The sequence below is a fragment of the Arvicanthis niloticus genome, chromosome 13 (genome assembly GCF_011762505.2).
Source record: "Arvicanthis niloticus isolate mArvNil1 chromosome 13, mArvNil1.pat.X, whole genome shotgun sequence".
In the NCBI taxonomy this organism is placed as follows: domain Eukaryota; kingdom Metazoa; phylum Chordata; class Mammalia; order Rodentia; family Muridae; genus Arvicanthis; species Arvicanthis niloticus.
In genome coordinates, this window is record NC_047670.1 from 34,908,112 (window position 1) to 34,980,200 (window position 72,089).

A 72,089-nucleotide genomic window follows, 5' to 3' on the forward strand; every position below is an offset into this window, starting at 1 on the left:
AAGTCATGTAACTTGTCTGTCTGCCATACTCCTAAATATGAATAATGAAAATCAACTCCAGATGTCTTGAAATATCAGACCCTTGTGCGATTGCACCGGAATTGGCTCCTTGGTGGTCTTTTAAGGGTTCTCAAAATGGGCACAACAGTGTAAGCCTTCCCTTCTGAGTTGGCTTTGGTCATGGTGTTTATCACAGGCTTTTATTCAGGCTTAGAGAACAGAAACAAGGAAGGTATGATGGCCATTTTTGGCTGTCAACTTGACACACCTGGGAAGAAGGAATCTCAGTTGAGGAATTGACTTTGTCACATTTGTCTGTGGCCTGTCTTTGGGGCCAATTTCCTGATTGTTCATTGATAAAGGAGGGTCCAGCAGACTAAGGGTGGTGCCATCCCCTTGAAAGGTTGCTCCGGGTTGTATAAGGAAGCTAGCTGAGCAAGAGCAGGGAACACATAAGTAAACAGGGTTCCTTTATGGTTGAGTTCCCACCTCCAGGTTCCTGTCTTGAGTTCCTGCTTCGGATTTCCTGGATGATGAACTACAAAGTGTTGAGAGACCAGACCAACTGTATGTTGGGTTCCGGCTCCATCTTAGAGGACCTGACCTAAGGTGACCTAACCGCCAGGCCTGCACCTAGCACTGGTCTCCAGGTCACTCCCTAACAACCAACAATCAAGAGGAAAGAAGAAGTTACAGTTATACCTAAAGATATTTACTTATAAAAGTTTATGGTTTGGCTCTTAGCACCAGCCAATCATTTTAAAGGGCAACAAATTCCATAATAGCTCCCCTCCCAATCAAATGTGTGCCAAGCTGCATACTCCCTTGCTTGCTTGCTTGCCTCTATAAATGCTTGCTTGGAACTGGGCTCCCGGCTTCACTCTCCCATCCTGCTGTGTCAGTGATGATGGTGAGGCCTGAGCTTGAGTTTGAATAAAAAGACCCTTGTGCGATTGCATCGGAATTGGCTCCTTGGTGGTCTTTTGGGGGTTCTCAAAATGAGCACAACAGTATAAGCCTTCCCTTCTGAGTTGGCTTTGGTCATGGTGTTTATCACAGTAACAGAAAATAAACTAGGACAAAATGGAGGATGGTGGATTAGTCGAGGCTAAAATCATGCTGAGAAGCAGCCTAGAGATGACATTGCTAGCATCTCTTGAACAGCATATACAGTGGCTATCACTGTCTTTGGATGGAGCTATTTTTACTGCTTCTGCTATTTCTGTCCTCACTAGGATATCTGTCTCTCCAGTTTGCTCTGAGCCTTTGAATCCTTAGCTTCTGATGATAACTGTGGACCTATACGACTGTCTGTGACTTAGCTGCAAGGGAAGCAGAAAGAGTGAGTATCTGCCCTTGTTGGTTTCTCTATTTGAAATGGGTACGTTAAACCTCAGATTCACAGTGAGAAGTTCTCTAGAGCAGTGAGACTGGGTGGAAAAAAATTGACTATGGTGATAGAGATAGGGTCTCTCCGGATTGAACACATCACAATTGTTTGATGTTTGACCAGATGTCCAGTCCTCTAAAGTTGTTACTTTCCATCTACTTCCCACCTCCAAAAGTCAGGTGTCAAGGCTATGAAATGTTATTATGCACTCAAGAGGCTTATTAATTTCTTAGAGAAGTTCACCAGAACACAGTACCCTTTTAAATGTAAGAGTTAATTGCTTTAAAAAACAGAAGCCAACCGAAAGCAGAAATCTCTAGAGAAAACACTAAGACTCTAGCCACCAATGTGTCTATGCTTATGAGATCTGTCAGGGAGGGTCAGAGTGGAGGGGAGAAGGTGTCTCCCTGATACTTCAGATGTCAAGAGGTGTGGCCTTAGCTGGGCGGTGGTGGCACACGCCTTTAATCCCAGCACTTGGGAGGCAGAGGCAGGCGGATTTCTGAGTTCGAGGCCAGCCTGGTCTACAGAGTGAGTTCCAGGACAGCCAGGGCTATACAGAGATATCCTGTCTCGAACCCCCCCCCCAAACAACAACAACAACAACAACAACAAAACCAAAACAAACAAACAAAAAAAGAGGTGTGGCCTTATGGCTTAGGAAAGCCAGTATTAATTCTCAGCTTGACAAAACCTAGAATAATTTGAGAGTTGGGTCTCTGAACATGCCTGTGAAGAATTGTCTTTATTATACTAACTGATAGGGGAAGTCAGGATCACTTCCTGAGCAGGGGATTCCAGACTTTGTAAGTGGAGAGAGAAGCATGCCATTCATTGCTGTCTTCTGACTGTGGAGGGAACAAGTGTGACCTGCTTCAGGTTCCTGCTGCCTTGAGTTCCCTGGCATGATGGCCTACATCTTTAAGTTGCTTTTGTCAGAGTATCTTATCACAGCAACAGGAAAATAAATGAAGATACAGCCTTTCCATGTTCCACCTTCTGTCCCAAAGGGAGACATGTTGAGAAGTCCATGATTTTGCCTTGGCCAGTGCCCAGGACTTCCTAGGAGTGAACTTTTCCATTGTTCCCTCATCTTGCTATCAAGGGAATCCTGCTCTTGCCATGCACCTGGTGCTCATGGCAAAGGAGATGTGTCACATGAGAGGTATCATCCTGCATTCTCTGATTAGATCAGTGTAAAAATGTACCCACTCTCTTGGGCCCCTAAGCACACAGATAATTAAGCAGCATAATTATTCAAACCATTAACAAGATGCCAGGCTACCTGTATTTAAGCCAACATGCATCATGTTTATCAGACCATAAGGAAAGGACTTTCAGAGGACAAGGCTATCTCTCACTATTATCTTGGGTCTTTGAATTGGAAGCACTTGGAGAGAATTTGTTTGTAACCTCCCACTTTACAGAGGAAGAAACTGGGGCCTGGAGGGGCAAGGAATTTGTTTGGAGCCTTTTGTTCATCCCATTTTTCCTATGCATGATCTGGATGTGTGTTTATACATATTATGCAAGTGTGTGGGCACACGTGTGTCTTTCCATGTGTATGCATGTACATGTAGCAGGAAGGCAGCTCTAGATAATGTGCTGTTTTGTCTCCTAGAGAGGAATGTGAGAAAGGTGTGTCAAGAGACAGAGTACTGTTTATCTGATGCCTGAACTTGAGCAAGAGTGTCAGTCTCTTCTCACAGGACTTTAACTCAAAGGTCTTGGTGTTTGTGGGCACTGGACTTTCTGAAAAGGAGGCCTTCAAGGGGTTCTACTCCAGGGTAGGGCTCTTGACCATAGAGTCCTTGAGACAGTGAGAATGGAGCTATTTGCCTTCCATGGCTCTTGAGTCTCCATATGTAGCCTTGGTCCTCCTAAACTTAAATCTGTGACCTTCATCATCACTGGCCATCCAGTCCGTTAACAGCGTGTTTGCCATGCTTTCTTTCACTGAGTCTTCTGCCCTAGACATACTCCTATTCATTTAGTTCATTAATTTTTTAGCTGATGACATCACCTTATTATTAATAATATCATGCCATAAGTACATCCACAAAACTTTTTTAAAGACAGAGTCTTACTGTGTAACCTTGGCTTGCCTAGAACTCACTATGTGGACCAGGCTAGCTCCAAACTGACAGAAATTCCACCTGCCCCAGTTGCCTTGAGTCGTGGGATTAAAGGAGAGAGCCACCATGCCTCCTGGCAATATTCAAACCTATTTTTCATAAGGGAAGATGAAGTTTCTGTTTGATTACTTGAGATTGTTAGTCATTTGTATGGCTGTAACAAAATGTTTTAGAATGGGTGACTTATAAACACAGGTAATTTATTTCTCACAGTTATAAAGTCTGGGAAATCTCAGATCAAGGGCCGGCAGCTTCAGTGACTGATGGTGAGCATGCTTCTGTTGGCCAGATGGCGGCTTATGGTTGTGGTAACATCATGGAAGGGGAAGTAGGAACTGAATTACTTACTCTCTTAAGTACTCATGAGAGGGGAGCCCCAGAGGTGTAATGTTCTCCTAAAGGCCCCAGCTTTTGCTTTTCAATGTAAATTTTAAGGGGACTCAAATACTTAAGCTATAACAGTTGCGTAGCTAGTTATAGGAAGATCCAGAAATTAAGTGTGTGTCTGTGTGTGTGTGTGTATTGGTGGGAGGGTTTATGTGTATGAAATCCATACAAGATGACAACCTTGATGTCTTTTCTGTTTGTGAGACAGGCTTTCTTACTGGCTGGCTGCTCAGAAAATCCCCAGATCTGCCTTGTCTTTGCCTTCTTAATGCTAGGATTACAATTATGCCATATTTTGCTTGCCTTTTTATCTTCCCTCCCCTCCCCATTCCCTTCCCTCCTCTCCCCTTCCCTCTCCTTCTCCTTCCTTTTCCTCCCCCTCCCCTCTCTTCTTCCCTCCTCTTCCTTTTTCTTTCTTTCCTTTTCCCTTCCTCTTCTTTCTTTATTTCATCAATCCATTAGTGAATGTTCCGGGGATTTAACTTAGGTCCTCATCCTTAAAAAGACAAGGACTTTACTTTACAAGGACTTTACTGAACGACCTCCTCAGCCCATCTCTAGAGCTGGAATTTAAACCCCAATTCTCTCCCTCTGTAAGAACTAGACCCAATCCCATACTCTCAAAACTCTGTATGGCAAGAGACTTTTTCAGAATAAAGTCACATAAAAGATAGACAAGGATGGAGTTCTTGGCTGGGCACCTATCACATGCTTGCGATGAATCATCTACCGCCAGGAGCTGCTAGGTGAATTTTATTTCTTAACATTTGTTGGGATCGGGTTGGATTTGAGCACATGCTTTCTTGTTATAAACAAAACCTTGGCCAACTAATTGCTCTTCTCTGGTTTTAAAAGGTGTGGGAGACAGAGCATCCACGGGAGTTTAATTAGGCTTAAAGGAGACGTGGTAGCAAGTGCTCGGGAGCTATTATGGGAATGGCAGTGATTCGTCTTTTTATATTTGCTTACCGTCACTATGCCAAGATTATGGGGACTGCTTTCTCATTTCATGAGAGAGCTAAGCAGGTATTGGTTTCTTTGAAGCTACCGGGATCCAGGTCAGTCTTATAGGTCCTCTAGTCCTCCATGAAGAGAAGGTCCCATTCTTCAGGAGAGTGCTGAAGCCTTAGGGACATGGGTCACTCTGTAGACAGAGATGCATAGCTGTTCCCTAGACCAGGTAATTTGGCAAAAGGAATTCCAAAACGGGACACTGAGTCTCATAACACCCTGGACAGGTGGCTAAGTAGTAACTATTTTTCTTAGACTTTTTTCTCAATGGCTCATGTGTTTGAATATGGTTGGCCCAGGAAATGGCACTATTAGGAGGTCTGGCCTTGTTGGAGGAAGTATGATCTTGTTAGAGGAAGCGTGTCACTGTGTGAGTGGGCTTTGAGACCCTCCTTCTATCTGCCTGAAAGACATTCTTCTCCTGGCTGCCTTTGGATTAAGATGTAGAACTCTCATCTCTTCCAGAACCATGCCTGGATGCTGCTGTGCTCCTGCCTTGATGATAATGGACTGAACCTCTCAACCAGTAAGCTAGCTCCAATTATGTTGTCATTATCGGTTTCTTGGTCATTGTGTCTCTCCAAAACAATGGAGACCCTAAGGCAGCTGATTTCACTGAGGGTAGGATTCTGCTGGACTGTAAGAGGGAGTTGGTCCAGGAAGCACTGTCCTAGGATGGGGTTAGGGAGAAAGGAAATAGCTTCTATTTCCTTTAGCCGGCTCAAAACAAGCAAGCTATTCTCTCTCAAATTCTGTGTTCCTTTTGCCATGAGTTATCTTATCAATGCCCTACAAGAGATTTGGCAGCCTGTGGTTACCTGGGGGAACTGGCTAGTGACCCAAGCAGATGCAAAAAGACAAGAGAAAGTCAGTTGCCAGGGGTGTTCTCTGGTTGCCAAGACACTTCTCACAGAAAGTTATAGACCCAGAGACATTGTAGATGCCTTTGGCCCAATCCTGGAAGAAGGCAAAACCAAGAGCATGTGAGTGTCTGTTAGGGATTATAAACCTCCAAGGGCTCAAAGGCCCAAGCTACTACTGGTTTAGAATCACAGCATTTTAGATACGGGATTTCATAGATACCCCAGGGCTCTGGGAAGCTGTGTCTTTCTCCTGTGTACATCTTCAAGGTACCATGGCTGTTCATCAAAGTCAGTTTTAGGAGAAACAAAGGAGCAGAGAGAGTTTATTGGGCCAAGTCCTTGTGAAGACCAAGGTGGACCTGGATGGCAGGCTCAGCTATGTCCCGAGTCATGCCTTCCATTTAGTTCTAATTCTGGAAACTTCCACGTAACAAAGATGGCCACTGGTGCTTCCCAGTTATCACTGTCCTCAGAGAGGGTGATTCTAGAAAAACACACAAACAAAAAAAACCAAAAAGAGTTTCAGTGACCAGATAGCTGACAAGAAGCAACTTGGGAAAGGAAGAATTTATTCTGCTGTGTCTGAAGGGACACAGTCAGCCACTGTGCAGAAGCCATGGCCACAGAGACATAAGTGACAATTTATCTACATTCAGGAAGCAGAAAGTGTGTAGAAGGAGAGCCAGGCTACACCAGTTTGAAGCTTACCCTTAGTGAATCACTCCCTCTAGTAAGGCTCTGTCTCCAAAAGATTCTATAGTCTTCCAATATAGCACTACCAGTTAGGGACCAAGTGTTCGGACATTTTGCATTCAAACCACAACAGGAGGGTATAAGAATTTCAACCCAAGCAGCACAAATGACAGGATTGGTCTGGCTTGGGTCATATGCCTGTTACCTAAAAAAAAAAACAACCCAGCAGCTCCACCCAGTAGAGTCCTGATTGGCACCGTCTCTGGATGGACTTGTGCCCTCTACCCTTCTTCTAGAGTAGTAGAATTTCTACTATAGTTGCTTGTGGTAGGTAGGTTAGTACTCCCAGACCCCAAACATTCTCAGCTTCCCCCCCCCCCCGCTCCCCCCCCCCCCCCAGTGAGATGCAGCCTAAACTTTGGACCTCTGGACCTATTAGACTAAGGAGACTTGCATTGTTTAAAGCTACCAAGTGGTAGATATTTGTTCAGCAGTAACAGGAGACTGACATTAAAGTGTCACTTCTCAGGCTTTCTTGCACTCATGTGTGGCTTTTGCTAAGTCCTTGGTGCAAGTGAAGCAGCCATGTGGAAGCTCTTAGGAATCTCTGCTGCCGGACCTGGATATCACTTGGGCCACCGGGGATGAAGGGCAGAGTTCGAGGTGTGAACTGGGGGGAGCAGAGGCCCAAGACTAGCCTTGCAATGTCTCACTCCACATTTTGAGCAAGAAATCAACTTCTATCTTCTTCAAGTCACTGTCATTTGGCTATGTTCCAACCTCACAGCTGGAGCAATCCCTATGGTTATAGACAGTGAAGGCATTGGCACCAAGGTTTGGAGAGTCTCAACTGAGTCCCTTCTGCCTGGAAGGAGGGAATGTTTCTATGATGTGCAATGATGTTCCAGAAGCTTCCTGTCTCTTCCCCTGCCCACAGTAGCTTTTCCACTGGATCACATGGTCTTGTGTTATATAACCCTACCTCTATCTTGTCTCTTGCCCTTGTCACTGGTGTCTGTTTTTAGGTTGCAGCTCTATAGAAATTCTGAATTGGCTTGACCCTGTGGCTCGCTGGACTTTGCATGGCCTGAGAGAGTTAGCCTTGGCCTAGTTCTGGCTATATGAAATCCCCTGTCCCCGACATTGACTGGCTTCCCATGCATCTTACCCAGAGAAAGGGCAATAAGAATTCTTAGCTTTTGTTCTTTTTTTGTGGGAAGGTCTTGATATGTGTCCCAGGCTGGCCTTGAGCCTTCCTGCCTTCACTTTCTGAGCACTGAGATTAAAGGTACATGTCATCAATACTTAATAGCATGGAAGAGCTTATCATCCAGTGAGATTTCAGATGACTTCATAGTTACGTTTACTGAGATATTAACCTTAAACAGCAAAGCCAATACTTAATCTTTAACTTCGTCTCACTGCCTGACTGTGAGGATGTGTGTACTGGTGTCACCTCCTTAAGTCATGACAGCTGTAAGAGCATAGACCTTAACTGATCTAAGGCCACTCGGCCACTAAGTGTTGGAGCCAGCGTTTAACCATGCAGTGATTGTGATTCTGAGGCGCATGTGGTGATGTTGCCTGCATTACCATGCTCAGCTACTTTTATTACCTGAGTGGCACTTAACAGAAGGTTGAGACAGTTGTGACAATGGTCCAGAGCTGTCATGTGTGCTTGGGCAGGCTGTGCACAGCACAGTTGTACAGGTGAGAGCCATTCATATTGTCACCCATATTAACTATATTCTGGAGTTGTGCAGTGAAATTATATGTGGTCACTCAGCCCTTGTAAACCAGTAACGAGGTCACAGAGACATGTCAGGAGCTCTGCCTGGAAGTCAGAAAGGAAGGTACTTGTTCTTTTCCAAAGTCACACACAGTGGGGCTTGGGTTCATGGCTGTCCTGGGTGCTGAATGGAGACCTTAGGCCACTTGACATACATTTTCCCTGCTCTCTTTTCTCTCCCCCTTTTTTGTTTCTTTCTTTGTTTCTCTCTCTCTTTCTTTCTCTCACTTCTGTCCTTTCTTTCTCCCTTTCTTTCTTTCTCTCTCTCTCTTTCTTTCTTTCTTTCTTTCTTTCTTTCTTTCTTTCTTTCTTTCTTTCTTTCTTTTTGATACAGTCCAACTAGCAAGCTAGGCTGGCCACAAACTTGTGGTAGTCCTCCTGCCTCAGCCTCCTAAATCCTAAGATTACAGACATAACCCCACAGCATTAGGCTTGTCTTTGTGGAAAATAACTCTCCAGAATTGAGAGCCATGAGTGGTCCCCAGCTAATAGGTTGCCATGGCACTGGGTCTCCTTGACTTAGGTCATGACAACATAAAGCCATAACACTGAAGCTGCCTTCTGAGTGTCTCATCCACCCAGCATGTAGGTATTGCTCTTTTTTTTTCTTTCTCAGCCCTTGCAATGCCAGGCATGGTACTAGGACTTCAAGAATGTGTTTAAATTTTTACTTAAGAATTTGAAAAGGGACTATTGTTACAAACCTGCCGATCTCCTAAACAGTGTCTGTTCCTTTGAGCCAGTGTAGAATGCTGCTGATAACACTCTGTTCACAATACAGTGTCTGATTGGAGGGGAGATTGTGTCTTTATAGACGATGGAGCTAGAAGGATCCTTGAAATAATCTGGTTCTTTATTCTATAAAAGAGGAACTAGGAACTCTAAGGTCACTGGAGGTCACGGAGCGATTGACTGCTAATCAGGCTGCAAGTCGAAGTCTCTTGGGTTTTGGTTCTGTTTCCTTTCATTTACAACACTCTGACCTCACATAGGGTCTTGGCTCCACCATTTACTGTGTGGCTTTTAATCTGGTATTTAACCTCCCTGTTCTTGGCTCATCTGAAGTATGGGCACTCTACTGACTTCATGGAGTTATATTAAGGAACTCATGAGATTTTTGCCTGGAGAGTGCTTTTTTTTTTTTTTTTTTTTTTTTAATGTCACACACACACATAATTAACTGTTTAGTAAATTAGAGTTTTAATTAGTGCTTTGTGATGCTGGGGGTTGAGCCTAGGGCCTTGTGTATGTTAGGCAAGTCTTTGATCAATAAGTTACATTGCCAGCCCTATAGTTAAAAAAAAAAAAAACAAAACTAACAATTGGTGAAGATCACGTTACATTCTAGAAGCATAGTCTTCCTAGTTGGATTAGGGGAAGGAAGAATCGTCCTGTGCGTGATGTTTGTCCTGGGAGTTTCCGTGCATGCTAACCAGTATTTGTTCAATATAGTGTTCTGTGGGACTCTAGGTTTTTCCTAACTCTGAGAAAAGTAATCCGCTAAATCTCTTCAGGCCAAGGTAACAGTGATAGTTTACACCCTTCAAAAGTGCTAGGGTGAGGTTAGCACAATGTTATTGTTTCCAACAGCAGGTGGAGAATCTCAGCTAACAACTGCTGGTGGGTGGGGGAGAGCTTGGATCCTGGTCTGGATCTTCTTTCAGATGGAACAGGAAATGACCGTGTGTGGCTCCTAGCCAGGAATCCCCTTGCCAGCGTCTCCCCCACCTAGTATGTGGTCCACCCTCACACGGAGGACCTCCTATCCAAGTGAGTGTGTGGGTTATTGGTGGAGGGAAGGGGCAAGGGCCAAAGCACCTGGGATGTGGGCTGCATTGTGGGTGCTGAACAGGCTGGTTGAACACCATTGTCTTCTAGATTCTGCTGGGGCTTAGGGATCAAAAGCGGAAGCTTCCCACGGTGAGATTAGCTAAGTGAAAACTGTAACCCAACACAGCGAGTTTGCATCTTGATGAGTGCCACGCCAAAGCAAGCATGACCAAGATACAAGGGTGTGGAGAAAGATTTAACACCTGCAAGGTGTAAGCAAAACCCAGACTGAGTTCCAAGACAATACCCTCTCCCAACAAAGGAAGCATGAGGGTTTTGTGGAGAGGCCTACATACATTCACATAGGAAGGTACTTTAGGGTGGGCACATTCCTGAGCATGCTCGGCTAGGGAGTGTATTCTTGGTCTGTTCATTTAGGGCCTTAACTGAAAGAGGGAAGGGAATAGACACTTAGGGGGCATGAAACGATGCTTAGAAGGTTAACAGTGCTGACTACAAACGTCTCCGAGGATGTTCACCTTGCATCATGAAATTTTAGCTGAATAGAAAGGAAAGGACCTTGCCTTGCTTAGTCCCTAATAAAACCTGCGTTGGTTTGAGGTTTCCATCTTAGGTCACTGTATTTCTTAGTTAATGTTGAACGCTACATCTTGCTTCATATAAGGTACAGCTATTTGTGCAAGAAGGAAACTCGGAAGCACCCTGTGTCTGTCTTTCTTCATTTTTGCTTCAGTGTTGGCTCAGGGTTGAGTGTGTTCCTAAGTATTTTATGCTTTGAGTTCTTAGCTAACTAACGACTGTATGGTTACAATAACTCTTGAGTGTTAAAAGAACTCCTTTCTGTTGGAGATATTTTCAAATATATGCAAAATAGGAAATCTTAATATAACCACAAACCACTTATCTGTCATTTAGCTCCAACCATTATCCACATGCAGTCAAGGCAAGACTTTGAAAACAGTTTAAGTGTTACTTTAACTCTTCAAGGTTTTCCTCTGGACTTCTGCACTGTATAATGCACTTGAGTGTGATGGTTGATTCTTTCTGTTGGTTGGGTTTAGAGCCACCTAGGACACCAAGAAAACTTTTGTGTTGCTGGCCAGCTTTTCTGAAGATTTATCTAATTAGACCTGTGTATTGGGGGAAGACCCACCCTGAACATGAGTGACACCGTTGGATGGCCTGGGGGAGATAGCATGCATTAAAAGATAAGAAATGAGAAAGGTAGCCATGGAGGCTGGCACCTTCCCTCTCTGCTTCCTGACCAGTGGAACTTGAACTGCTTTGCTGTAACACGCCATCCTGTAACAATGACCCATTGCTCCAAAACTGAGCAAAATGTACATTTCTCCCCTTTAGTTATTTCTGTTGGGTATTTTGGTCATAGCAATGAAGAGTGATTATCTATCTATATATCTATCTCTATATCTCTATCTATCTATCTATCTATCTATCTATCTATCTATCTATCTATCACAGGTGTACAGCGATCAAATCCCTTCAGTCCTAGGGTTTGTGATAAACTGTTTAGGGAAGGATGCCCCACCCTGCAGGTGAGAAGTGCATCCAGTGTGCAGAGCTGATTCTGTAGCCCTGGGTTGTGCACACTCATTGGCTTCTGTTGCCTTTAAGGAGAGTTCTGCAAGGACCTACTGTCCACCTTGCTTTCTCTGCTCTGGCAATTGTTGCGAGTCAATGAAGAATGCAGACTGTGCATAACACAGGTAATGATCCCTGTTTGCTCCTGCCCATGGCCTTTGGATACTCTTCCTGCTGCAGCTTCCCATCTGGGCTGTGATACCATGTTCTTAGGGAAGTCTTTGGCTCTCTTTCCAATCCAATCTGGGCTTTCTAGTGAGACGTTCTTACAGAATTGAGTCTTTCTCTTCTTTTATCTTAATCTGCCACAAAAGATTCATCTTGGTGATGGCAGTATCTCTTCATTCCTTAAGAGCACACTCTCTAAGACTGTCACCTCCCTACAGTCTGTGGAGTGCCCAGAATATAACAGATGCCCAACAAATTGTAGGCTAACTGAATGCTACTTTACGGTCCAAGGTTAAGACAGTACAAAGGTAAATTGAGATCCCTGTAAACCAGCTGCTGGATGAATCATCGAGGCATGAGAAGTTCAACCCTGGAAGAGATAAGAAACAATGCAGGAAAACAACTCCAGTTCACAGGCAGTGCATGGTTAACTGCCAAACAGGCACCGTCTGAAGATGTCAAAAGCATCAGGTTCAAAGAGAGAACAATCTCTGTGGGCTGGGCTGGGCTGGCTTCAGACTGTATCATCTTTTGAAATATAAAAGCCACATGTGAACAAACATATTGATGTCCTGGAAGCTGAAATTCTTGCTCATGATAATGAGTGTAATCTAATTTCGAGTTATAAGAGTCTCTAGTTCGACCCTGAAGTCATGACAATAACGATGCCTTCCCACATCATTCCAGCATGGATGGAACCTGCCCTTTCCCAGGCTGGGAGTCAGGTCTCTGGCTTATTAGTGATAACTGTCCTCAGGCCTCCCATCAGTCCTTCCTTTGCCCGATTTCTTATGAGTTGTCTCCCATGGTTTTGTAATAGGGACTTGTTTTCATATGATCTGATAAAGAGAGAAACAGCCCCTGGGATCGATTTGGAAGTTGTGGGCTGACATGTGGAGGCCAGCCTGACATCTGTAGGATCAGAATCTGGTACCTGAGATCAGTTCTGTCTGCATCTGCCTTAGTTTCAGCACACCCCTCCCTCTTTATTTCGCTCTTTCCCGCCCATCTTGCTTTAAAGCATCATCTTTGTGAAGGCAAAGGTCCTTAATGAGGTTGTCCCATTGAAACCTCAGCACACAGGGGCAGGCAGGTATTTGGTACCTGCTTGTTGGGTGGAGGAGGGTAAGGTTCATGGCCCTGAGTGAAAGCACATAGGCCAGAGGCTATTCACCTTAGTTGTGGAATTTCCTCTGCTTTTAACTTCAGGGTGAGGTATTGTCCTTTATCTCTTTATTTCCCTTGACATTACCCAACATTAGGTGTTTGCTTGCAGTCAGCGTGATTGGACATCAATTAAGTGGAATTAGAGAATCCTGGGCAGTCATTTGGCCACGGGGTGAAGAGGAAGAAAAGGTAGGCTTGAATGAGTTGACATAGAGTGAAGTCCCTGTTCTCTTTGACTCATTGTGCAACCATGGGCAAATCACTAGATTTCAGGGCCTTAGCTTACTCATCTCTGTGATGGGAATATTGGCAGCAGCTGTCCTTGTCCCAGGGCAGTTGTGAGGCAGCCTGGCTGGGAAGAGTACCATAAACAATGGAATGCCTAGAGATGAGTGTCGTGGTGGACTCTTGCCAAGACAACTTGGAAAGGCTGGGGATTCCCACAGGGCAGTCAGCAGTGTCTTTGGTCTTCAGATGGACTCTGAGCTGGCTGGGTCTAGATTTCCAGGTCTTTGTCTCCAGGAACTCCAGTTGTCATTGCCTTCCCTTGCCCAATCCCCCTTTAGGCTCCTTACGCTGGCTCACCCAGCCTGGTGATGCATCAGGTTAAATGCAGCCTGGTAGCCCGAGTTATCTGGAATCACCTTCCCAAACCATACCTGCATTTATATGTCAGCAGAGGGAAGAAACACAAGGAGAGGGTACAGAAGGCACAGAGGATATGCAAGGCATGCTGTCCTCTCTGCTGCCAACCTTGAATTTGGCTTGTGGTTTTCCATGGTTTTCTCCACTCAGTGCCAGCCTTGCTCCACTCAGTGCCAGCCTTGCAGGTAGAATGAAGATCTACTGGGTTTGATTTGAGGGAAGCCAAAGATCCTCTTGCAGTCTCTTAGACTGGCCGGGAATTCTCCCACCTGAACTTTTAGTTTGATGCTTGTATGTGGCCAGTGAAACATAATTGGTCATTATTAACCTCTGAGTTTCAGTGTACGTTATCTTAGAGTAGAGGGTCAGGGACACAGAAGGGGTCATTTGGGGGTTGGAAATACACCGTTAGGAGCTATCTTAAAAGGATGTCCTGAGGTGGAACACAGTGTGAGGGCGTATGGAAGGGACCACAAGAACTCAGCCAAGGTCGAGTGGGGAGGAGGGAGGATGGAAAAATTGAGACAGGGAAGTGGGAGCAAGGGGTGGAGGGCCTTATTAAAAAAAGACAAAATTAATTTTATCATAGATCTGCACAGAGGAGCTGCTCTGCCTTAGCAAACTCATTACTATTAACTAGTATTAATGGAAATATAGTTTATGTGTGCTTGTGTGTGATGCATGAATGCCTGTACATATGTAGGTTCCCACCCTGACCACACAGAGGGACGACTTTTAGGATACCTTCCTCTATTACTCTCTGATGTATTGCCATGAAGCAGCATTTCTCATTGAGTTCAAGATCACTATTTTGGGTAGACTGGCTGGCCAGCGAGTTCCATCTGTCTCATCCCTCTCCACGCTGGCGTGATCGACATGTCAGCTATGCCTGGCCCTTCTCTATGGGTACTAGGGACTCCAAATCAGAAAATCAGGTCCTCATGTTTACACAGCAAGCATTCCTATGTACTGGGCCATCTCCTCAGCCCGGAAGTATATGCGACTTTTACTTAAACTTCAGGGTGTCTTTAATTTTGTCAAAATAAAAACAGCTCTATTAATAAGTCAATTTTATTTTAATAATAATGTTATGATTTTATGCATAAGGCAATATGGAGACTTGCTCCAGATTTTTCTGCTCTATGCTGTCTCCCAAGTCTGTTCTGTTCCAAGTTACTGCTGCATGTGCGCTTGTGTGCACTCCCCTCTGAGTGTAATTAATTCTGCAGGCTGAGCCACGTTTCTTAGCCCATGCAGACTCCCATGCTCTTTTTTATTTGCTTGTTTGATTGCTTGCTATCCCTGCCCAGAGCTGAAGTGCTGTTTGCACTTTCGTTTTGCTCTGGTTCCATCCTCTTTGCCTAGGGAGATAGAAAAGCTTGTCTTCCGTTATCAGTGCATCCCTCAAAGGGTGCACACTAATTGTTGAATTACATGGCACACAGCAAGCATACAATGCATTCTGTAGTGATTCAGAGTCCCAGAAAGAATATACCCAGTCCTCTGACACACACCTGTCTGTGGGTGATTTGCCAGAGGGCTGTGAGGTGCCTGGCTCTCCCACAGATAGTCCCACAGGGACTATCTAGAGTTTAGATCAAACATCTTACCCACAAAGGGGGCAGAGTGGAAAATATGTTCCTTATCTGAAGAGATACACCATGTTCCTGGTTCTATACAGTGCACAGGGGGGCCAAAAAGTATATCATATATCAAGTTTGGCCTCTGCTACCAGCCTGGCTGGATTGTGATTTGAACACATTTGCAACTCACTGGTGCAGTCTCTATTACTCTACAATCCTCTAGAAACTGTGTTCAGAGCTTCGCTGTAACCTCTTTAAAGCCAGGTAAACTCCAAGGGACACACACCTAGGGACACCTGGAGGACAGTGCTCTGTATGTCGCAACAGAAACGTTCAAATCTTCCTATTTAAAGGAAGGGTTTGGGGAGATGGCCCAGTCAGTAAGTTGCTTGTGCATTTGTCAGGAATCAGATCTTCAGTACCTGTAAAAAGCCAGGTACAGCAGCATGCTGCCTGTATTTCTTGCCCCAGGAGGGTCCCTGGAGTTTGGCGGCAAGCTAGTCTTGCGAAATTGGTGAGCTCTAGGTTTAGTGAGAGACTTATGGCAATCAATAAGGAGGAGAGAAGAGAGGAAAATGCCTGATGTTAACCACTGGCTTCTACACATGTGCAAATACACATCTCTACACCAGGACCTGCACACGCACGTATGATTACACATACACACACGCAGACACACGCAGACACACGCAGACACACGCAGTCACACACACACACAGACACACACACACACACACACACACACACACACACACGGGCAGGGAGCAGGAAAGACTACTTTCCCCCAAATTCCTCTTTCAACACTTAACAGCCTCCTTCTGTCACCCTTCTCCCCACTCCTGTGTCAGCTTCTCAAGGGATGGAGGCAAATCCTCTTTGGGTTCCCCCTCCTCAGAAAGTAGGGGGAACTAATTAGTTTAAATACTCTCCTCCCCCCTCACATCTAGAATGTTAGTTAAAAGGAAGTACTTCATACTCATAGGTCAGAAATTATGTGTTCTCCGTGCTTAGAATTTCTGGGTGTTCTCGGTTTAGTGGCCAGTGATGGGTTGGAGCCAGTTTAAACCAGTCACCTGAGTGTAGCTCTTCCCTGCCTCGGCCTCAGTGATTCGGTTAGTAACTTGAACCCTGCTCTCCTGGAAGTATTTACACCATGGTAATTAGTAAATGTCATATGCCAGGGCTCCTGAGCTTAGACTTCTTAAGCATTCACCAGTGCAGCAGACGTTGGCACATGACTTTCTCTAGCTTGTGTGGAGACCTCGGAGGAACACCTACCTGGCTTTCTGTCCCACATTTATATCCAGTATTCTACAGCAGACACCAAGTCTAGGTGTCTGGAAGCGTTGTCCTCTGTTCCTCAAGCCTATTTATTCCAGCTTAGTTTTGTCTCCCTCCTTTCTTGGGTCCCACCGCTGCTTCTATTTCTAGTATTGTCTTTTCTGGTTGATTCTAGCTCAAACCTGGAGCTGGTTCAGGGTCATGTTTGTTTGGTTGTTGTTGTTTGGGTATTTTGTTTGTTTGTTTTGTTTTTGTCCTTGCACGTTCGTGGTTCTCCACAGTGGCTAGAAGCTAAAGGCCTCTTGCTTGAGCTTCATTCTAAAGAATTATCAGAAGAGACCAGGTCCTACCATGCCTCTCTCATCTACATCAGGTTGACTTGAATTTTTACTCTTCCATTAGCAGAAGGCTCAGGCCCCTTCCTGCCTTCATTTTGGGGTTACATCTCCTCCTGAAATCTTGTCTCTGCTGCACTGGTCTGATGTAAGAATCAGTGTGCCATGCAGGGAGGCTTCCAGTCTCGCAAAGCCAACCATATCCTCCTCCCCAGCAAGCTCTTCCCAAGCCTTCAGACTAGGCACAGTTTGCTGTTTCATTTTCTTAAAAAAAAAAAAAAAAAAAAAATCTCCTTTGGGGCTAGAAAGGTTAAGAGTACTTCCTGCTTTTCCAGAGGACCCAAGCTCAGTTCCTAGCACCCATGTCAGATGGTTTACAGCTGCCGGGAACACTGGCTGTAGAACAGTGGTTCTCAACCTGTGGGTTGTGACCCCTTTGGGTCTGCATATCAGATATCCTGCACACCAGGTATTTACATTATTATTCATGACAGTAGCAAAATCACAGTTATGGGGTGGCAACGAAATAATTTTAAGGCTGTGGGTCAGCACAACATGAGGAGCTGTATTAAAGGGTCATGACATTATGAAGGTTGAGAACCACTGAACACATGCAGCACACATACACACAGACATAAATAAAACTAAAAGGAATTAAGTAATTCTTGCCACAGTGAATGGTCCTACATCCATGCCCATAAAGGCAGCACTGATTGGACCTGGGGGTTATTAATAATAGCAACAAGACGTGAGAATTTGACATTGGGAGGAGAATGGTAGGTGATGCAGGGGGAGCTGGGAGAGGTAGTGATTAAAATACATTTTATAAATTCACAGCAACTTCAAAGAACAAATAAAAATATCATTAGAAATCACCCCATCCTTTTTTTCACAGAGAAACAGTCTGTATTTATAGATTTACTTTTGTCATTACTTGATTAATTATATATTGTATGCTTGAAGAAGACACAGGTCATGTCCTGGTTTTCTTTAACACCATTGGAGCAGATGCACACACACTCCAGTTGACTTGGGAGAGGTGTCGGCAGATAACGGCTAAAGGTTAAAGAGATACCCATGAGAAGGAAGGTGTCTGGGCCACACAAAGGGGGAAACCACACCCATGGAGATGTGTCCTGTCTCTGGTTCATTTCCCCTTCTCTGTTAGCCTGCCTTCTTACTTCCTAATGTACTTAGGAGGCGACAGAAGCCATCACTCTCCTCCTTAGTTACACACCTCACTTAAAGGACCAGCGTAGACAAAGACTCTCTTGGTCCCAGCTCTTGGGTGATTGGTTCGAATGGGTTCAGCTATTTCATGCCGGTTTAAACAACACAGCTTGAGGGGATAGATAATACAAGATAATGATATGGCTCTCAGGAGCCCCTTTCAGGCAGGTGGTACACCCAAGGGGTTGTAGTAAACTTGGCAGATACAGAGATAGAACCATAGCCTGTTTTTTGTTTGTTCGTTTGTTTGGTTTTTTTTTTTTAAAGATCACTTTCAAAAGTAGAGATTAAGCTTTGAGTGGTGGTAGGGAACCAGGCGATTGAGGGCAAGTGAGCACAGGGGATGCATCCTATCAAGGAGTGCTAGCTTGTCTCCCTTTGGCAGAAGTCTAGGCTCTTAGTCCCAAGGGCCTAGAAAGGACAGACAGTCCCAGGACTTTTTTCCTGGATGCCTTTGGGCCTCGAATGCCAGTGGAGGGAGAAAATGAAACAGATCGGTGCCCAGTCTGTAGAGAGGAGCTGGTGAGCTCTGGAATGGGCTGGCATTATCCAGACCTCTTAAGTCATATGAAATAGTTGTCGACAGTGGGCAGTGGTAGAACAGAGACAGAGAAAGAGAGATGGGGTTGGGGGGAGAGAGGCAAAAAGAAACTTAGAGCTTTCAGGGGAAGAATAAATATCCTAGAAACTGAGCCGCCTACTGCATGAGCTCAGAGATGGTAGGGTCTGGTCCTGTCATGGATTGTTATAATCAATAATTTATTGGTGTTATTGAGGCCATTGGCTATAATGGTGAAAAGACATAGTCTGTTGTTTTAAGGAACAGAGATGGGATTCAGCACGCAAGCAAAGATGTGGTTGGTGAAGCATTGGGGTCACGAGGCACACAGATGGGGTTTAAACTCCTAAGTATCTGAGAAATCTTTATGTAGAAGTTTATTTTTTAAAGATTTATTTATTTATTTATTTATTTAATATGAGTACACTGTAGCTGTCTTCAAACACACCAGAAGAGGGCATAGGATCTCATTTCAGATGGTTGTGAGTCACCATGTGGTTGCTGGGAATTGAACTCAGGACCTCTGGAAGAGCAGTCAGTGCTTTTAACCACTGAGCCATCTCTCTAGCTCATGTTTATGTTTTTAAAATTATTGATTTTATGCACTTTTTTGGGTGTGTGTGTGTGTACCTGCACAGTAGGGTGGAGGTCAGAGGACAATTTGTGGGAGTCATTTCTCTCCCTCTACCCTGTGGGTCCCAAAATCAAACTCAGGACACAAAAAAGCTTGGCAGCAGTAGCCTTTACCCATAAGCCATCTTGCCAGCTTATTTAAATTAGGCCCCAACGAAGAGAATTTAGTCATATGACTGAGGATCATAATGGGGAAGAGCAGGGAGCGTGGGCTTACACTGCCAATGTAAGGTTTTGGAACTAAAGAACTCAGTGTTGCCCAGAAACACACACCATCCGAAGCTTTGGAGTCCTTGTGATGGGTCTGGGCATTTTGGGTGATCCTTTTATTGCTTCATGGATAGGATTTTGTTTCCTCCACAAATGGAAGACATCTCTAAATCTCCCAGGCTTTGGCTTCTACAAGGGCAGGGTCCCTTGGGCCCCTTTGAGCTGTCATCTCCTCTGAAAATTGACTACAGCAAAGAATTCGAAAGCAGGTTATAAGTGGCCATGATACCACTGGGTCCTCTGGGTTCTGCTCTCGTTCTGTAGATGAGGCTGGGCCACCAATGTCCCCTTGGTGTGACTAGAGCTGCTTTCTCGGGTTGGACTCTGATGTTTTGCTCTGTGGCACTCATGACTTGCTCCATCAGTATCCCCAAAGTAACAATACTATGGCTGTTTTCTCTTTCTTATTGTTCCCACAATTTTCTTTCACCCCCAAATTACTTCAACAGTCAGAGAACCTATGTACACTGAAGCTACTTTTTCTCTGGGTGTGGGGACATTCCCATCTATGACCCCATACATTTCCAGGGTGAGTGGACTGGGATGGCCTCCTTTCTCTCTCATACTATTCTGTGCATGTCACCTCTTCACCTGCACATGTAGAAGGGACCAGAGTAGAAAGTGACTTTGGAAAGGGGAGCTATAGTCTTCCAGTGCTCTGGGAGCTGCTGGCAGACGTCAGGGCCTGTCTTGGCTTGTTTCCTTATCTGTGGCGCAGGATGGTTAGGCAGCTGTTCCTTGTCTTGATTGCTCAGGCTGCCTGGGAGATGAGGACACCTGGGCAGAGAGCAGGTGGCACATGGGTTGACTGAACCAAGAGGAATGCCCTGGCAGGCAAACATGGCATACAAGTTATAGGGGCCTGGCTAATTGAGGGTGTGGGTGCATTCCAGCTGCTTCTTCAGGATGGAGCACAAGCTTTAGGGTTCCCCAGGCTCCCTAGGATCTCCTCCTGCAGCCCATTCTTCCCTCTTCTTCCTCCTCCTTCTTGCCTCTCCCCTGCTTGTTTGTTCCCTTTGTTCCCTAGACAATCTCACTTGTACTTTCATTGACTACACACACACACACACACACACACACACACACACACACACACGACTTATGTGATTACATGCAATATAGGAACCACAAATGAAACATATCTTTCTGAGTCTGGCCTATTATGTCTAACATGATTATTGCCAGTTGCACATGATTTCTCACAAATGACATAACTCCCTTTTTTATGGCCAAATGTATCCCCTTTCCATAGTCTTGTGTGCTCGCACATTTATTCTGGAGCCATACCTTAGCTATTGTGAACTGTGCTGCAGCCAAAGAGAGTCCACCTAGGTCACACGATAGATCTATGTCTAGCCTGCTTTCTTTCTTTCTTTCTTTCTTTCTTTCTTTCTTTCTTTCTTTCTTTCTTTCTTTCTTTCTTTCTCTCCATACGAGTTTCCATAGAGGCCAGACTAGCTTTTATTCCCACCAGCATTGTGTGAAGCTTCCCTTTTATCTAGAGCCCAGTCTTCTGTTCAGTCCAGTTTCTGTGGTCAAGGCTATGCAGTTCACTCTCAAACACTTACACATTTCCTCTCCCAACTTCCCTGTGACTTGACACGGGGACTTTTTCCACACTGAATCATGCCGGCTGCCCGCATCTGTTGAGTAACTTCCATTTGTTGTGTCTGGTCCTGTACGAAGATGTGCCACGATTTATCTCAGGCAGTTCTTACTCTTCCCAAGGAGTCGGTGCACATATATCTGCACGGTGGGAACATTCCCACTACCCATTGCCCAGTTCCACTTTTTTTTTTTCTGTCTCTTTGTACCATCCCCTGTGTCATTTCTTTAGAGCATTCTTGATAAAAACAATCCTGTTTATTTCTTAATCGTTGGTTCTGCCTTTTCTCGAATGTAAACTTCCCCAAAGCATAGACTTTGTCTGTCCAGTACATCGATGAAGGCCTTGTGTACATTAGGTATTCACAAACACGTGTTCAAGGAATCATGATGTCATCTATGAAAAAAAACAAGCAAGAGCCAAGCAATGTAGAGGTCATGTAATAATAGCAAAATTGGTATTCAGACCCATGACACATCTCAAAACAGATGGCCTTCACTCCAAGACTCTTCATGGTGGTATGATCTTCCACCTGGGTCATCTCACCAGGCTGCTGTGGGCTGGGTTACCTTCTGCTGTGGCATGTCACCTAACTGGTGCTTGGCTTTTTGTTTTGTTTTGTTTTAAACATGGAATGTGAAGTCCCTTCCCCCTTCTGTGTAAATAGCTGCTAGCCTCCAGCTATTTTTCATTGACTGAGAAACTTCAGAACCAACATTGCACTTCTGTCCCTGAAATTGTTGCCGGAATACTTTGAGCTTCTTATCACTTTAGCTTCTTCTCTTTAGACATTCTAGCATCCGTGATAGGAGCATGGAGATTTGACCCCAGGGAGAAAAATGTGGAGGGATTCTGTGGTCCATTTCACTTAGTCATTTTAAAAGGGAAATATAAAAATAGAAACTCTTATTCTACTGAAAAACTCTCTAAAATGAATTTTCAATGGAATCAGGTATAGAATTGGGTAAAACATTAAGAAGTTCTGCCTCAATTCTGGGAAGAATTTGAAGAAAAGTGACATATTTGTCTAGTCTTGTCCTTTTTCAGATTGCTTATTTATGGCACATAAATAAAGACAGAACTGAAAGACAGGAGCTGGGAACAAGGAAAGAATCTTAGTCTCCTAAACAAGTCTGAGATATGATGCATAAAACCGTCAGAATGTTCTTCACATCTCAGAAAGGTCTAGGCTAATCCCCACACTTCAAGTTTCAACGCTGTGACTTCATTGCATTAGGAACATATTTTTATGTGAATGTGAGTGCATGCTCACACCACTGTGCCCGTGTGGAGACTTGATTCTCTCCTTCTACCATGTGGGTTTTGAGGATCGAACTGAGGACTGCAGGCTTAGCAGCAGATGTCCTTATCTCCTGGGCCGTTTTGCCAGTTCTCTTCACCATACCCTAAAAATACTGCCAGGCAAAGCTCAGCATTTCTGATACCTCCAACTGTCCTAGTTTGTCCTTCATTTTAAATATCCTCAAGTTCCCATGTTTTTGCAATAAGTTAGCCTGGATGATTTAAATGAGTCATTTTTGAAATACATCTCTATATTTAAAACTGTCTCTCACATTCGAAACATGAAATCCTTTAATAAGAGCAGATTACAAATCCCAAGGAAGCCCAATTCCGGAATAGAGGCTCCTACACTTTTCTCTTGATTTCTTTCCTGCTAAGAGAAATTTCTCTAAAGTATAAACTCAGACGCTTATTGTACGCAGGGGCACAGTAAAGAGACCAATGTGACCGATGTGGTTACGGTTTTCATTGTAGATACGAGAGAGACAGAACAGACACAGGTACTTGGAAAAGTCTGAAGCAGAAAGAGAAGTAGACTGTACATGGCCAGCAGACTGGGCATGGCTGGAGCCAGGGACGTGAGAGAGAAGAGTAGCAACAGTAAGGGGAACATAGTGAGAGGAGGGTAAGAGAGTGTGGGTAAGTCAGAGAATGAGAGGACGGTGGGGGTAGCTAGGTTATGAGAAGGATGAGTAGCTATGGGGAGGGAGTTTAGGGTGGGGGTGGGGTGGTGAGAAGGGCTAGGATGATAGCAGAGACTTTGAACTGTATGACAGGTACCCATGACACTGCAGGAGCATGGGCTTTGATAAGCTGACGGGTGCCACAGGTAGCCGAATGTCCCTCCCTCAGAGGCAAGGGAACTGACTCATTTTGGCAGAAGGGAGCCAATTTCACAAGTTCCTGAGGAATGCCATCTTTCATCTAACTGCCAGAAATCCTATAGTCCAGTTTAAGCTCCTTTCTGGGTATTTGGACTGCCTGTGAGACCTAATACCTATCTGGCCAGAAAACAGGGCAGGCAATGTCACATTTGGGCCGGGCAGTGGTGGCGCACGCCTTTAATCCCAGCACTTGGGAGGCGGAGGCAGGCGGATTTCTGAGTTCGAGGCCAGCCTGGTCTACAGAGCGAGTTCCAGGACAGCCGGGGCTACACAGAGAAACCCTGTCTCGAAAAACCAAAAAAAAAAAAAAAAAAAAAAGGACATTTGGGTCTCTCAGGCTGACTATCAAGACTATTGAAGCAAAGGACCCCCAAAGAAATGGGAATTTTCATATAAATCTCATGCTGGAGAAGGAAAAGACACCAGGCAGATAGGAAATTTGTCTCCAGTAAAGAAATTCCATACAGCTCTAACAACTTGTGAAAACAGTCTACAGGGTGACGCTGAAGCCCAGACGATGGTGGGCCAATGGTTGTCCAAAGCACATCGTGACAGGACTGCTTAGATGATCATATCCTTGACCTCCTTTTAAAAACTTTGGTCTCATTTCAGGTCTGTAGTGGTTTAAAAATCCTTGGCCCAGGAAGTGGCACTGTTAGGGGGTGTGGCCTTGTTGGAGGAAGTGTGTCACTGTGAGGGTGGGCTTTGAGACCCTCCTCCTAGCTGCTTAGAAGACAGTTTCTTCCTGGCTGCCTTCATATCCAGATGTAGAACTCTGAGCTCCTCCTGCACCATGCCTGCCTGGACGCTGCCATGCTCTCGCCTTGATGATAATGGACTGAACTTCTGAACCTGTAAGCCAGCCCCATTTAAATGTTGTCTTTTATAAGACTAGCCTTGGTCATGGTGTCTTTTCACAGCAATAATACCCTAAGACAAGGTCGCTGACCATGACTTTAGGGGTTCACTGGACATCTTTGACCGTCTCCCCAAAATGGCCACATTAAATAAATCTCCCTTTTCTGCTTTCTACTTTAAAAAAATTTATTTATTTATTTATTTTTATTCACTTTACACCCCCCTCACTGCCCCCTTCCAGTCACTCCCTCCCACAAACCTTCCCCCTCTCTCTTCCCCTTCTCCTCTGGGCAGGTGGGGGCCCCCTTGGGTATTCCCCCACTCTGACACATCAAGTCTCTGTGAGGCTAGTCACATCCTCTTCTACTGAGGCCAGACAAGACAGCAGGACTGTTCTGAATTTTCCAACTCGAGCTGCTGGAAGCTTGTTTACTTTCTTTGACTAGAACATTCTTTTGACTTTTGCTTGCTGTACTGGTTGCTTTTGTGTGCTAACTTGACACAAGCCAGAGGTATCACAGAGAAAGGAGCCTCCCTTGAGGAAATGCCCCCATGAGATCCAGCTGTAAGGCATTTTTCTCAATTAGTGATTAAGGGGGAAGGGCCCATTGTGGGTGGTTCCATCCCTGGGCTGGTAGTCCTGAATTCTATAAGAAAGCAAGCTGAGCAAGCAAGGGGAAGCAAGGCAGTAAGTGGCATCCCTCCATGGCCTCTGCATCAGCTCCTGCTTCCTGACCTGCTTAAGTTCCAATCCTGACTTCCTTTGGTGATGAACAGCAATGTGGAAGTGTAAGCTGAATAAACCCTTTCCTCCTCAACTTGCTTCTTGGTCATGATGTTTGTGCATCAATAGAATAGAAACCCTGACTAAGACAAATTGGTACCTGGAGTGGGGTATTCCTGTGACAACCTGACCATGTTTTGAGGAGGAATGTAGAAAGACTTTGGAACTTTGAACTAGAAGAGCCATTGGGATGGTAAGAGCTTTGTGGGGTGTTCTGTAGGAGCTTGGAAGATAATGTTGAGAACGGTGCAGAAGATGAAGGCCTGGCTCATGAAATTTCAGAGGAAAGATTAAAGACTCCTATCAGGCTCGGCACTTTGAGAGGCCACGGAAGGCCATTGGTGAAGGTGCAGCCTCAGTTGCAATTGAGGGCCCAGGACTGAAGGGGTCATGCAAAGGAGTTGAGGCTTGGAACCATGAAAAGAGCCCATGAGAGGCTATTTGTGAAAGTGCAGTCCAATTGCAGCAGAAGACAGCAGTGTTTTGGAGATGTCTGTACCATGAGATGACCACCAAGAACAGCAGCAGCAGTGGAGTACAGGCAGCTGGGGCCTATAAGACAAGGCCGGTGCTACAAAGGGCAGAGCTGGAGAAGTGACCCAAGCCCTTGGAGGAGCCAAGATGATCATGAATGGATCCCAGCCATTGGACAGTTGGAGTTTGATTTTAATTGTGACTGTGCCCTGTTATTTTTCCCTCTTGAGGGAAGAAAATATTTTAGTGGACCCCACAGTTACAAGACTTTGAACTTAAAAAAGACTTTTGAATTTTAAAAGGTATTGGATATTTTAAAGGGATTGAAATTTCAATATGTAAGAATTTGTAAAGACTGTGGGACTTTTAAAGTTATTCAGATTTTGGGGATGAATAAGAAAGTAAGGGTTGAGGTTTACTGATGATGTGTTTGTGTGTCAAGTTGACAAGGGGTCAATTGTACTGGCTGGTTTTGTGTGTCAACTTGACACAAGCTGGAGGTATCACAAAGAAAGGAGCCTCCCTTGAGGAAATGCCCCCATGAGATCCAGCTGTAAGCCATTTTCTCAATTAGTTATCAAGGGGGGAGGGCCCAACCCGTTGTGGGTGGTGTCATCCTTGGCCTGGGTTCTATAAGAAAGCAAGCTGAGCAAGCCAAGGGAAGCAAGCCAGTAAGTAACATCCCTCCATGGCCTCTGCATCAGCTTCTACTTCCTGACCTGCTTGAGTTCCTGACTTCCTTTGTTGACTAACAGCAAAGGTGAAAGTGTACACTGAATAAACACTTTCCTCTCTAACTTGCTTCTTGGTCATGATGTTTGTGCAGGAATAGAAACCCTAACTAAGATAATTGCTATATTTAAAAATAAAATCTCTCTCTCTCTCTCTCTCTCTCTCTCTCTCTCTCTCTCTCTCTCTCTGTCTCTCTCTCTCTCTCTCTCCCTCTCTCTCTCTCTTTCCTTAAAAACTCTAGTAGGTATAAAGTTAACATGCTGAGAGTTTTAGATAACAAAGGATAAGGATCCAGACTCATTCACATATAGACTTAAATACATAAAGCATTGTACATTGTTAAGATACTGCCACACACAGCTCTTTTTGCAGCGTGGATGTGTTGAAGCAGGTCTGACCATTCCTCCGTTGATCCCATTTGGGCTCTTTGTAGTTTTCTGAGGTCACATATACCCGTGGAAGTATTTTTCCACATGTCCTTGTACACATGCACATCCTGCCCCCTGTCCCTGCAAAATGGAGTTGTGGGTGGAAAGATTTCCATTTGAACTTTTTTTTTTAGATGCTTCCAGTTGACACTTCAAGAGGATAAAGGATTTGTTACTTTACCCAGCAGTGAGTAAGTGTCCACTGTCTCAGCCTTTCCTAGACATGATGCTACACTAGGAAGACTTTCATAAGCCAAAACGTGTTGAGGCCAGGCACATGGCGAGCCAGTGAAGTGCTTGCTGAGCAAGTATGAGGACCTGAGATTGGCTCCCAAACATGTATGTAAAAGAAGAGCATGGTGTCATGTTAGTGGCCACAGATAGAATACTAGGGTGTTATTGGCCATTCTCTGGTGAGCCTCAGGTTCAGAGAGTAATTTTATTTCATAAACAAACAAACCAACAAACAACATCAAAAAAACCCAGGATGGATGAGAGAAAGAAGGCTCAGAAACTGAAAGCACTTAGTGTTCTTGCAGAGGACGCAGGTTTGGTTCCCAGAACACACATCACACGCATCCACATTTCCAACATACACACAGCTTGGAATTGCCTGTAATTCTAGTTATAGGATATTAGATTCTGTTTTTTATTTTTAAATTTACATTTCAAATGTTTTCCCCTTTCCAGGTCTCCCCTTTGGAAACCCTCTATCTTATTCCCCCTCCCCCTGCCTCTATTAGGGTGCTCCCCTACCCACCCACCCACTCCCATCTTCCCAACCTAGCATTTCCCTACATGGGGACATCAAACATCCTCAGGCCCAAGGGCCACTCCTTCCACTGATGTCCAACAAGGCCATCTTCTGCCACATATTCGACCAGAGCCATGGGTCCCTCCATGTTGGTTGGTGGTCCAGTCCCCAGGAGCTCTGGGGGAGGGGGTCTGGCCAGTTGACACTGTTGCTCCTCCCATGGGGCTGCAAACCCCCTCAGCTCCTTCAGTCCCTTCTCCAACTCCTCCATTGGGGACTCGGAGCTAAGTCCAATGGTTGGCATCTGCCTCTGTATTTGATAGACTCTGGCAGAGCCTCTCAGGAGACAGCCATATCAGGCTCCTGTCAACAAGCACTTCCGGGCATCCACAATAGCATCCAGGTTTGGTGACTGTATACAGGATGAATCCTCAGGTGGGGCAGTCTCTGGATGGCCTCTCTTTCAGTCTCTGCTCCACACTTTGTCTTCATATTTCCTCCTGTGAGTATTTTGTTCTCCTAAGAAGCACTGAAACATCCACAGTTTGGTCTTCTTTCTTCATGAGCTTCATGTGGTCTGTGAGTTGTATGTTGGGTATTGTGGGCTTTGGGGCTAATATCTACTTATCAGTGAGTGCATATTGTGTGTGTTCTTTTGTGACTGAGTTACCTTGCTCAGGATGATATTTTCAAGTTCCATCCATTTGCCTAAGAATTTCATGAAGTCATTGTTTTTAATAGCTGAGTAGTATTTCATTGTGTAAATGTACCATATTTTCTGTGTCCTTTCCTCTATTGAGGAACATCTGGGTTGTTTCAAGCTTCTGAGTAGTATAAATAAGGCTGCTATGAACATAGTGGAGCATGTGTCCCTGTTATGTGTTGGAGCATCTTCTGGGTATATGCCCAGGAGTGGTATAGCTGGATCCTCAGGTAATGCTATGTCCAATTTTCTGAGGAACCACCAGACTGATTTCCAGAGTGGTTGTACCAGCTTGCAATCCCACCAACAATGGAGGAGTGTTCCTCTTTCTCCACACCCTCAACAGCATCTGATGTCACCTGAGTTTTTGATCTTAGCCATTCTGACTGGTGTGAGGCGGAATCTCAGGGTTGTTTTGATTTGCATTTCTCTGATGACTAAGGATGTTAGAGTCTGTCTTTTGACCTCCGTGGGCTCTTGCACACATGTGGTGCACATGCACACACTCAGGTGCGCACAGAATACAAATGAATAGAAGAATAAATGAAGATGAAAGTAACAAGGTAGGAGGGTAAGGGGGTAAAATCTGAAATGTAAATATAATATACAATAAAAATATATTTAAAAAAAAGAGAAAGTAACAAGGTGAGAGAAAAAGAAGATGCTGACATCCGGTTTTACAGGCATGAGCACACGTACAAACACACTCACTCCACACGCACACACACATTATATTTTAGAAGAAGGAAGATCTTGGACTTTGCAAAGTTTCTAAGAACTGTGAAAACAATAACCAAGGATCACCCTGGGCAATGAGACAGGGTTGAAAAAGAAACCTGTCTGTCAGATAGGAGAGCATTCAAGGTGTTAGCGCAATTCATTTTTAAAGTCACAGAATATCAAGATAGTGGGAGCAGAGTTTCCAGCGTGGTACTTAGTTGGAGATAGATGGCTCAGCCTGGCAAAATGGCTCAGCCAGTAAAGGCACCCACCACCAAGCCTGATCACCAGAGTTCGGTCACCAGGATTCACACTCCACACGGTTGCAAGGAGAGATCCGACTCCCACGGGCCATCTTCCGACCTCCACATGTGGGCTGTGAAATGTGTGTGCCCACAAACATACACAAAGTAAATAAGCAGATATAGTAAAAAAAAAAAGTAAAAATGAACCACGTCTTCATCGTCTCATAGCTGGAGCTGTGGGAGAACAGAGCCATGGGCCTAACTGCTTGACTTCTTCATGTCTCAGATTCTGCATAGGATCTTGTGAATATTAAAGTAAATAATGAGTTTGATCCGGCGCTTGGCACATAATGAGCTGCTATTGCTGTAAATCTCCTTATTGAGGCCATTAACACCAACAGCACAACGCAGAACCAGCTGGAGCAGAACTGAGGATTAGTTGAACTTGGCCGAGTAACTGCTCAGTGACAAGGGCAGTTAAATTGCACGAGCTTTGTTCTAACATTTGTTATGTTGTTGCAAGAAGAAAGCGGGACTAACTCAAAAGGTTGCATTGTTTACTGGGTAAAGAACAACTCTATATTTGGTTAGGAAGTGCGTGGATTCAGTGCAGGATGCACATTTCTGCGTCCCCCCTAGCTCCACATGCTACAACGCTGGATCTGCTAACAGTTACACCTGTGACATGCACTCAGCCTCCAGACAGATTCCAGATGTACAGAGTGGGGTCTTGGTAGATGGAGGCTGCTGTCTTCAGGTGGTGGATGGGCCAAACACATCCAAGATATCCTACTTACAAATACTATGAATGAAGGGCTGGAGAGATGGCTCAGCAGGTAAGAGTGCTTCCTGCTCTCTCACGGAACTGGAGTTCAGTTCCACCATGCATGTAGGTGACTTACAACTGCCTGTGACTCTAAGTCTTGGGGATTTGATGCCTCCACTTTCTGGCCTCCTGTGGACACTGACATGCACGCCCGTGCACGCGCGTGCGCATACACCCACACCCACACCCACATCCACACCTACACCCACACCCACGCCTAAATAAAAGTACAAAGTACTATGAACAAACTTGTGACATTTATCCACCAAGAGAATAGTTCAGTAGAAGAATCATCTGTGGGTCAGATATGATTGATTCCAGCCAAGAGTCTGTGCAGTGGCAAGGATGGGGTGGGAGAGGGAAGGGCAGGAACCATGGGTTAGGGGGGCCAGGAGCCATTGGTGAGGGAAGGCAGGGGTCATTGGTGAGGGGGGCTGGGGCTATGGGTGAAGGGGGGCAGGGGCCATGGGTGAGGGGGAGCAGGGGACATGGGTGAGGGGGAGCAGGGGCCATGGGTGAAGGGAGGGAGGAGCCATGAGTGAGGGGGAGAAGGGGCCATGGGTGGGGGGAGAAGGGACCATGGGTGAGGGGAGCAGGAGCTGTAAGTGAGGGGGGCAGGGGCCATGGGTGGGGAGGACAGGGGCCATGAGTGAGGGGTGGGGCAAGGGCCATGAGGAAATGGGTGTGTGTGGAAGATCTGAGCCTAGGCCAGACAGTGGTAGAGCCCTCAGTCCTAGTCTCTCTTGATGAGGAAGGAGGCAAGTGAACGACAAAATTATTGAGGCAGAAAGGGTGGCTTCTCTAGCTCCTGGACCAGCAAAGTGTTCTGAGAACTCAAATCTAGCTTCAGTTCAATTGGGTATTGGTTTACTGATTTTTAACTTAAAAAAAATTATTTCTTTTGAGATTATAATATAACTAAATTATTTTCCCTGATTGTAATTTTTTGCTGTTTCATGTTACTTTTCTATGTCATTTTTCTTTATCAAGAAGGTGATTTTGAGGCATTGTAGAAAATTATAGAAAAGCACTTGGGAGGAGACTCCCATAATCTCACCAGGACAAGCAGCCCTTCTGAAGACTTTGATGGCTTCCTTGTAGCCTTTCTCCCAATGCACACAATGTCTTTATTGGAGATCAAGCTTGACACTATGTACATAGTTTTCCACGGGGCTTGTCTTCCCTGTGTGACATTAATTGTGTCACCCCATGTCCTCATAGCTGTTTGGTGAGCACTTTTTAACGGCTGCCTAATATTCTGTTGCACTGCTGAGACATTTTACCCAGCCGTATCTTATTTTTAGATGTTTAAGTTACTTCCAATTTTCCCTGCTCATCAGTTACGTCAGCAAGGCTATTTTTATACATAGATTGCCTGTGTTCCTGATTGCTTGGAAGTGAAATTACTGGGTCAAAGGGAGCACCAGTGTGATTTTCAGAGAACGATCCCTGTTTCTGTTCTCAGCTGGTTTCTATAGAGCATGGGAACCCAGCAGGCACTATTTATGTGCCCTGCTGAATTCTAGCTCTCTGCTTTGTCTGACCTTCCACCACTACTCAGAATCGGCTCTGTTCTCCTGTGCTCCCAATGGGAGTCAAGCAGAGTCATGCCAGTGTATTAAGAAATGTTTGTTATAGCTCATTGCCCACGGGATGTCGAGTGCTGCTGATTTCTCAGGGCTGGAGATGACACGTTTTCTCACATTCTTCAAAGTCTTAAGGTACAGCAGGAGAGAGGGAAGGTCTAAAGGCTGAGGAGAGCTGAGGCTCATACGCAGACAGGGAGGGCTCTCTCTCTCTCTGTCTCTGGCTTTTCTTTCTCTCTCCCCACTTGCAAAGGGGAGAAAAACTCCCTCCCTGCTTCCTCCTCTCTTCTCCCTGTCCTGCTTTTATTTATCTCCTCATCCACACCTTAGTTAGCTGTTGGATACCCGGTACCCTGCTAGATTCTGGGATTATGAGACAGCCGAGGCCTGGTGTGGCTGAGATTTAGTGCAGCTGAGACCTGGGGCTGTCAGTTGGGTTTCTTGGTTCTAAAACCCCAGAAGCTGATCAAAGGATGATGGTCATTTCCCAGAATTGATGGTAAGCTGGAGACTCCAATGAGGGCAACCATCAGCAGTCCAGGCTGCAGGGAACCCAGCCCTAGGCATCCCCAGGAGTAGTCTGCTGGTTGAGACTCACTGCCAGTAGCCCTAGCATAGCTAGTAGTCACAGCTGAAGTCTGGATGAGTTCTGAATGAACCTGTCTCTTGGAGTTCTCCTTCAGCCTTTGAGTTTGAGATGGAAGTTATGATTGGATAGGGCCAGATCACTTGCTCATGATAACATAAGGTGACATTTCTGGCTCTCAGGGATTCCTGTGCACTGTACCACCTTCCACTCGCTGGGGAAGTTTCCTTCAAATAAGAAGAGAGTATTTAGGTTTGCAGGCTTCCTTTCTCCTCCACATGGTCTAATGTCAGTACCTCAAGTCCCCACTGTTTCATAGCTCATTGGTTGAAGAAACAGAGAAGTAAGCAGACTGTGTTGTGGGAAGAATGCCTGTCCCACATTTTGTGTTCCGGGTGGGGAAAAGGACACAGAATGGGCGAGAGGGATGAGGAGGGGGGATTCAGAGACATTTTGAAGATAGGAGCCAATGGGGAATCATAGTTATAAAGATGTTACCCACATCTCAGGGCTGAGCAGGAAATGGGCAGTGAAAAAAACCAACAAACCAGGGAGCACAGTTTTGGGGGAGGCAGAGAGCTTGACCTTACAGATGCAGAAGCCAAGACAACCTCAACTTAGCAAGGTGTCTGCAGGCGGAGGATGCAGCTCCATTCACTGACTGCAGTGAGACTTAGTCCCCACCTAATATGCTGAGAAACAGGAGGAAATCATTCCTCAGGGAACATCTGTCTAGAGGAGCCCAGGGCAGGCACTTGGGAGATCAGTCAGAGATGGGTTCAAAATTGGGGCTCATTCATCTGGATGGGCATAGAAATCTTGATGCAATGATATTTCCAGGAAGGCTCTTCAAAGGGAGGGTAAGAGTAGGGGGCTGGGCTGGGATTTAAGAGGAAGAAAAAGCAGCCGTGAGGGTGGTGCTGTGCACGGTGAGGGAAGGACGGGCAGCCTTACCCCAGATTGTGGTCTTTCTGCTTATGGAAGCTGTAGCTGAGATCCCCTTAGAGTGTGCTCAAACAGGGGCACGTGGGGGCATGTAGGGAGGAGCTGGAACGGAGCAGGCTCTTCTGAGTACTGTGCTCTTCAACGAGATGTGAGCTTTGGGATGTTTCCTGTGCTCCCTAGTTGTCCATCCCACCCAGGGTAGGACGTTGTCTCTTCTTCACTGTAGTAGCATCAGCACCAGCCAAATCCCCATTTCCTACCCCCCAGGACAATAACATCACCATGTACTATCACAACAGACCATGGCCAACCGGGTGGAATGCCAAGCTGTCTTCCCAGCGTTTTATTTTGGATTTCCTCTTGGCTGTCTTCAAGCTGGTTTATCTGTCTTCATATCCCCACAGTACTTGGTGTACCAGCTCAGGAACTGCTGGTATTTATTGCTGGGTTGAGAAGGCTTATTGCACAAGTCCTCCTGAAAGGGGGACATTGTCCTGACTTCTTTAACATCTCTGCTTGGAGGAACTGCAGACTAAAGATAGGTCTCACCTTCTATAACACACACACACACACACACACACACACACACACACACACACACACACACACACACACACACACACACGAGAGAGAGAGAGAGAGAGAGAGAGAGAGAGAGAGAGAGAGACCCATGTCCTTGTAGCTTAAAATGTCTTAACGTCTGCAAGGTGGAGTAGCAGATTAGAGGCTCAGAGAGAAGGTAAAGCTTAAGTCAATCTAAAGACCATCTGCTAAAGAATTCCTTCCTTTCTTAGAGAGGTTAGCCTTTGCTCTGAGACTTTCAACTGAGGCCTGATGAGATGGCATGGGGGGGGGATAGTGGGACTTACTGTGCAATCCTGATCCCGGAACACATGTAAAGGTAGGAGAAAAGCAACTCTACATACCTCCCCAGGTGTGTTGTGGCATAGGTACCCATACAACACACCATGCACATATCATCACCATATCATTGGGTGTATGTGCCATACACAGCCCAGCCAGGCTCCTCTGTTATTTTCTGATACGTTATTTTGTGCAAAGGACACCAGCTGAACCAGCAAATGGCACACATGCACACACATGGAGATCAAAGGATACCTTTATGTTTTTATAAAGATCATGGTTTTGTCAGAACTACCTTTTTACTGAGATACTTCTAGGCTACCACTACTGTGCATGGTGTCTTCTAGGCATTTGCATGCAAGCATTCAAGTCTTTCCTTCTCTGTCCTCAAGGGCGAGAGAGAGGCCAGTTAATTAGAAGTTTGCCCATTAAAGCAGATCTAAATGCCCAGGTTTTGCCTAGAATGTTGTTCATACCACAAGTGGGGGTGATCTTTCTGCAAGGCTATCTGTGAAGCATTTTGTGATAGTTTGGTGATTCTACTGGGATCTTTTGTACAAAAGAAGTTTATGGAAAATAACAGAGGGGTTTAATTTTACTCTGTATAAATGAGATCACAGTAATGTCTCTTGAAATCTCTCTTGGTACTAAGGTGGGAAGGTGGAGTGAATAATAGCATTGAATGAAACCACTGAATCAGTGAGTCAGAAAGCTTGACCAATGGGGACTTCAATGTCCAACCATCTATTATTTTGCTTGAGAACTGGAACCGGGCATTCTCAGGCAGGTCTGTGAGCACTAATGTCTTATTTAATATCCAGAATCATGTTTCATTTCTGTATTTCTCCTCTTAGCATTTCCTTATTGTCTTTGGTCTTGGCAACTTATGGTCACAAGATAGGTAACATATCACCAGACACCGTTATCTGAACTCAAGGAAGAAAAAGGCATTTGTGTATAAGAGTGGGGTGGGAGTATTTAGTGTGTATTATGTCACACCTGTTCCCTTTATAGGGAAGCCTCTCAGGTGACTACTGTATTTAATGTTTCATCATCCAGAACAAGGTCAGACGGACACTCCTAGGCACAGGGAGGCTGGGGAAATGAGCTTGCGCTCATTTGGGTCAGTTTTAGGAGGCAGATGCTGTGCTTTCCTGAATCATATTTGGGTTCTCATAACAAGGAAGAAGGTTGCCTTTGGCTAACAATAACTGGCACTGTCTCTTCTTAACCCCTGTGTATCATTATCTCTATCCCAATCCAGGAAGCCAGGGGTCAAGATGGAAATGAGATTTGCCTGAGATCACACCGTTGCTGAGATGTTCTCACGAATTGTCCTGCATCCTTAGGGACCATTCCACGTGCTTCCTTTACCATCCCCTCGGTGCCCATGCACCCTGGGAAATTCATTACAAGCTTGCTGGCTGATGCAATGCTGGCATAGCTGCTGGAGGCAGAGGTCAGGGGTCAAGGTTGCATAGAGAGATTGTAGAATCAGTGGGTACTTGTTCTCTGGATAGACAAAAGGGCTGTTCCTTTGGGAAGAGCTGTAGATAAATGATCTGTCTTTTTGTGTGCTTTGTTTGTTATTTTGTTTTTTGAGACAGGATCTCATTATGTAGCCCAGCCTGGCTTCAAACTTATAAGCTTCCTGCTTTTACCTCCAAAGTGCTGGGATTATAAGTATGTGCAACACCATAACTACCAGCCAGAGACAGCCAAAATTTATGGGCTTCCTAAAAGCCACTATGGCTATTTTCTGGTTTTTTTTTTTTTTTTCTCATAAAGCAGATCAAATGCTTAAAAATACCCGTGAACTTCTCCTTTGGTCTTTTAAAACTTTGTTTTCATTTCATTTTCATAAAATGCACTCCTCACTCTTCTGCTCCAACTCTTGACCTTCACCTCACATCCTACTCAATATCATGTTGTCTTTTCACCTGTCTGTGTGTCATCTGTGTCTGTCTGTCTATCTATCTATCTATCTATCTATCTATCTATCTATCTATCTATCTATCACCTTCTGAGTCAAGTCAGTGTGCTATAGGGTTGACCACTGTATAAGATGGGCAACCCATCAAGGCCCCCACTCTTGAAGAAAACATTCTCTCCCTCAGTATCCGTCAACTCTTATAACTTATCAACCAGGAATGAGTCCCCATGAGTCCCCTAAGTCCATGCTTGACTACTGACTACCTGATTTTGAACAGGTCTTGTGGGGACAGCACAGCCACTGTGAGTTCACATGTGCTACCTGTCAAGTCCAGACGTTTTGCAGTAATTCTCTCTAACCTCTGGCTCTTACAATTTTTCTGCCTCATCTTCTGAGTTATTCCCCAAGACTTGGGGTGAGTATGATGTAGATGTCCCATTTCAGGATAAATACTCCACAGTGACTTATTCTCTGTACTTTGATCATTTGTGGCTCTCTGTGTTAACCTCCACCCACTACAAAAAGAAGCTTCGTTGATGAGGGGTGAGATCCGAACTAATATACATCTTTAAGGAGAAGGATCTAGAAGGAAGCTGGCTTCCATAACAGTTAAGTAACGTTATAATGGTAGATTTTCCTCCGAGTTCTGCGACCACGGGTTCTTTGTCAGATTTCTAGTACCATGCATGAGTTCCTCTGTTTAGTGGGCCTTAAGTCCGTCCAGTGAGACAGCTCTTGGTTACTCGCTAAGACATTGGTGCCCCTATTGCACCTATGGACGAGCCGAGGTGCTGCTGTAGAGTTTATTGGGTTCATATCTGAGTAAGATAGCTGGTATTTTTTTTCCCCTCCTTGCAGCTTGCCTAGCACTATTTGGCACTATGAGATCTGGCCATTAGGGAGGAGGCTTCCAGTTCAAACCCACCTATATCTCTCCAAGTCCTATGGTAAAAGTATGTGGTGTCAACAATAGGATATTATCTTCAAGGTCTAGTAAGAAATGCTCCTCCCAGAAACTACAGACTATGAAGTAGTCCCAGTTCCTTCAAGTTGATAGTTAGGGGACAAGAACATCATTTTGTTTTAATCGACGCCTTGAACCTTGTTGAGTACTTCGTGTGACTTTTCTCGTTTCATCCTTACGGCATGGAGGAGTAGAGACACTACTTTTATTCCTGCTGTACGGATGAGAAGATGGAGGTCATCAGCACTGAGAATCCTGGCTGAAGTCTGTTGGCGATGGAATGGGGTTGGTAGCTAGAGCCGGCTGGGGTCAGCCTGTGCTGGGAAGTGGCAGAGCCTATGGCTTCTCTGCAGTGTCCTCTGCTTTGGTGAAGATTGCACAAGAATGTGGTTCCCAGGAATTTTGCATCTTATTAGCTGTCCTATCACAAGGCAGGCTTATTAGGACACATTAACTACCCAGTTTCCCCAAGGGCTTTCGTATCTTCATGGACATTAGAAACATGAATTTTAAAAGTACATTAAAAAACTAAGTCTTGGGGTAAATCTAGTTTTAAAGCTCAAGCTAGAGAAACACTTATATTTGAAGTTGAAGATGATGTTCATTATATTGAATATGAAGTTGGCTACTGTTTATACTTCCCTCCTTGACCAGCTTGGGACCCAAGGTCTGCTATGCCAACTACTTGGCAACCCTGCCCCCCATTTTCAGTGGACAAAATCCCAACTTTTCTACTCATTTTATTCATTTTTGTTATATATATATATATATATATGTATATATATGTATGTATATATACATATGTATATATGTGTGTATATATACATATGTATATATGTGTGTGTATATATATATACATATATACATATGTATATATATATACATATATATATATACATATGTATATATATACATATATGTGTGTGTGTATTATATGAATATGTGTGTTTGTATGTGTGTGTGATTTTTATGTGCATGTGTGTAGGCCAGAGGTAGACAGTGAGTGTCTTCTCTATTACATTTCTACCTTACTTTTTGAGACTCTGATCCTTGAGCTCACCATTTTAGGTAGGCCATCTAGCTGGCAACTCCCAGTTATCTTCCTGTGTCTGCTTCCCCTACCTAGGGCTGGGGTTATAGGCATATGCTGCCATGCCTGTCTTATATGTGGGCACTGGATATCTGAGCAGATCTTCACCCACTTAAACTTGAGGATCACAACTTTCCTTTTTGAGACAGAGTCTCTCTGTGTGCCTTTGGGTATCCTGGAACTCGATCTGTAGACCAGGCTGCTCACAAACTCATAAATATCCACCTGCCTCTGCCTCCCAAGAGCTGAGATTAAAGGCGTGCACCACCACCACCTGGTCTGAGGACCACAACTTTTAAGAAGACAGTGATGGATAAACTGAAGTGCCAACTTGACTGATGTAAGGGATTTCAGATAGTTCTTAAAGATGATTTCTGAGTATGTCTGGGATCGTGTTTCTGGAAGACTATCCATTCCTCCACTTACCCATTTACCACCTGTCTTCTGTATATAGTCTGTCTCCTATTGGTTCTGTGTGATAGGTGCATGGAGGAGTCAAGTACAGGGGTTTGTGAAGCCACAGCATAGCACAGCCTCTTACATTCCTGTGTGGGTTTGAGGGTAAATGGGATGGATGGGGGACCAGCCTTGTGTGTGGGATCTGGCGGCTTTAAGTGACCAGTGTCTTGAAGGGGCAGGCCCGTGATCTAACATGTTCTCATCCCTTTGGGACTATGAACATTTTGGTATGTTTTATAGGGTGCATGTGTGCTATAATCCCTCTGTACTAGATCTTAGGTAAAGAATTGCTAGGTTGTGACTATAAATCCACAACTTTCCATGTAAATTAGTCCCCACTCTTTATGTTTTGGCACATTTCCAATAGTGTAATACTTTTACCGTCTCTCTTCAAGGTCATCAGCTGCCTCCACACTGCCAAGATTGGGGTTCCTTCTGCTTCTCATCCTAACTCATGAGTAACGTTTGATGTCATTGGCCCTTCTAAATGCAGACTTTTTACATGGATCCCGGTGGCTTCTTTGGCCTGTTTACAACATTGATCTCCTTTTCTCGTGAGTCTTGAAGTAGCCCCAAGGTCAGCCTCAAGATTTGTGTACATTCTTAGGCCTTTTCCTCTGTCTCTTGACTTTGGACAACGCCTAAGTGCTGATGAATCTTAAGTTTGTGTTTTCATCCCTGTGAAGGCTACTTTGGTTGCCAACCTTGACTACAACCTCTTTGGTGTTGACTATAACCCAAAGAGGCTGGGCACACTGGTGAAGAATCTTTTCTTAATTAATCATTTGAAGTGGGAAGATCCACTTTCTAATACAGATATTTGAGGTGAGAAGAGCCACCTTTAACCCAGTTCTTTTTTGAGGTTCAAAGGCCTCCCTTTAATTTGGACCACACCTTCTGCTGGAAGCATATCTGACATCAGGTAAGAAGGAAGCTTTTCTCTTTCTTTTGCTTGCCTTTGCTAGCAAGTGCCTTCTTTCACTGGCATCCCAGCCGACGTCTCCAGGATTCCGGTAATATACTGAAGACCAGACCAGACATCTAGCCTCATGTACTGAATCCAACTGGATGCTTGGACCTTCCATTCATAGGCAGCCATTGTTGGATTAGCTGGACCACAGCCTGTAAGTCATTCTAATAAATCCCCCTTCTATAGATGTAGAAAGATTCATTCTATAACTTCTGTTATTCTAGAGAACCCTGACTAATTCATACTCACACCCCAGAGTTATGCTCCCAGCTATTTGCTCAATATCTCTCAAAAGTCTAAAAACACTGCCAATATCTCAAGTGGAGTGCTCCATATCCTGTCTCATTTCCCAAAGCTGTACCACCCCGTGTCCCCTTTCTTGGTAACAGTAGTACCACCACTCAGGCTTTTATATAGATATTTATATAAAAATAGATATACACCAGATTCATTCATTTCTCTCCTATGAGACATTTAACCTGCGAGTCTGTCCAGTTGGATTTATTTTTGTGGCATACCCAGAGTCCAGCCATGTTTCCCACTCATCCAAGCCAGAATCACCTCTCACCTGTACTGTGCTGGGTCCTATCCAGTTTCCTGGCTTCCTCTCTGCCTTCCATCCGTCTGCTTCTGCACAGCAGTGCAATGAATTAAACTAAACCCAAACCACATTAATCAACTCCCGCAGCTTCACCACTTAACTAACCTCAGTCTCCTGCCTTGCTCACTAAAACCCTTCTAGTCCTATCCAATTCCATTCTTCTCTTGGATTTCATCTCCTGAACTTGTCTCTCTGTGGAATGAAACTGTTCGCTAACTACCCTTGAGCAACTGACAGTCTCCTTGCTGCTCTAGACTCTCTGACCCCTGGCCGTCTGCACTGGCTCTTCCCTTGCTTGCAATGGTGCTTGGTTTCTTTCTGTGGATGGCTCACTCTGTCTATTCTGCTCTCTCTGATAAAGTGCTACCTTCTGAGTTAAGTCTTTGCTCACCTTCAGGCTTCCTTCTCCATTGCCTTTTTCTCTTGGGTCATAGCCTAACCTGAAATGGAAAGAAAGCTTATAGTTACATGTTTATATATTTGTTTATTGCCTATCTTTTATATGTGCAGTCGGGGGTCTTTGATTTGTTTAGTATTATATCCCTAAGACCCAGCACATCTAACACATAGAAGACTCAATAGATGCTTGTTGAATGAATGAACAAATGAAAGAAAGAATGAAGGAATCCTTCTAAGCCACATAAAATACTCTTAAAAGTAATACTTACTTTATGGTTTGAATGTAAGATGCCTCTCACGGCCTCTTGTTTCACATGCCTATTTTCCAAATGGTGGTGATGTTTTGGGATGTTGTGAAAACTTTAGGGGTGGGGCCTAGCTAAGGGAAGCAGGTCCCTAGGGACCAGCCTTTGAAACCACAACCCCAGTTCTCTCTGCTTCTCTTTGCTTTCCAGATTTGTCATTAGAGAAAGAGCCTCTGCCACATACTGGTATAGCTTTTTTAATGAAGCCAATCCAACATTCCTTCCTTTCCATGATGGACTGAAGCCCTCTGAGCCTCTTTTACCTCTCTCAAACCACCCTACGCCTGTTGTGGACTGGTAGGACCTCTTCCACTTTCTTTTGGTGGACTCTGGGAGACCGAGAGTAAGCTATGTGACTATTCTGTTTTGTGAAGACCTGACTTTAAAAGTACACGCTCACATGTGTTTTATCTCCTTGAATTGTTGGGATGGTGGTGGTCTGATTAAAGTGTTCTTCCCAGTGACCCATCCTGGGTGGGGGGCAGGGTCTGTCTACCACAGACAGAATCAGGTCCAGCCAAGGAAGATGAGTTTGTTCCTTTCCAAACTCACAAAGGGGAATGAGGAGCTAAGGAAGATTATTTTAGGAGATTCTGTCTTTGAATCCTACTTTAGGAGAGGAAGATTTTGTTTTTGAAAAGGCTGGGTGGGCTCCAGTTGCTCTCCACCTTTTGAAGTTTCATGAAGACCCTGTCACTAGCAGAACATTCTGCCCTTTGACCTCTCTCACTGCACTCCTGCTAGAACTGCTGTCTCTGGTAGTGGAGTTTTCCCCTTTTCTTTTTAACAGATGTAAATTGTTTTACAATTATATATGTGACCCTTAACCTGCACAGCCGGACCACTTCCTGCCTAGGCAGGAAGTTAATCAGAGTCTTTGGATCCAACTGTGCTGCAGCTCTTGGCCTTTGCCTGTGTTCTTCTGCCTGAAACACCCTTTCCCTTCTGTGGGGCTCGTCTTCATCTTCATGGCCAAGGTCATCTTGGATGCTTTTTGCGAATTTTGCTAAACTATCTCCCCTAAAGGGCCAATGGGGCCTGAACTCAATCTGTGTACAGTTCACTAAGCCTTGACTCTGTGTGCTGAGGCCAGGTAGGATTCCTTCTTTACCCTCCCTCCCTTCCTCCCTCTCTCCTTACAACCTCCTTCCTTTTAACTTAAGAGTTTTGAACATGCCAAGTGAGGGCTATACCACCAAGCTATATCTCCACCACAGTTTTATCATATATATATATATATATATATATATATATATATATATATGAATATATATATATACACACACACACTATATACACACTATATATATGCATATATATATATATATATATATATATATATATATATATATATATAGTATGTGTGTGTGCATTTCACTAAGTTGCCCAAGTTAGCCTTGGATTTACTCTCTAACCCAGGGAGGCCCTGGGTCTGTGATCCTCCTGTCTCAGCCCCAAGAATTGCTAGGATTATAGGCCTGGCTATAAGGAATGTTTTACAGTTTGTGGTCCCTAGGGCAGGAATCTTTTCCATTTCCTCCCCCTAAGGGTGTCCTGTAGACTTAACTGAAGATCTGTAGCCTCCGTTCTCATTCTGTTTACCTCACTGGAACATCCTGAATCCTGCCGTCCCGGGCAGAGGTAGCCTTCATTTCTGTGCTTCTTTGCTGCCTGCTTGGTCCTTGATGAACATCCTTAGCTGTGTGCCCTGGTCTGCCCTGTGTCTGCCCTACTCATCCTGACATTCCCAGCTCCTCCAAGTGTTGAAAATGATCAGGCATATATTTATTGCTGATGGAAACGTGACCTCTGACTATTCCTGGACCTTTGACTCCGCTTGGTCCCCTGCTGCTGATGCAGCCTGTTTGACTGTCTGCCTGTCCACCTATCCGCTCATCTAGATTGGGAGTGAACCTGCTGTTTCCTGTTCCAGACCCATTCCTTACTCCAAACCCTGTTTGGATTTTCACCTCATGGACCCCGTGACTTAACTCCTAAACATGACTCCTGCTTCTCCAGCAACTGCTCCCACCCAGCACTGGTTTGATTCATTACCCAGCACTGGTTTGATTCATTATGTTACCAATCCAGATTTTCTCAGTACATCATCCCTTCCGAAACCCTTTGAACTCTGCTGCAACCTATTTAACTTGCATCTATCTATCTATCTATCTATCTATCTATCTATTTTTTGTTTTTCGAGACAAGGTTTCTCTGTGTCCCCTGGCTGTCCTGGAACTCACTCTGAAGACCAGGCTAACCTCAAACTCAAAAATCCGCCTGCCTCTGCCTCCCGAGTGCTGGGATTAAAGGCGTGCGCCACCACTGCCCAGCTTTAACTTGCATTTATTCTCTGACCCATAAAACATACTTTCACACACACACACACACACACACACACACACACACACACACACAGAGAGAGAGAGAGAGAGAGAGAGAGAGAGAGATTTACTATATGTTGTGTGATATGAGAGCTAATATTAGTAACTTTGATTAAATAAAAGAACTTGCCTTTGCCTCAGCAAGATTACCAAGGTAGTTGAGGTGAACTGTAACTGTATGTCAAATTCCTATCATCGAAACTGCTGGACCTTGTGGATTTCTTGTTATTTGATACATTTTGAGGAAAGACACAGACTTGTTCCTGTGTTTCTGGCACAGTGCACTCAGGACACTTCCTTATCCAGTGGTTTTTCTCCAGTGTTAGCATCTTCCACTGTCCGGCTTCTGTTCCAGGTTTGAGGAGTCAGGGACTCTTCCCCAGTACTACAGTCTCTTGACCCAGGACCTTTTAGCAGGTACTCAGAAACGGCTTTAGCTGCAAAACACTCACTCCTCCCTTGCACCTACAAAGATAACTTAATTCCAGACATTTTGAATCTGGCATATCGGGACAAGCTTCTGCTTAGCTCTGCGTGTCGTCATGCTAATCACTGGAGACGTGTCTAAGAACTGGTGCTATCTACCCTATCTTATCCCCTTCCGTCCTAACAGCACATAGACTCGAGCAACAGGCATCATACTGTCAGCTCTGACAATATCCTGTTCCAGACAGACCCCCCCAACAGGCATTTGAGTCCCCAGTCATTGTCCTAAACCTGCAGTGAGGTCACCTTGGTATCCAGGAAAAGCAGAGCTTTGTAGACATGTTTCCCAGTGCTCAGGTCACTCCCACAAGCAAGAGCATCATCTCACGGGAACTTGCTTGTCCCCTCAAGCAACAGGACTTCTGATCCCCTTGCAGAGCCAGAGTTAAGACAATGACCAACTAGACTGCATTCTGACTAAGACTGCTTAGTTATTCCCACCTCCTTCCTCCCCTGCTCCAGCACTCCTCTGTTTAAACCTAGAGCAAACATGGGTTGAAATGTGTACTCTCTGTCTTCGTGGTATGGCTTAGCTCTGTTGATTTAAACCCTTTCCTGCGTTTCTCTTTCTCTGGGGGGAAGTGGCTGGATCTCAAAAATTGAAAACCCTTGGAGCTGGATCTCTGGTTACGGTTGCCTGGTGTGCCTCAGAGAACTATGGGTGGTGATGGTACAGGTTTAGGGGCCTAAAATCTGTACTTACTAGATTTTAGGCATGCGGGCTTTTCTAGAGGCTGCTAACACCAACCTTCTAGAAGGCTGAAAATGGAGGTTGAGATTAGGCTGTGCCCTGCTCTCAGTTATATATTGCTTGTGACAAACAGTGGTCGTCTACACTGTGGCTTGCCCCATAGACTCCATTTTATAAGTAGCCATTGACTTCGTTTTGAGGATGGAAGATGACTCTGTGTCTGGCTGTGGTTATCTGGAACATGGATTGAGAAGTCAGCATCACACTGCAGAGATGAAACTGCCCAGGGATACAGTGACTTGAGCACAGAGCCAGACCAATCTATTTCTGGAAACCCAGCATCATCACTGTAGCAGGAGACAGAATCCATACAACAACCCTAAAGATAACACTCCCAGCATGTTAGGATGAGGGATGAGCAAGGTGGAGGCCATATTGTGAGGAATTAGAAGATGCTTCTATTCTGTGTTCTTGGGGCTCTGTTGTGCTCTTAAGATAGGGATGGCTGGGTAAATAGATATAAATGACAAATTGGATACTGGATACCTAAAAATGTTATAAAATCACCACACCATGCTCTAGTGAAGGAAAGCCAGAGGCCATGACTCAAAAATACAGTTGTTTCGGTGGTGTATCCTCAAAGACACAGATCACCTATGGGGTGGCTGGGCACCTGAAGGCATATTAGCAGACACTAAAGTCTGACCCTAGGGCTTTCTGGTTGAGAAAAGGAGCTTAATGAAGAGAGAGAGAGAGAGAGAGAGAGAGAGAGAGAGAGAGAGAGAGAGAGAGAGAGAGAGATCCTATGCCCTTTCTAGGGAAGAAGTTCAGGAGATGAGAAACTTGGTGAGTGCCATCCTGTAGGAATGAAAGTAGTTTTTCATGTCCCTTGTTCCCCAGACTCCAAAAGGCAGTTCAACCTGGACTATGGGAAGATTTCTATTAGTTAGATAAAAGCCAGGGGCGCTCAAGAACTTTGAAAACTGGTTTCTATCTTCCAAAAAGAGTATTTTCCCTTCCCTCAGGCAGAAGAGACATCTGGCCACCTGTGGTGCCTATCAGCACATCAAAGCACATGCTGGCTTCCTTCTCTTTCTTACCTTTCAAAGTCCTATCCCTTCTCACCTCTTCCCCTAAACTTACCTCAGCTCACAGACTTCCCTCTGTGTAGCTACTCTTTCTTTTCCTCATCACACTTCTCTCTGCTTTCCTGAGAGACAGTCTTGGCAGTTTGGAATAAACTTTTTTTCTGCCCACGGAGCCAGCAGCCATTTCAGTTCCTTTACTGTGCCCTTTTGCATACAGAGTTGAAAAGCTTTAAGAAAATTCTGTGGACTATTACTGAGAGAAGCTGGACTTCTCTGCAAGAGTGCCCAAGAGCTTCATGGTATTTTTCTGTACATTTTAGAAGATTACTCTTGTTATTGGTTGCTTACTGGGGGGATAGGGGGGCAAGTATTAGAACACAAAGCCATTCCCAGCCTTTGGAAGACATTCCCAGAACAAAAGCAAGGAAGTTCCTGGCTTAGGTGGGAAACACCAGGTTAGCCGGAGAACTGACCTTGGGGAATCTACTTGGCAAAGGAGGCCCATGGTAGCCTGTAGCAACTCATTTGGTGTGCTCGGCCTACTCAGTCTAATTATCTCAGATACCTTGGTTGAGGACATCATTCTCTCTCAGTATCCCACGAAAGAAAGCTGAGCCATTTTTGTGATGTACCCTTTGGTCCACAATGAGTAAACTTATACTGAGAATCAGCATAGTAGGTACTATATTGGAGGGTTTTCAGATATTTTTACAGGTAGTATCTTTAATATTTCCATGAGATGTGTCTTGTTACCTTCATTCTATAAGTGATAAAACCAATATTTTACAGATGACGCAACAGATGCTAGCCAAGATGACATTTCTGGTTCAGACTTAAGCTGTGTTTGGTGTCAGAGACTGCATTCTTTTCATAATGCATTTGACGTTTTCTAAGTGCTCTGTTTGTCATCCCCTAAGGTAAAATGTATCTCTAGGTGTGGTTGCTCTGTGTTTATCAACCTCTAAGGTCAAGTGTATCTCTAGGTGTGGTTGCTCTGTGTTTGTCACCCCCTAAGGTCAAGTGTATCTCTAGGTGTGGTTCTACAACTGTTTGGTTACTTGTTAAGAAGACTCAAGTCTGAGTCCAGATCAGTGGGATCAGTTTTGGAGAGCAGAGACACCCTGGCTGACTTCTGTGACAGGTTCTACAGGTGATTCTGATATCATTCATGGCGGAAATCTTCTAGGTGGACAATGGTCATCTCAAATACTCCGAGGGACTCCAAACTCTCTGGATACTGGAGTGTTGATCTCTAGACCTGACCTCGACAATTTTGCCACCTGATTTGGCTCCTATTGTAAGGAGAGATGGAAACCAGTGAGCTCACACTGACTGATCAATCATGGCTGATTATTATTATATTTTAAAGAAGATTTTATTTTTAATTATGTATATATGTGTGCATCTGTATGTAGGTTTCTGCACATGAGCACGGGGTCCTGGGACTCTAGACGAGAGGTTTGGATCCTCTGAAGCTGTAATCTGTTGTAAGCCACCTTATGTAAGTCCTGGAAGCCAAGCTCTAGTCCTCTTCAAGAACAGTATACTCTCGTAACCACCAAGCTCTCGTTCCTGTCCGCTGATTCTTTTAACGAGAGAATAATCAGAGTTAGAAGTTCAAGGTTACCCAGACAAGACCCTGAATTCTCAGCAGCAAACCACACAATAGTGGGCCTTGTCCCAGCTGGAGACCATTTTAACTTATCAAAGTCACTGTTTAGAAATAACTAAACACATGCATGAGTGGGCTTTTGGGGGACTTTGAGAATCTTAGAGCAAACTTTGGTCCATAGCTGTGACTAGTGGTAGATATCTCTCAGGAAGCTTCCCTTCTATTATCTAACGTCCTTATGAATTGGATATTGATATTATTCTCATTTGTTGGTGTAGAAGCTGAGATTTGAGAATAAAGGCCTTAAGCTCTAAAAGGTTTTAAGCGATTAATTTAATGTCTCAAAGCTTATATGAACCAAGCATGGTGGCCCATGTCTATAATCCTAGCACTTGGAAGTTAGAAGCAGTAGGTCAGGTGTTCAGGACCAGCTTTGGCTACAGAATGAGCTTCAGGATAACATGGGCTATATTAGACCCTGTATTAAAACAAGCAAACAAATTCTAGGTTTTTAACATCAGGGACTAACCACAAGACCACATCAAGCCTTGACTCTGTCTTATCGTTTTGACTGAATAAACCAATCAACATTTTAAGTATCGGTGCTGATACTGAACTGGATCCTGTTGATGCTTCAGGGATTTCCGCAGGCCTATCTGGTGTGGTTAGAAAAACGGCTCCTATTTAAGAAACCACAGTGAGTTAGATGCGTTTGCTGAGATAATTGCTCTGCTGGCCTGTGTGTTTGAGTATGAGTGTATATGTGTGCTTGTGTGTGTGTGTGTGTGTGTGTGTGCGCGCGCGCGCGCGCGCGCGTGCATGTGTGTGTCCGTATGTAGTGAGGATCAGGAATCAAAGGCTAGCTTCAGCTATATACTGAAAGGAGAAGAAGGAAGATGTAAGAGGCTGCCGAGCCTGCCTTGGAAGGCTGAAGGCATGGGGACTCAGTGTCCTGCCTGGCTCTGGAGATAAGAGAGTGCTCTGTGAGGTTATTCTCAAAGTCAAGCACACAGTGCGTTTGTCTCAGAAGCTTCTAAAAATAAGGCTGAGGCCCTATCTAAAGTCACTAATTTTATTGGGCTGGGGGTTGAAGATATAGGAGGAATGCCTGGAAGCCCCCTCTGTGATAACTTACCAGTATTTGGACTGAGAGCCAAGTGGGCACTTGCACGTCTTCTCCACATCTCTGTGCCCCCCTCCCCCCACAGTTTTGAATATTAGCCACAGTGCTTACAACAGACTTCTTGGTGCTGGGTGTCCTTGTTCTCCTGCTGGGTATACCGGAGGCTAATGACCGAGCCCATGCCTTCTCAGAGGTTGCCACCTGTTGCTGTAAATCTGAGGCGATTTCATCATGTCTCTTTGCTCCTCGTACTTTCAGTATCTTATAACTACATCTGGATGAACGACTTGTTGTTTTCTGTCTTGTAGCAACTTGCACAGTCACAAGGGACTGGTTCCTATGCTGGGGGGTGTTTGGGAATGCAAGCTGGGAGTTTATAGATGGGAAATTACAGTGATTAGCTTTGATTGTTGTTGACCTGCTCATCTCTCCTTTATTTGCTGTTGGGAAAGACTTTTAAGATAAATGGCTGCTAGAAAGGCCAAGCAGATCATCACTATCTTGGGACAGGGGCTTCCGTGCAGGGGTCGTTAGTGAGATCAAACTGTATGAATGGTCAGGCATGTCCCTAAAGTAATGGAGAATCTGGAAGAGTTTCATGAATACATGTTTTACTTCCACCCCTTCTCTCTCTATAGATATGAACATTTTTTTTATAACTATTTGAGGGTTAGGGGCAGACACCTCTTTATTCCTAAGTTCTTCAGAGTATATTTTCTATAAGCAATTATGAAGGAAGTGATTCTCCATCTCAGCTGCATATGTTTGAGAATACTCCAGGGGATGGGGATGGGGGTGGGGATGGGGATGGGGATGGGGGTGGGGGTGGGGGTGGGGGTGGGGGTGGGGGTGGGGGTGGGGGTAGGGGTGGGGGTGGGGATGGGGATGGGGCTAAAAAGCAAGCAAACAAAGCCAAACAGACAAGAAGACCCAGGCTACAGTGGGAACAATTAAGTATCTGGGATGTAGGGATAGCGCGGTGTTCTTTCAAGCTTCTTAGCTATCTCAATGTACTGAGGTAGAGAACTGATATATTCATAAATCAGAGGGGCTTAGAAGGAATAGGACAACATACTGTTGCAATGTGGGAGGAAAGGTCTGAAGGCAAGGTTAGGGAATAGATAGGTAACAACTGTGAACAGTGACTGACACTGATACCAGTCGGTTCCAAGAACAGCTTAACAGTAAGAAGTGGATGGCCAGCCTCCAGATAGCCTCGAAATCCCCAGTTTGTGAGATTAGGCATCATGTACTCCAGGGTGCACATGAAGCCTGGTAGTAAGAGCAGCACCCTGATGACTCTGGACCACAGTGCTTCTGCACCCTTGGCCCCGTGGATGAAAAAAGAGACAGCTTTGAGATTCTCTGTGTCAGTGGTTCTCAACCTTCCTAATGCTGCAACCCTTTAATACAGGTTCTCGTGTTGGAATGATTTCCCCAACCATAAAGTTATTTCGTTATTTCATAACTCTCGCTACTCTTATGAATTGTAATGTAAGTATCTGATACATGACCCACAGGCTAAGACTCACTGCTCTCTGTGTTCAACAGTATGAACAAACGACCACCAAAGAGATCTAGGTATGTCAAATGTGGGGTGAGACATAGGATCATTTCCTCGGGAACAAGCTGATGGGCCTGATCTTCTGCATTGTGGTTCTGCAAGGAGAACAGTCAGATGAAGCAACACCAAGGTCCAGCCCCTCCCTGGTTCATAATCTCAGGTGAACAGGAGGGCCTACCCAAGATGTCAAAAAGAGAGCATTCAAGTGGGGACACCTTAAAGCACTTCTCATTCAGGAATAAGTTCACACTTTTAAAAAGTGGTCAGGATGGGGCAAAGAAGTGTCATACCACTAGCCCAGATATACAAGTTGGTACTCCACTGTTCTATCTACTTTATTTCTGTCTGTATAGATGTATGTTCTTTCCTGAACCACTTGAGCATTGATACTCTTTATAACTAAACACTCTCACACACCTTCCCTATAAACAAGGGTATTCACGTGACTCGGAGCTGAGGCATATAAACAGGGACCAAGCAGACGAGCAAAGCAAAGGCTACTTATCCTGTAGCAAGGAAGTGAAGCACTGTCTTTTTGGCAGAGACTACATTGTAGTGGAAACGGGCAGATGAGGTGAGCCTGGGGAAGCTGCAGGTGGCTCTGACTGGTTGATCCTAAGTGGGAAATAGGGATTAAATAGAAGGAAGCTGTCTTACTCAGGGTTTCTGTTCCTGCACAAAACATCATGGCCAAGAGGCAAGTTGGGGAGGAAAGGGTTTATTCAGCTTACACTTCCACATTGCTGTTCATCACCAAAGGAAGTCAGGACTGGAACTCAAGCAGGTCAGGAAGCAGGAGCTGATGCAGAGGCTTTAGAGGGATGTTACTTACCAGTTTGCTTCCCCTGGCTTGCTCAGCTTGCTTTCTTATAGAACCCAGGACGACCAGCCCAGGGATGGCGCCACCCACGATGGGCCCTCCCACCCTTGATCACTAATTGAGAAAATGCCTTACAGCTGGATCTCATGGGGGCATTTCCTCAAGAGAGGCTCCTTTCTCTGTGATACCTTCGGCTTGTGTCAAGTTGACACACAAAACCAGCCAGGACATGTCAGTTATTCATGGAGACCTAGCCATTTGGGATCAATATTGAAGCTACTTACTGTTTTTCACTCTTGGATTGTCATGAGGAGTGGCTGTGTGGCTTCTGACAAGGTCACATTGAAAAATTATATGATTTCCTGGGCTGATTATCATAGGTGTGTTATGACAAGGCCACACTGAATAACTATATGATTTTCTGGGTAGACTGTTGCAGATTGGGGTTAAGTTTCTCTCTTTAAATATGGTTTGGCCGTTGACATTTTGAACAGACTTTTAGCACAGTGTTCAAGCTGATGTTAACTCTGGCTTCACATTATTAGCTAATACTCCATATTCAGTTTTGCAACTGCTCCATCACATCTCTCTCTTCCTCCTCCCTAGACCAACTGCGGTGAAGACTGTTATGCATTGCACACAGCGGCCATGCCTCTCATTTCCCTTAGTTTGACACAGCCCCTCTGGCTCCAATAACATTAACTCGTGTATGTGTGGTCCTATGTTTGTATTCCAGTGTTTATGTGTGAGTAAGCATTTGTGTGCTAGCCTGTGTGTGTAGAAAAGTATGTGGAGGCCAGAGGGCCACATCAGGAGTCTCCTAGAAATTGCTTTTTTTTTTTTTTTTTTTTTTTTCCTTTTTTTGAGACAGGGTCTCTCACTGAATTTAAGCCTTGTTGATTGGTTAGGCTGGCCAGTCTACAAACTTAGCATAAGTATTACAGGCGATCACAACTGTGTCTGTTCGATGTGTTTTGTTATTGTTGTTTGTTTTCTTACAAGAGTACTGAAGGTTTGAACTCATGTCCTCATGCTTGCACAGCAAGTGCTTCACTGACTGGGCCCTCTTCCTAGCCCCTACGTTAGCATTTTGCAGCGCACAGGCCAGTAGTTTACTCTGGGCGTACCCTAGTGTGCATGCGATGCACGATTACCTGGTTGTAAAAGTAAACCCACCGTGCTCCTGCAGGCCTCCTTTCTAAAGTCTCGCCCTAGAGACTCGGAATTGTTTGCGTTTCTGCAGCCCGGGTAACAAGATCATCATGTCTAATCTTGGATACAGAAAGTCACGTGGACATGGAGGGCAGAGGGCAAGTCTGTAAAACAGCAAGTGGTACCCACAGCCACACCCCTTAAAGGCCGATCTGTCCCAAGACCGAGGGCTTCTGAAGCATGTTTTGGTCCCAGTTTTGGAATTAAGTTCTCTCGTGAGCTTAGCATCTCGCTACACTGTCTATATGTAAACATCTGCACACTGCCTTCCGTCTGCCTGACTTATCTTCTCGTCTCTGTGAAGATGCCGGAAACATTTTCCAGGCCCAGGTCGAAGAGAGACAGGATGTTGCTTCCATAAGAAATCATCCCAGGGCAGCCATAGTCATAGGAGGATAGAAATAGTATTGTGTTCTTTAAAGAATGTCAGAGCTGGTTGTCCCAATGCAATTCATGGTTACTGATTGCATTTTGGTCCAGGGAAGGAAATTGTGTGTGTGCGCGCTGATCGGACTCACTGTAGATCTTAGTAACCTCCAGATGTTGAGAAGGCATTTCTTAGTCTATCAACCCCCTGGATTGGAGCTAAAAATCTCCTGTCTCTGTCTTCTTAGTGCACTGAGCAATAGCAGGTTTTTATTTATGGCCGATTGAACTAAAATAAGTTTGCAATGCACGGCACTTAAGACACCGGTGTTTGGTGTCAGTTTGCCTGGCTTAAACCTCTGCTATCTCATTCGGTGTTCCTGAGCAAAAAGGCTTAACTTCAGGTTCCCAGTGGGGAAATGAGGACAGCATTAACTGCTACGGGGTCGGAGTGAGGATTGATTGTCACAGTGACAGGTTTACCTCAGTGTCGGTAAATGATAAACCTTCATCAAATGCAAACATAATCATCATTGAAGTGACAAGCTCAAGCTTCTTTGTGGGTTTTGACGGCCCAGATGGAAGGAGGATGAACTTTAGTTTCCACCAGAGGTACATTTAAACCCATCACTGGCTTGCTGAGACTGAGCATGCCTCAGCGGCCCTAATTGGTAGAGTGGGTGTGGTTAATGTCTCTGTAGTTTGAGAAGTAAACAGGAGGGTCCATTCACTGAGCCCAGTACAGCTCAGTGGGTGCTGAGCAAAGGCATCTGCTGGACATCTGCTTCCTTCCTCTCCCTCTCAACCTTTCTTTTCCCACCCACACTAGTACCAGTTTTTGAACAGAAAGAGGACAGCTATGTTAATTGGTATAAAGGATTAAAAAAATTTTAAAGGATCATTATAACTGTTTCTATTTACCATTTAGTGACTCTCCTTAAAGGTCTAGAAAGATTCCTTGAAAGCTTTCGCAAGGCTTAGCCAAGGAAATAGGAAACATTAGTGTTCTGGTCCTCCCCACCCCACCCTGCCTTCTCCCGTCTTCATTCCTCCCTTCTCTTGGCCAATCCTTCCTTTGCTTTCCTATCTCTTCTCTTCCTTTCCTCTCTCTGACTCCCTTTCCTCATTGTCCCTTCTTCCTCCCTGCCCCCTTCCACCCTCTTTGACACTGTTGAGGCAGGCCTTGAGCCTGAGATCCTCTTGCCACTGACATTCTGGGAGTATAGGCATACGACATCACACCGGGGTTACAAGCCATTTCTTCTTTCTGTTTGGCACATCCAACTGGGCAGTGCAGAGACTTTTGCTTCCCACAGCCCATTCCGGTCTCTCATTGGATCCCTATCCTTTCCATCTTCCAAGTCTCCCCTTCCTAGTAACTCTACTTAAGTTGCTAGTCTTTAGTGAGGAGATGGACCAGCTAAACTGGGAGGAGCCAACAGTTAATAAATAATAGCCAATCAATTTTAAACAGAGAATTTCAGTCTTGGAATCATTGATATTTTAGGGTAAAGGGGACATAATAGAATAACATTGCATACATGTATGAAAATGTCATATTATTTTTTACAGTTGATATTCAAATAAAATAAAAACGCCAAGCTCGTCACCAGAGACAAATCAAATGCCACTTAAATTGTCTTTGCTTTTTGGCCTGATTGTGGGAAGCAGTGACTAGATCACCAACGCGCTCTTCGGTTTTTTTTTTCTCTTTTTCTTGTTCCCAAATAAATGCTTAGGCAGGAAAGAACACACAGACTGAGACCCTATTTGTGTAACTGAAACAGACCTGGGGCAGCCCTGTGCCTGTAAACCAGTTTCCCTGTCTGAGCTTGTCAAAGCAAATCTCCCTGAGGCATCCAGCCCCAGCCGGTATGCACTCACCCTGAGTAGCCCTTTGAAATGTTATCTGCAGATAATGGCACAGTCCCAGTAGCTCTGCCTTGCCTTCCAGAGAGGACCTGTTGTTCATGACAGAATCCAGAAAAGTCCCCAAGGTGCCTGATGAGATGTGCCTTTTGAAGGAAGGATTCTAACAAGGATTATAACAGTTTTCATACAGTGTCTTAGACAGAGATCTTTAGTCTTGCAATCATGGATATTTTAAGGTTCTAAAATTGGAAGACAATTAAGTCTTTGGGTTCAATTTCGATTAAACTTCAGCTTCATGAGGATCCAGGTTTTACCATCTCCATTGCTAAGGTTTTATTGACGTAAGATTTTCTTAACCTTGAAACCTAACCAGATTGGAGGCTACAAATAGCCTGCACTGAATCATTAGGGATCAAGTCAAAGGCAGTTTGAAGACATAATATGGAGCGAATGTGATATATGTGTGTGTGTTATGTGTGTGTGGTTTCCCTGTTGAATATACAAAATATTTGGGTTCATGAAATCAGAATTGTATAATACTTGCTTACAATACAGCCAGGATCAACCTAAACCTACTAGAAGAGAGATCTGGGTAGGAGGTGGTCTAGAACTTTCTTTCTTGCATAGATTTTTTTTCCATTCAGTTCTAATGTACATTAATGGTTGCTTTTAATGACATGCAGCTCATAAAATTCCTGGTGGCTATTTATCTCCAGTCAAGTTGAAGAAAAGATTGATTGCCTTCATGTTCTTGTCATTTCACTGAATGACAATGTGCCCTGTAATAATGGTTTTAACAACAATTTCATTTTATTTTATAATTTGTGGGCCATGCATTTGGACGGGGTCTATCTAGGTCATTGATTTCTGTTCCATGTAGAATCACCTGGGGCTGTCCATCTGGGGGTCAAAGGATCCATTTCCAAGATGATCTGTTCGTATGATTAGCAGTTAGTGCAAGTGGCCTGGTGGGCACTCAACTGGACTGTTGATGAGGCGACTTCAATTCTTCACCAGCTGATTTCTCCGTGGAGCTTGGACTTCCCCTCAGTGTAACCCAAGTATCCCAATAGTTTGTATAAAGTATTGCCAATAGTTTATATAGTTTATGTAGTTTGAATAAGGCAGCAGTAAACACTGTGGTCCTAGGAAAAATCTTGTCTGCCACTTGATTTTATAAATAAAGTTTTATTAGAACACTGCTGTGCTTATTTGTTTCCTTATTAACAGCAGCAGTGGTGAACATTTTCGGCAGAGTCTGGAAAAGGATAGGATATTTGCTACCTGGCTCTTTGCAAAAGATGTTTGCCCACCTGTTTGCTGTCAAACGGTTGATCTGTTCATCCTTATCTCTTCCATCTTGATTATTTCAGTGGGAAAGTTGAAGGAGTCTTGTTTCTCTATTTTTATGTTTTTGGATACTTATCTCAGTCCAAGAGTTTCTCGCTGAGCTTGAACATGGTGGAGACTCCAAGCATGCCGAGCTGCTTATGCTAAAAAGGTTAGCACCCTCTATTTTATTTGACCAACTCATAAGAAGGCATGGTGATCTAGCATAAAGAAACAAGAATTTTGGGTTCCCAATGGAGAAGTTAGAGAGAAGACTGAAGGAGCTGAAAGGGTTGGTGGCCCCATGAGGAGAGCAACAATACCAACCAACCAACCAGAGCTCCCCAGGGTCTAAACCACCAGCCTAGGAGCACATAGGGAGAGACCTATGACTCCAGCTGTATATGTAGGGGAGGATGGCCTTGCTGGGCATGGGTGGGAGAGGAGATCTTTGGTCCTATGAAGGCTGAACACTGAGTGGGGGGGGGAATTTGAGGGTGGGGAGGTAGGAGTGGGGGGTAGGTGGGGGCACACCCTCATAGAAGCATGAGGAGAAGAGATGGGATAAGGGATTTCTGGGTGGTGGGGGGAATGGGGTAAGGGGATAAAATTTGAAATGTAAATATAATATCCAATAAAAAAGGAAAAAAAAACTAAAAAAAAAAAAAAAAACAACCAAGAATTTTTAATTTAATAAAAAGAGTACAGGTTTGGGAGCCTGTAAGTCCCAAGCAGACATTGATTGTTCTTTAGTTGTCTGGGATCTATTCCACGTTTTGTAATTTATTTTTCCCCCCTACTCAGTCTGTCTTGGTTGAATCCAGGAACTTCTTCTGTGCCGGCTTACAGAAAATTAGACACATGACCAAGGGTTGGATGTTAAACCGATTCACCCCGGTGACAGTAGCCTGTACGACCAGAGCATCTGTCCATTCCTGTTGCCCAGAGCCCTGGAGATGCTCTGACCACAGCTCATTTTTCAGACTAATTTCCTAACATTTCTTTTAAATTCCATCAACTATCTGGTATGCTTTCAACCCTTTAATTTACAACTAAAAGTAGTTAATTGGATTATTTCTAATGGAGAATCTTCTCTATGGCATAGAGCATGGTCTACAGAGTTAAGAGAATGCAGAATGGAAGGAAACACTTGCAAGCCTTCTACCTGACAAGGGGTTAATATCCGCAATCTATGGGGTGAAACAGAATCTTAGCAAAAGACATCCAGAAGAAGGAAATAATCCAGTTAAAAATGGCCTAAAGATTTGAATAGACATTTCTTAAAAGAAGGTAAATAACCAAGAATATGAAAAAATATTTAGTATCATTCATCATCAGGGAAACACAAATAAAATGATACTGTGATATCACCTCAGCCCCATTGGAATGGCTAGCATCAAAAAACAAAACAAAACAAAACAAAACAAACCCAAAACAAACCAAACCAAACCAAAATAAACCTAAACAAAATAAGTGCTGGCAAGAAGCAGAGAAAAGGGAATCTAGACAGTATTTGTGGGGATGTAAATTTGTATAGAAAACAGAATTAGAATTCTTTAAAAACAACAAAAAGTAAAGTTAGCACATGGCAGGGCCATTCAGCTATGGAGAGAGTGTATAGCCAAAGAAAATAAAATTATTATCTTAAGAAAATATTTGCAGGCCTGTATTTATTGGAGCACCAATAGCAATAGTCAATATATAATCAATCAAGGTGTCCATTGATAGATAAGCAGATAATGAAAATGTGATACACACACAGAAGGGAGAGCATCATTTAGCTACAAACAGAAGGAAATACTACAATTTAGTTACATTAGCACAGATGGGTTTGGAGGTTTCATGTTAAGTGAAATGAGTCAGACCCAAATACCACACATTTTTTATCCATTTGTGGGGATTAAAATGTCAAACTCCCAGAGGAGTGGAATGGAATTGTGGTCACTCAAGACTGGGAATACAGGGAAGGGGAGGCTGGAAGGTCAGAGAAGGGGCAACAAGGTATAGAGGAGACATTAATACTTGTGTGTATAGAACAGTAAAATAACCATTATGTATGACAATCTGTGATAGGTTTAGAAAGAACTAGAGGAGTTTGAAAGTCTTCCCCCCGCAAATAAATGCTTCCTACTTGGACTTGATAGAGATAGAAATGGAAGGTGTTATTACCCTGATTCGATCATTATACACTGTACACATGTATAAAATTGTCATTTTGTCCTCCATAAATATATATAAATATGTCTTAATAAAATGTCTTAATAAAAGGGGGAAGAGTTGGGCTGGAGGGTTGGCTCAGTGGTTAAGAGCACTGACTGCTCTTCCAGAGGTCCTGAGTTCAATTCCCAGCAACCACATGGCAGCTCACAACCATCTGTAATGGGGTCTTCTAGTGTGTCTGAAGACAGCGACAGTGTACTCACATAAAATAAATAAATAAATCTTTAAAAAAAAAAAAAAAAGAGGGGAGGTGAGAGTTGGCTTCTCTTACCTGTAATCAATGCTTGTAAATGATACAGCTATGTGAAAATAAGCAAATGAAGAAACAGTCAAAACGAAAATCAAAACAAGTATTTATAACCTACAAAATCCATAGAGATTTGCCCAGTGGTAATATTCACTGTGTGAGCTCCACAGGTGTCTACATAATTGTTTAGTGAGGTTGTTAGTGTTTCCTTTCTGGGGAGTTCTTCCTTCCTTCCTTCCTTCCTTCCTTCCTTCCTTCCTTCCTTCCTTCCTTCCTCTCTCTCTCTCTCTCTCTCTCTCTCTCTCTCTCTCTCTCTCTTTCTTTCTTTCTTTCTTTCTTGCAGTATGTATCAACAGCATTAAAAAGGTCCATACAATTTGACCTAGGGACTGTGTCTCCTACGTGTGTGCTGAGGGCAATAACAAGAGATTAAGGAGGTGGTGTCAAGTTATATATAGCTAGAATGTGAGCTCTGGGGTTTGCCAGCCTGGTTGCAAGTCCTTGTTGGCAGTTGGTAAGTCACATAACCTCTGGCTAGTTTCTTAGACTTTCTACCCAGATGTGGTTGCCATTCTTCCAAGGTTGTTCAATTGATGCTTGCTTGCTTCCTGAGCTTCATGTATATTGGTTCACTGTGTGCTGTGAAAACAAAGTACCCAAGGCTAGACACTTTAAAAAAATGTATAGTTGGTTTTTGGAGACTAAAAGTTAAAGATGGGAGGCACATCACTTGTCTCACCTTAGTTACATTATAGTATGGCAAAGACAAGAAGAAGACTCACCAGGTGTAGAAGAGGCTGGTTTGAGGTAGTCTTTTATAATCTATTCTTGAGAGAAGTAACTTACCCATGTGATCAGCATGAATTCTTCGGTGACTTAGTTCCCTCGCTCTAGGGCTCTTAAAAACACCTCAGTAAGCGCCATGCTTGCAGTGCACATGCACCCTTTGGGGATCAATCGCCTCTAGATTTTGGTGTGTCCTAGTGTGGTTCTCCCCCATCTTAGAGAGGTTGCTCTGTGTTGTTGGAAGGGTACTGTGAAGATGATGGAATTTAACTCTTGCGTACAGTCCTATAAAGCATCATGGCTTCCTCTTCATCCTCTCTAGCATTCCTTCATCTACAAGATGCCAACCACACAGCTAGGATGACACTCCAGAAGTTCTATGGAAAGACCTAATAAACTAGGATCCCTGCAGTGTGGGCAAGTTGTCTTAGAAGCTCAGCTTAGCTGAGTGTGGAGGATCCCGATTGCTTTCTTCTCAAATAGTCATACCTTCTCCCGTCTCACTGGTTTCTGCTTATCTTTTCTGCTATCTAGATTGATATGGAAGAGACTAATGTGACTTCCATTAGTCTCCGGAAACCCAAAGAGTGATAGGTTGATCCACTGGAAAAGCCAGAGTTCCAATTACAGGATCTCTTTCCCTTTAAGAATTTAGCTCTCATTTCTAGGTCAGCACCTGATAGTCATGACCCCAAAGATCAGTGAATCATCCAGTCATGGGGTCTGGAGATGATTCAGTAAGACCGAAAGTGGTGTCAGGAGTGCTTTTGGCTGACATTCTCCAAGGTACTGATTACTCCTCCAATTATGCAATTGGCCCCTAGACCCACACTGTGATATGATCTGAGTCGCACCCGAATTAAGCATGTGAGACAGGGCTCTTACCTGGTACAGCATGGTCTCCTGAAAGATCTCAGGTTCTTGTAGCCCATGGAAATTATTGCAGCCAAGATGGTCATCTTAGTTATGGTTTTACTGCTATGAACAGACACTATGACCAAGGCAACTCTTACAAGGACAACATTTAATTGGGACTGGCTTACAGGTTTGGTCCATTATCATAACGGTGGGAACATGGCAGCATCCAGGCAGGAATGGTGCAGGAGGAGCTGAGAGTTCTACTTCTTCATCTGAAGGCTGCTAGCAGAATACTGGCTTCCAGGCAGCTAGGAAGATGGTCTTAAAGCCCACAAGGTCACACCTATTTCAACAAGGCCACACCTAATAGTGCCACTCCCTGGGCCAAGCGTGTAAAACCATCTCAATGGTTCTTTTTGCTTTCTTCAGAGAAGGGATAATAAACTTCTATTCATCCTCTCAATTCTCTTCTTCTTCGTGGTCCGAACCAAGGTCAAGGGTCAGTTGGGTGGACCCATCATTGACTCTCATCTCATAGTTTCTCGCTATGTTGTCAGCTTTCATGGTATAGGAAAGATGACTCCAGGCTGAATCAACCAAGCATGTTCAATAACTGTAGATACATTTATACAGAGTAAGATTTTTGTCTCCTGTTCTTGTAAACAAAGGACACCAGAATAAAAATCACGAACTTGGTTTCAAACCCTGCTTCTGTAAAGAATGTGTCCTGAATATGATCAAGTTACTCTATCTTTCTGAGCTTAGTTTCTATCAGCTGAGTGGAAGGATAGAAGGTGTGTGGTTTGGATGAGCATGACCTCATAGGCTTGTATGTTTCAGTGCTTGGTTCCCAGTTAGTGGAACTGTTTGGGAAGGATTAGGAGGTGTGTCTTTGTTGGAGGAGGTATGTCACTGGGGAGGGGCTTTAGGGTTTCAAAAGCATACACTAGACCCATTTTTTTTTTTTTTTACTCTCTCTCTCTCTCTGCCTCCTGCCTGTAGATCAGGATGTAAACTCTCAGCTCTGGCCATGCCTGTCTGCCTGCTTACCTGCCATCATATTTCCTACCACGATGATCATGGACTAAACTATGGTGTCTCTTCATAGCAATAGAACAGCAACTGTAACAGGAGTTCTATTAGCTATACTATTTTATAATTCTCTTTGCGAATGTTATATACCAGTGTTTTCTCTTCCACTAAACATTTTTTCCAATGAAGAATTAAAAAAAATTGTGTCCAGTATCTTAGACATTAAGCATGTGTGTGTGTGTGTGTGTGTCTGTGTATACATATATATGTGCTTAACTCTGCCGTTAGCTTACATTTTAGTATAAGGAGGCAGAAGATGCATCCTTTTCTTGTGTCTGTGTAAACGTATGCCACATGCATCTGGATACCCTTGGAGGCTAGACGTGTCAAATCCCCTGGAGCTGGATTTATAGATGATTGTGAACTGACTGATATGGGTTCTGGGAGTCAAACTGGCTTCCTCTGGAAGAGCAGTATACACTCTTAACTGCTGAACTGTTTCTCCAGCCTCCCCCCAAGATCACACCTTAAAGAGAGAGAATGGAAGGGAGCATGGGTACTACCAGGGACTGCCATGACCAAACTCTGTGATATCGAAGAAAAGATCTTCAAAGGGAGATAACATCTGAGAGGAAACCTGGTCACCCATAATATTTCTTGACAATATGGACATATTAGCTGGTTTTGTGTCGACTTGCCACAAGCCGGAGTCACCAGAGAGGAAGGAGCCTCAGTTGAGGAAATGCTTCCACGAGATCTAGTTGTAAGGCATTTTCTCAATTAGTGATCAATGAGGCAGGGTACAGTCCATTATAGGTGGGGCCATCTCTGGGTTGATAGTCCTGGGTTCTATAAGAAAGCAAGCTGAGCAAGCCAAGGAAAGCATTCCAGTAAGCAGCACCCTCCATGACCTCTGCATCAGCTCCTGCCTCCAGATTTGAGTTCCTGTCCTGTTTAAATTCCTGTCCTGGCTTCCTTCAGTGATGAACAGCAATGTGGAAGTGTAAGTCAAATAAACCCTTCCCTCACCAACTTGCTCTTTGGTCATGGTGTTTTGTTGCAGCAAAAGAAACCCTAGCTAAGACAATGGATGAACAGGAAGGAGTCTGTCATAGGAATAACTAGAGAAAGAACATTCCAGCCAGGGAACGGCAAGTATAAAAATGCCGAGGTGGGGGAGAATTCGAACTTTGAACACTAAGAAGGAAGCAACGTGCTGAAGCACAATGGTGTGCACAGAGCCCTCGGAGAGGAAGGCAGATGAAATCTGCCCTGGAGATGAGGGTCAGGAGTCTATACTTCGTGCAGGACTCTATACTGCGTGCAATGGCAGAGTCACCTAATCTGATTTAAAAAGAAAACATTTTCCAATGTGATCGCCCTTTCCAACCAGCAGCTTGGCCAGATAATACAGATGTTGAAGGAGCAGGGAAATGTAACTCTCATACACTGCTGGTGGGAAGGACTATCACATTTGGTGTAACTAGCTTGAGAAACTGCTTGGCTGATCTGCAAAGCTGGGCCCATGTGTGCCTTATGAGTCAGCACTTTTCCTTCCTTGTTATACACTCGATGAATAGATAGCCATTAACACTCTGCACAAGAGTGCTGTAAGAACAGAGATAAGAAACTACACCAATGCTTACTAAGAGTTTAACGTACGTATCTACGGCGCTGAGTAGCGACATCCAACGGCGCTGAGTAGCGACATCCAACACCGTACGCAACAAGAAAGAATAAGCTTTAAGTGCACCCAGCAACATAGGTGGATTTTACAAGTTAATGTTGAGCAAAATATACCAGAATGACAAACTCAAACTAACGCCACCTGTACAGAATCCAGCTGTTCTAACAGGCTAGAAATCAGTGCAGTAGTTACCGTTGGAGTGCCTAGTGTCTGGAAAGAAAAGAAAGGGGCCTAGGATACCATATCTGAATTAACGAAAGAAAGAAAGAAAGAAAGAAAGAAAGAAAGAAAGAAAGAAAGAAAGAAAGAAAGGAAGGAAGGAAGGAAGGAAGGAAGGAAGGAGGAAAAAGGGAAAGGAAGGACATGACTGGTTCTAGGTTTGGTGTAGGAGAACATTTATTATTGATATGTGGACGAGCACAGTCAGAGTCAGGGACATCTCGGAGAGTCCAGAGTGGACATGACCAGACTGAACTGTGCCATGTGGGGAGGGGGAAGGAGAAACAAACAGGGGAGATCATAGAAACCAGGTGCAAAAGCCAGGAGGCCCAAAGATACAAAAAACAAACAAACAAAACAACAACAACAACAAAAAAACAATCCTAGTAACTAAAATGGTTGGATTATCTAGGAAGGAGCAGCGCAGTCCCCCAGGCTGGAGAGTTCAGGGTAGGAGGTGGGGTAAGGGAGCCATACCCTGCAACAGGTAGGGACTGAAGAATGCTGGGAAAACTTGGCAGCCAAGGTTTTCTTTGCTATGTTAAACAAGCATCTCAGTCATTTGTACCAGGTTTGAAACCGAACAATATTGTCTTATTTCTCTATCTAGGTGCTGGTCACAAAACTGTGTTTGGTGGCTTTCTGTAAATATTCCCCTCATTCACAGCCTGCACAGGCCAAATGAGTTTTGGTCTGGGGAAATAGAGAGTGATAAAAATGGGAGAATATTTATTTGGGGCCACAGTTGCCCGTCATCTACTTTTACATTTATGATTGCAATTTTCTCAAGGCTCTTGGGCAGATGAGATTCGTTCACAAGGGGATCGTAGCTTAGGGGTCCTCTTGGGTCCTGTTCCCATTCCAGGGACAGATGGATCTCAAGTTCAAGTCCTTGTGTTTCTTCTGAGGCTCTCGGATGGTCCTGCTTCTATAGGATGCTTCTGCGGACTGGAAAATCTGGTCTCTGAGGCCCACATCAGCTCCATGACTCAGAAGGCCTGTATTCGCCTGTGAGCATTTCAGCCTTGAAACTGATCCAGGATGCCACAGGGTTCCGACCGTTGACTTTATTTATATAGTCTTATCTCTCATTACCTTTAAAAACCAGAAACGATGTTTTTGATTACGAGGGTAAAAATATTGTAAGTTAAGACAAAATCAGGTTGGAGGCCCATTAAACTTTCAGGGCGAAATAGTGATTTTCGTTGTCAGCTCTTCTCTGTCCCATTGCGCGGACATATGAAATTGTGTGTGACACATTTTTTTATTATTCTAACCACAAAATTTCATGAATTTCCAGTCACTGAATAATGGAATAAATCATCATTCCAGACAAAGAGAAGGGGGCAATTTTGAGGGTAAAAGTATTTCCTTGAAGACTTATTGAGAAACAGAAGCCTTGGCCACATTCACAGGGTCCAAGCCTTTATGGAATATGTGTCCTGTGCCTTAAGCCTGAATGTGAAGGTCATATTGTCCCCGTTGGATGAAGAACACAGAGATCTATTAGTTTCTGTTTCTATTTATCTATAGCTGAAGTTAGTAGCTAAGGATTGTTTGTTGGCAGATAAACGAGAAAGCATGGGGTTGCAGTCCACCATGGTGGCCTAGTGTGGCTGTAGGGGTAGTTCTGCCCATCATGTGGTACAGATAGTTTATATGGCTGCAGATGAGAGTAGAACAAGCTGGCTGGAGACATAGAATGAGATGTTCTTTAAAGGCCCACTTCTGTCACCTGGACTCTAACCAGAACCAAAGTCTCTAGTACCTCAAGCACCAAGCATTCAAAAGTCTGTTTCTTAGTTGCTTTACAATTGCTGTGACCAAACAGAATGACTGAAGACACTTGTAAAGTGTTTAATTTGGAGCTCATGGTTCCAGATGGTTAGGGTCCATCACCATCATGGCAGGAAGCAGGCAAGCATGGTGCTGGAACAGTAGCTGAGAGCTCATAGCTTAATCCATGAGCATGGGACAGTGAGAGTTAATTGGGAATGGCATGGGCTTTTGAAACTCAAGTGACACGCATCCTCCAACAAGGCCACACCTTCTAATCCTTCCCAAGCAGTTCCATTAACTAGGGGTGGCATATTCAAACATATGAATGAGCTCACAGAGGCCATTCTCATTCAAACCACCATAGTAAGCCTCTGAGAGATATTTCAAATCATAGCAGGACCAGGAGGGAAGAGTTAGGATCTTGGGGGTTGGTCTTCTGTGCTGTATACTTAGCTACTGAGTTCTGTACCCCAAGATCAGGTTGAAGTCTGGACATGGGTGGTGTAATGGCCAATGTGTTGTAAAGAATTCTCCCCAATAGTTTCTGATTAGTAAATAAAAAGCTAGAGCCTGTGACTGGGCAGGGGAGAGAGGGAGGAGGAACTTAGGATTGAGTAGGGGGTCTCAGGTGGACAAAAAAAAAAAAAAAAAAAAAAAAAAAAAAAAAAAAAAAAAAAAAAAAGACAGAGGAGAGAGAAGGAGGAGGTTGCCATGAGGCAGGATGGACCATGAGCATGTGCCCTAGAGATGCTCTCCATGAGAACACACATGCAACAGGGCAGACTCAGTGGGCAAGCAATGGGGCATTTATCCACTTATTAATAGACAAGTTGGGTTAGAATAGCCCAGAACCTGCCCAGCATAGTGCCAACCGCTTGTCAATAAATTCTGAGGTCTCTGTTGTTTATTCAGGAGTAAAGTGGGTAAGAGTGGGCAGAAAACCCCTGTAAAATTTCTACTATATCAGGAGGCTACCGTATGATGTCGAGAGATAATTGCACCTACTCAATGCTACTGTGAATCATTGTTTCCTCTCTGCCTTCCTTTCTGCTTCCATCTCTCTGCAGTTCCTGTCTGCATCTGTGACCATCTTCACCATTCATCGGTCTTTTGCTTCTTGAGACAGGATGTCATTATGTCGCTCAAGCTGACTTGGTACTCTCTATATAGCCCAAGCTGGACTTGAACCCACAACAGTCCTGCTGTAGCAGCTTCCAGAGCTCTGAGACTACAAGCATGTATAGGCCTAACCCTATAGTTACTATTTTGGTTTTAAACATTCATATGGTGTTTCCCCCATCAGCCTCTGAGTGATGAGGATGAAGGTGGGGGGGCTCATAATTTCTAAAATATAATTCTGGCAACTATGTCTTTGTGGGTGGAATGACTTGCTCAGTTACCTCTTTCACAACAGAAGTTCTAGGGATGGACTGTCCAGCATTGTATACTGTATTGTCACCTCCAGTGAGGAAGTGACACCAATCACAAGCACCTGCTGACTTCTGTGATAAGTGGAGACATTCGAAGATCTGTAAACTCAGTGCATTCTGTCTTAGAACTCAGTAGCAAGGGATGGAATATTGGACAGTGGCACCCTTCCATGTGAGGAAAGGATTTGAATGTTGAAAGAGTGTGTGTGAGGGAACAGGATCTCACCAACGTGGGAGGAAAAACAAAGGTACAGGGAAGACAAGGAAGTGGTGGTCAACCTCACAGGGGTGGAATGCCGGCTGCTGAGGTACACACAGTCTCTCCGTTCCCATAGATGGTGTGTGTGTGTGTGTGTGTGTGTGTGTGTGTGTGTTTGCTGTAACAGATCACCACAAGCTTGGCTTAGGACAACAGCACTGTATCTACTCACAGGAGTTCAGAAATCCAAAATGGAGGTACCAGGAGGATCACATTCCCTCAAGCCTGCAGGGAGAGAATCTGGTGCCTTTTTCTGCTGTTTTCCAGTGGCTCCAACAATCCCACAGTTCTCTGTTCAGCTGTCACTTATTCCGTGTCTCTTCTCTCCTGACTCTCTCTTGTCAGAATAGTTTTAACCGAATTAAGTTCTCCCTGGAGAGGCCCAGACACATTCTTCTTGAGATGCTTTACCTTTTTGCTCTAGTACTAGGCGTGTGCAAGTGTGTATTGGTACATGTATGGGCCGAGGCCAGAAGTCAGTGTGGGCTGTTTTACTCAATTGCTTTCTACCTTAGTTTCGGAAATAGGGACCTCTCACTGAACTAGACTTTGTTGATTGGCTAGATTGGCTGGCCATCAAACCCCAAGTGTGCTGGCCATTGTTGCTTGTCATTTGATTACATCTGGAATTAAGGAAACCCGAAGCTGCTGGGTATAGCTTTGAAGGGATTTTCATAACTAAATTATTTGAGGATGGAAGACCCACCCTAAATGTGGGCCACACCTTCTTGTGGCAGCCTGGATACAGAACATGGAAGAAAGAAGCTTTTGCTCTTTTCCCACTTGCCCTTGCCTCTCCTGGCAGGTTCATTCTTTCGCTGGTATTCCAGACTACTTTTGGAGGGTGGGGGAGGGAATTCAAAGTATATGAAGACCAGCTGAGACATCCAGCCTTATGGACTGAACAATTATTGAAATAGTGGACTTTACAATGAGAGACAGCTATTGCTGGAACATCCTGTTACTAATATACACACCCCAGAGCTTCCTGTCTCTGTCTGTGTTGGGATTACAGGCATACACTGCTGCTCTGTTTTTTGTTTGTTTGTTTGTTTTGTTTTGTTTTTTATGGGTGCTAGCTATTAAACTGAAGACTCAACAGATTTCCTATCCTCCTTTCTGCTGCTTTCAGTTTCTGTTCTCAATTGTGCTGCACCCTGGATGTGCAGCACATTTTCTTACCTTCTAGTCCCTGTGACCAAAATATCTGATAGAACCAACTCAAGGGAAGGTAAGTTAAATCTTGGATCATGGCTTCATAGAGATTTCATCCCTATCTACATGCAGAAACCAGAAAGTCACCTCAGAGCCACAACAACAATCAGCCTATTATGGTGAACAGAAAACAGAGACTATGACAAGAACCTTCAAGGGCCTGCCCCCTCCCCCCCCCCCCCGACTCCCTTCCTCCAGTTACACCCCATCTCCTAAAAGCTCCATGGCCTTCAAAACAGTTTCCTAAGTTGGGAACTAAGAACTCAAGCCATGAGCTTGTGGAAGAACATTGCAACTCCAACCCCTAACATTTGCACCGGTGTGTTTGTGTACATTCAGGACTTGCTTCCCGACGACCAGTTCTCAGAAACAGACTTGTGGACACAGCAGACCTGTTCTTGCACTATATGTGGTGACCATCTGGGTCAAATGTCAAGTACCTAAACTCAAGAAAGAAAGCAGACCCGTAAATAATTATGATATGAGGTATGAAGAGAAGAAAGAGCGGTTGAACGTGAATGATGCAAAGATTGGTTGGGGGATGCTTTCCACAGGGCAATCGTGTGTGTGTGTGTGTGTGTGTGTGTGTGTGTGTGTGTGTGTGTGTGTGCACGTTTGTGTGTGTCTCTCTCTGTGTGTATGTGTGTGTCTGTGTGTGTGACTATCTGTGTGTCTGTGTGTCTGTGTGTTTGTGTGTGTGTCTGTGTCTGTGTGTGTATGTGTTGTGGAAAGTTGGGGGAGCTGGAAGGCTGTCTTGAGACTGACCATGCCTGATGCAGGCTAAATGAGCAGGAAATGTTTCCTTTATCACTCTCTGATTTATCCATTCAGCAAAATTGCTTCAGGGCAGATTGCCAAGCCATCACTCCTTTGTGGAGCCACCAATGACCTTGGTTCTAGGTATAGAGTCATGGTCCCCTCAAACCCATTAGTATTCTCTTTCTCTTCCAATAAGCAAGCCAAATAAATCCATATGCAAAGTGGGGATTCGTTCTGGTTTTTGTTTTTGTTTTTGTTTTTTTTTTTTTTGCCAGCTCTGGACAAAGGTCCTACCTCTGAGGTCCCTCTAAGAACATGTCTGCTTCTCTCTTTTGTGTCTAACTTCAGCAGGGGAGGGTGGGAGGAACTCCTCTCCAGCTCCCCACACAGCCTTTCCACAGGGTTTGATTTTTTTTTGTTTTTTGTTGGTGTTGCTCTGAGGTGACTTTCTGGTTTCTGCATGTGGGGAGGGATGATGGGTCTTTTGGGGGAACAGCAAAGACAGCCTCTGATTTTGAACAAGGTAGGCCTCCAGGCCTATGTCTTCCTAAGTTACCATCACTGTGGATTCCCCTGCTGTATCCCAAAACCTGCATTTTCTGGACCACTGATTTATTGTGGGAAGGTGACTGGGGAATTGGGAATTGTAGGCCTTGACATTCTCATTCCATTAAATAAATGAAACAAAAGTGAAAAACGACTCATGGAGATCTTTAGGGAAAAGAGAAATCAAATCCCCTGCATGAAGAGATGATTTGAATGGGTTGGAATTTCTATGAACCTGTAGGAGAGCCAGCATTTTAGAAATGATCCCACCCCTAGCAGCCTCTGCACTAAACTCAACTCCAACATGTGGTCACCTCAAAGGGTCATAGTGGAAAGGTGAGAGCAGTATATGGTGGGTGACACCATGTAAACAGAAGAGTCCTTTCAGAGAATTTCATGAGCTTGACCTTGTAACTTGTCACAGACCCCAATTTCTTCTTGTTATTTAATTTTATGTGTATGTATGTATGTATGTATGTATGTATAACCTATAATCTATTTTTCTATCATTTATCCTCTGTTTGTTTGTTTATTTAGTATGTATGTGCAGTGTGTGTATGCATGTGTACGTGTGTGGTTGAGGGTGTATTGTGTGGGTTCTTGTGATCAAATCCAGGTCACTGGGCTTGTCAGTAAGTACCTTTACCTGCTAGGGCATCTCACTGGCCCTCTGATTCCTTCTTGATGGACATTTGGTAAGTACTGGGATTGTCGGAAGTTGCTTAAAAGCTATATCCTGTGCTCATTTTCCTTTGTCCTTTGAGTCTGTTGATGAGTGGAGAGTCTTCCTGGTGTCATGCCCCATGCTAGGAGTGGGTGATCTGGAAGAGATGCCCCTGATGATCATGAGTCATCATAGGATGACTCAGGGGTCTGCTGGCCTTGCAAGAGCAGCGTGGGATAAAGACCATTATGAATTCTTGGAGGTCAAGTTCTGCCTTCTCCCAAATTCATGTCCACACAGAAGCCCAGACTTGGGTCATGCTTGGAAGGAGAGACTTTGCAGGCATAAAGGGGGAAACAGAGGATGCCAGCCTGCATTAGGGTGGCCATTGAACCTGATGAAAACATCTTTTTAAAGATAAGACCATGTATATGAGGCACAGGCAGAAGCCAGAGGGCGTGTGGTACATGCAGCCCCAGAACACTGAGCATTCCTGGAGTCACAGAAAGGGAAGAAACAGGAAAACCTTCCCTAGAGCTTGTTCAGGGAGTGTGGCTCTGTCACACCTGGGTTTGGGACCATGAAAAATGCACTCTACTAAAACAACCAACTTGTGTACCTTGTAAATGTAGCCCTGGGCAACGAGTGTCACACCTAAGGACCCAAGATAGCCCTGAAGAAGAGCCACCAGGCTTCAGTCCCTGCTTCCCTGTCCCCTTTCCATCTGAACAAACCATGCTGGGGAAACTCCTTTGCTCTGAGGGCTCTGTGGATGGGTGAGAAGTGGCAGGGTACTCCTCCTTGTTCTCTCTGTGGTTCTCAGACTGAGTCCATGCATGGAGCACAAGGGCTTCTGGGTACGATCGCTGAGCTCCTAAGTGAGTGTTTGGAGTTAACACGTGAGCAGAGGGGTAATATAACCAGAGAAGAACTGTGCTGTGGTCATCTGTGGAAATGGAGTGGAAGGACTTTCCATCTGCTGGGCTAATGTCTCACCCTTTGCAAAGGTGATATTTAAGAGGTTTTCCATTGTGATTGTGTAGGCTAATCAGTAACAAGGGCAGGAAGAAAAAAAATGAAGTAACAAGAAGAAGCCCGAGCTGAGTCTATTGCCCTTCCAGGGCTGACACCCGATGGTCTGGGAAGGCTTAGTTTCTGTGATAACCCCTCAGGAGCTTAAACATTCCATTTTTAGATGTGGGCTCTGAGGCTGAGAGAGAGAAGGCAGCTGGGAAGTTACTGTCATGACAGCAAGGAAGGGAACTGGAATCTGAGCCGAGCTTACACCATCAGCTGGTACTGAGAAGGGGCGGTAATTAGGGTCCCTGAGGCTGACTTAGATCTTAATGCCTTCCGAGGTCTGGATAATTAGAGGAGAAATTCTCTGGAAAGATGATCAAGAAGATAGTGAGCTGGGAGAACTCTGGGGTTCAGGGGATCAGTTGTTCAGGGCCAGTAGCTCTGTATCTTCAGCTGATCTCCAGCTGACTCTTCTTCTTCCTTGTTAGATTCCACTCCATTGAAGAATGTCTATTACACTCGGATCTTCAATCACTTAAACATTTGTTTTTATTTTGTGTGTATGAGTGCTTTGCCTGAATGTATGTTTGTATACCAGCATGTGTTTCTAACTTCTGAACTTAGCTGGGCAGTGATGGTGGTGTACGCCTTTAATTCCAGCTCTCAGGAGGTGGACCTCTGAGTTTGAGGCCAGCCTGATCTGCAGAGCGAGTTCCAGGACAGCCAGGGCTACACAGAGAAAAAACAACACCCAAAACAAAACAGAATAAAAATTCCAGAGTTATTTCTTCAGCACCATCTTTGATCAGTTTTAAAGGTCAGACATCATCTGAGCTCCTACCTCACGGAAGTCAGTCATCCTGGTAATTAAGTCTTTGTTGCTCCAGAGTTGCATGGACCATCCAGTGCCCTGGAGGACAGTGCACTTCTTCAGCTTCTTATTTGTTCCACCATCTGTTTGCCAAGAACTTAGTAAGCATGACCCTGGAGTCTCAAAGGACTAGAACTCTGCTTCCCCGCCACCCCCTGCCCCATGAAGAGCTTCTATTCCATCTCAACTCAAGAAGCTCCTGTGATTGGAGGGTCGGGAAGGTAGGTCAGTTGGTAAAATGCTTGACACGCAAGTATAGGGATCTGAATTTAATTCACGGTGCCCATGTGAAAGGCTGGGCATGGTGGCATATGGCTGTTATCCTAGCACTGGGGATAAGATGGCAGATGGGAGGATCTCTGCAGCTTCTTGGCTGGCTAGCCTAGTCTAATAGTTAAGCTCCATGCCACTTCTCTCTCTTTCTCTCTCTCTTTCTCTCTCTCTTTCTCTTTCTCTCTCTCTTTCTCTCCCTCTCCCTCTCCCTCTCCCTCTCCCTCTCCCTCTCCCTCTCCCTCTCCCTCTCCCTCTCCCTCTCCCTCTCCCTCTCCCTCTCCCTCTCCCTCTCCCTCTCCCTCTCCCTCTCCCTCTCCCTCTCCCTCTCCCTCTCCCTCTCCCTCTCCCTCTCCCTCTCCCTCTTTCTCTCCCCCTCCCTCCCTCTCCCTCTCCCGCCCTCCCTCCCTCTCTCTCTCTCTCTCTCTCTCTCTCTCTCTCTCTCTCTCACACACACACACACACACACACACGGTCTGACCTGCATGTGTGCATGTATGCATGTGCACGCACACAGACCGATACAAGAACTAAGAGGATCCTGGAACAGTACAGTGCGTAAAGGACTAGAACCAAGGAGGAAAGGCTGGGTGCAGCAGCTGGAAAAAGCTTCACAGAGCAGAGGAGGTGAAGGCTGAGACATTGCCCACTGGGAAAGTCATCATGGCAGAGGAAGCAGTGTGTACCAAGACAGACAGGCATCGTGAGTACAGCATGTTAGTAACCATGACATGGTGGGATCGGGGAAAGTTTTAGAAGTCGGAAAGTGTCTTAGTCAGGCTTTCTATTGCTGCAATGAAACGCCATGACCAAAGAGCAAGCTGGGGAGGAAAGGGTTTATTTAGCTTATGCTTCCACATTGCTGTTCATCATAAAACAAGTCAGGACAGGAACTCAAAAAAGGCAGGATCTTAGAGGCGGGAGCTGATGCAGAGGCAACGGAGAAGTGGTTTACTGGCTTGCTTCTCCTGGCTTACTCAGCCTGCTTTCTTATAGAAGCAAGGACCACTAACCCTGGGATGGCATCAGATCAATGGGGTGGGTTCTCCCCAACAATAACTAATTAAGAAAATGCCTTATGATTGGATTTTATGGAGGTATCTTCTCAATTAAGGTTCCTTCCCTTCAGATAA

The 72,089-nt window shown here is 44.5% G+C and overlaps 1 long non-coding RNA gene across 1 annotated transcript; it reads left to right on the plus strand.

Moving 5' to 3' along the window:
* The first annotated feature begins 8,773 nt into the window (after positions 1-8,773).
* Positions 8,774-26,234, plus strand: LOC143434085 (uncharacterized). Its single transcript, XR_013103286.1, has 2 exons — positions 8,774-8,853; positions 23,934-26,234. It is a non-coding gene; the product is annotated as an uncharacterized LOC143434085 (long non-coding RNA).
* Positions 26,235-72,089: the final 45,855 nt, after the last annotated feature.